We start from the raw sequence: 72,089 nt of genomic DNA, 5'->3' as shown, positions 1-72,089 counted from the left end.
GTAGCTCAGATTTTAAACTGAAGAATAAATGGAAGGAAGCAAACAAAAAAATATACAGTTCCTCTCATCCGATGATGCCTGTATAAGAATGAGGAAAGAGTTCATCCTTCTAAGGACCTATGATAGGACAACAAAAAAAGAATTTATTCTTCTATGTCTTCTTTATCTTTGCGATGTAACTTAAATGTTGTAAAACACATTATACTGCTCAGATACTTTTATGTTTTATCAGTTTTGCACATTTTTACACTATCAAGACATAAGATAACCAGTTTGATTTACAGCATGAGAAGTTATCCACCTGGCTTCCTTGGAAGCAGCATGATCAATAGATCTTACTTCTGGTTGCTCACTACCTGTAATGGTTTCTGTACTACTTATCACATTCTATTTAGTATTTTAAAAAGACTGCTGGCTAAACTCAAAGCTCATTCCTAGAAGTTTATGTTAAGTATTTCACAAGTTTTATTCCCTTAATTGTTAATATAACATTTGCTATAATGCTAATGTTATTACCATTTTAGTGTTGGGAAAAATTGTAATTAAAGGCAGTAAGTGCATGGCCTAAAGACACACACAGTGAGGAAGGAAATGAGTCAAAGTTTCCGAAAGTCTTCCAGCAATACACAAAAGGTAGATAAAATCTCTCCATTCTATGACACTCTCAATTCAATATTCATATTGTGCAAGAAATAATAGCATACTAAATATTGCCCATGGTGATGGTTTTCTGTCACATTTGTCTTCAGCACAGATTGTGTTGGTGACATTGGGTTATCATGAACAGAACTGAGCTTATACATTGAGGTCCAAAGAGAGGCAAATTTCTTCTGTCCCACAATTCCAGTATCCTTTTTAAAAAGTACTAAAACTTTTCAATATAATCACCTACTGTCTTATAAGTATCCAAAAATAAAAAATCATAAATAATAACTCCAAAATGCTTTAAAATTGGAGATGCTAAAACATGCCCCTCTGAAGTAAATTTTCTTCTACTTTTAACGTTATTCTGAAAGTCTTGCTGGTTTGTCATACCTATAATCCTAACTACTTGGGATATCTACTCAGGAGCCTGAGATCTGTGGATAAAAGTTGGAAGCAAATCAGAGCAAAATAAATTCATGAGATTATTTTTCAAAAATTTTAATGAACCTGAAAAGGGCCAAGAATGGAGATATAGCTCATTTAGTAGCTCACCAATCTAGAGAGAAAAGGCTTAGCAAGACCTTGAAGCCCTGATTTCAAACTCTGAGCACGCCAACACACATGCAAATGCTTGAGCACATGCATGCATTCACACACATATTTATTCAAAATACCTTCATATCGGAGTTTTTCATGAATTTCTTTGCTAACGATATTATATGAGTAAAATAAAGGAAATAAACTCTTCCATCTCAGAACATTTTTTACTTTCTTATTTTAAAAGTACTGTACAGAGGGGTAACACTTGCATGAGCAATGTAATGAGTACATTTCCTAACAAGTATTGTTACCTCCTCCTTTATTGTTTCCCTACCATCCCTTCCCTCCCACCTCCACAAGTCTATTAACTTCTTCCCTTTCCCCGCCTCAATTGTAAAGTTCACTTTACAGCATAGTGTCTTGTGCATCTCATTGTTACAATGGGTCAACCTGTATCCCTATTTAAGGATTTTGTTTTTTTTTTCCTTCCCCTCAGAAAATTAGAGGAAAATATATACAAGAAGTAGGCGCACAAACTTCAAATACAGTGAAAACAGGTGTTATAGCATGGGGGAGGAACATATAAAGAAACAAAAACAACACACTGCACGTTATAAGTACGTGAGAAACGATATCAAGAAAAAAACATACCACTTGTGTCCCTAACTTGGGGTTCATTTCCCTTAACATAATCTTTTTTTTTTTTTTTAGCTTTTTTTTTGTTTGTTTTGGTCGGTCGTGGGGCTTGAACTCTGGGCCTGGGCGCTGTCCCTCAGCTCTTCAGCTCAAGGCTAGCGCTCTACCACTGGAGCTACAGTGCCACTTCCGGTTTCTTGGTGGTTTATTTTAGATAGGAGTCTCATGGTCTCTTCTGCCCGGGCTGGCTTTGAACCGCGATCCTCAGATCTCAGCCTCCTGAGTAGCTAGGATTACAGGCGTGAGCCACCATCACCCGGCCCTTAACATAAACTTATCTGGTCATATACACATAACTTTTGACTTTTTCTGCTTATCCCAGACATATATTAGTTACTGAAAATTAGAGAAACCATGGGACCTATGTTTCTTTGGACTTGGCTTACTTCACTTAATAATTTTTTTTCCAAGTCTTTCCATTTCCTAACAAATTGGGCGATGGAATGCTTCAGGAATTTGCCTGTCATCCTTGGGCAGGGGCCATGCTAATCTTCTCTGTATCATTCCAATGTTAGTGTATGTGATGCTGAATTGAGCACAGAACATTTTTATATATGAATTGTAATTGATTTTTTAAACTAGACAAATCAACATAAAGTAAGTTTAAAAGAATTGTTGTGAAATTTGAGAACCATGTGTACTTACATAAGTACACATTTAAGAATAAAGTCAAGATTTACGTGTCAAAAACAAAATAAACCCAGATATTTGTTTTTCAAGAGATGTGTAGGAGGAGGAAATCAATTATTCTATACAAAGGACCTGTCATAATGAACACTGCAGCAAGTGTTAAGGTTTGTTAAAAGTTTTAATGTTTTAAATATATTTACTTTTGGATATTTGCTTATATATGCCAAAACTGGGACTGTATGACAGGTCATAATACTTTTCTATAAAGTATTTAAGATTTATGGTAGCAGATAAGTACTACTAAGTATGTACATTTCAGAGTTTATAGAAACTTTACTAATGAGAAGTTGCAAAGTCTTTGTGTAAAGGAGCAGAATAAAGAGTTGACTATGTTAACTACACAGTTTCTATTAAAACTGTAGGCCTTCCTTACTTTATATGTTAGTGAGGAACAAATGATGATATAAGCCATATACAAATTATGAGATGAACTATAAATGGTAATCTTAGTGGGTGACTTTAAACACTACTCATAGCCTATAAAATTCTTGTTGAACATCATAATCTTAGCCAGTGTTAAATGTAAAGAAATATGACAATAATAAAATCTAATTTGTAGTACACTTCAAATACTGAAAACACTGGTAATTGTTTTGTTTTTTATTTTATTATTCGTTAATATTTAATTATTGGTTTTCTTTATTTGTAGCATTGTTTTCCTTGTTGTAATATAATAGAACTTTTTGTAAGTTGTCATTAGGAGTTACTTTGAGAAGGCTACTGGGATGGCCACACCGTTTTTTATAGGTGCATGTGAATTTATAAAGAGGAAAATTAAGAACAAAATATGTATTTAAAAAATGATTAAGTAGAGTCTGATTCAGGAGTGTTGATAAATGTCCACACCTAAAATATTAGCCCTAGGCTGAAGCAGAGTTATTACAGAGTTGAGGTCACAAAAGTGAGAGACTGTGTTTTGTTTTGTGTTTTATTTTTATTTTGTTGGTCATGGGACTGGAACTCTGGGGCCTGGGTGCTGTCCCTCAGCTCAAGGCTAGTGATACCACTTGAGCCACAACACCACTTCCATCTTTTTCTGCTAATATGATGCTGAGAAATCAAACCCAAGGCCTCATGCATGCAAGGCAGGCACTCTACCATTGAGCCACCTTCACAGTACCTGAAAGACTGGGTTTTAAAAAATCATATAAAAAACATTTGCTTTCTGCTTTGGATTATATAATAAAATATATGAGTATTTTTGATGTTTTTGTGCATTGTCATACTTCTAAATTTATACTAACTTTACCCACTTTATCTTTGTCAAAGTCATGAAATATCTCTGGGAGTTTGCTTCTGTGAAGATTGTTTTTGCATTTATAATTTCTTCTGAGTTATTTTTATTTTTTATCAAAATCACTTTATATTTCATGTTGATGCGTATTTACTCAGAGAAAGGGATATAGAGGATTTAGTTTACCAAGTGAGCATTAAAATTAGAGCTCAACAATAAGACAAGATGTAAACATAAAGGGGATCCAAATAGGGAAAGAAGAAATAAAACTCTCCCTCTTTGCACATGACATGAGCTTGTATTTAAAGAATCCCATAGACTCCACTACCAAATTACTCAAGCTGATTCAAAACTTTGGCAAAGTAACATGATATAAAATTAACCCCCCCAAAATCAATGGCTTTTCTGTATGCCAACAATGAGAAAAGTGTGGCTGAATTTAGGAAAGTAACTCCATTTGCAATAGCCCCTCAAAAAATAAAATACCTAGGAATTAACTTAACTAAAGAAGTGAAGGACCTCTATGATGAAAACTTTAAAATCTTGAAAAAGGAAATCAACACAGAACTTAAAAAATGGCAAAACCTCCCATGCTCCTGAATTGGAAAGATCAACATCGTGAAAATGGCAATACTTCCCAAGGCTATCTACAAATTCAATGCAATACCTATCAAAATTCCAACCTCATTCTTCAAGGAAAAAGAAGAGCCAATCCAAAAATTCATATGGAACAATAAAAGACCCCGAATAGCAAAAACGCTCCTCAATGGAAAGAACACTGCTGGTGGAATATCAATACCAAATTTCAAACTCTACTATAAAGCCATAGTAATAAAAACAGCTTGGTACTGGCATAAGAACAGACCTTAGGACCAATGGAATAGAATTGAAAACCCAGAAATGAACCTACAGACCTATAGCCAACTAATCTTCGATAAGGGAGCTAAAATAATAGAATGGAAGAAAGACAGCCTCTTCAGTAAATGGTGCTGGCAAAATTCGTTAACTACTTGTAGAAGACTAAAACTAGATCCTTATATATCACACTGCACCAGAATCAACTCCAAATCGATCAAAGACCTCGGAGTCAAAGCAGACACTCTGAAAACCTTACAGGATGGAATAGGAGAAACCCTAGGCCTCCTTGACTCAGGCCGAAATTTTCTTAATAGAGACCCGGAAACACAACAAATCAAAGAAAGGTTGGACAAATGGGATTGCATGAAGTTGCAGAGCTTCTGCATGGCAAAGGACATAACTAGCCAGATCAATAGAAAGCCCACGGATTGGGAGAAGATCTTTACTAGCCATACAACGGACAAGGGTCTCATATCTAAAATATACTTGGAACTCAAAAAATTAAATCCCCCAACAACAAATCCTCAAAGAAACAACTGCCCAATAAATAAGTGGGCTAAAGACTTGAAGAGAAACTTCTCTGAAGAAGAAAGAAGGATGGCCAATAGACACATGAAGAAAAGCTCAACCTCCCTAGCCATAAAAGAAATGCAAATCAAAACAACATTGAAATACCACCTCAGCCCAGTTAGAATGGCTATAATCAAGAACTCTAACAACAACAGATGCTTGAGTGGATGTGGACAGAAGGGAACCTTACTTCATTGTTGGTGGGAGTGTAAACTTGTTCAACCACTTTGGAAAGTAGTATGGAGGTTCCTCAAAAGACTCCACATAGAGCTCCCCTATGACCCAGCAATCCCACTTTTGGGCATTTACCCAAATGTTTACAAACAAGACCACACTAAAGCTACCAGCACAACTAAGTTTATTGCAGCATTATTTACCATAGCTAAGATATGGAACCAACCCTGATGCCCCTCAGTAGATAAATGGATCAAGAAAATGTGGTATATATACACAATGGAATTCTATGCCTCGATCAGAAAGAATGACATTTCCCCATTTGTTAGGAAATGGAAAGGCTTGGAAAAAATTATATTAAGTGAAGCAAGCCAAGCCCAAAGAAACATAGGTCCCATGGTTTCCCTTATTTGCAATATCTAGTATATGTATGAGTCAAGCAGGAAAGATCAGATAATGTAATGTTAGGAAAATGAACCCTTAGATATGTATTTAAATATTTTTTTTCTTTCATGCATTTGTTTCTAACTCATTTATAAGATAATTTCTTTGTAACTTTGTATGTCCCTCCCCCACAGTATAACCCCTGCTTTCAGTATATTTGATGTCGGTATAATTTGTGGAGGAGATGAGGAAAAACTCGTCGTTTAAGGATACAGGTAGACCCAATTCAACTATGAGCAGTACAAGTTGTCATGTCAAAAACGAACTTTACAAATTTGGTGCGGGGGGGCGGGGCAGGATTGGGTGGGGGGGTAGGGGGAGGCTGGGAAGGGATGTGAAGGGTAAACAAAGGAGGAGGCTGCAATGCTTGATAAGAAATGTACTCATAATCTTGCCCATGTAATTGTAACCCCTCTGTACAGTATGTTCACAAAAAATAAAAATAAAAATTAAAAAAATATTTTATTAATAAAATTAGAGCTCAAAAATAAAAATCAGCTTCTGAAACTAAGGTTCAATGCCTTGCATCCTTGGATCAGCTAGAGGATCAATCCAGGCTTCAGACTTAAAGTGGGCTGCTGAGGGAGATTAGTGGGAAGGACTTTTTGAGTTCCCATTTCAGGATATAAGATTTAAAACACACACATGCAAACACATATTCATAACAAGTTTTTGTTTGGAGAAGTGCACATTATGAAGCTCCATAACGAAAATCATACATTATTTAATAGTGTTCTCAGATCTTTGTCAACATTCTCCCAATGGATTATCAGAAGCAGGTCCTTAGATCATTTTTCTTGGGTTCCTTCGGCCTAGAATTCTTATTCCCCATTTCAGCAGGTCTGTTGTGATTTTAGTTTTTGGTGCACGTAATCCTCCCTTTTGTAAGTTTCTTGTGCACCCTTCTCATATTTAACTCTCCCGTTACTGGAGATTTCTCAACAATGGATTCCTCCACCTCGCCCATTTTTATTCTTGGGCCAGAGAATAAAAACACACTCAGCCCAGAAAAATCCCCAACCAACCAGGTAATATGCTCTAGTCCAATTTTTCCTCTCATGGGTGATGCATGACATTACTTTTTATTGAGGTGCTTCCTTGGGCACTTTCCTGAAATTGCTGATACACTTTCCATCCTTTACCACAATGGATGGTTTTTAACCCAACCTTGAGCTATCTCAACAACTCAGGATGTGTCTTCTCCTGAGGGTCTCCCTACATCCCCCTTGCATAACATGGATCCTGGACTAGTCTCCACATTGTTGGGAATACTCCCCTACTGTAACCCAATATCCCAAGAAAGACCACCAATTTGAAAGGAACTTAGCATGGCAATGTTTAGTTCTGATAAAAAGCATGTTATTGACAGAAAGCAACTACTATGAGTAGGAAGTCTGCCCAGGTTATACCTCTAATGAGTTACTACTTCTGGTATTGATCACAAGTTGTGTTCACAATCTTGCTCCATTCCCTCTTTTGAAGCTCAGCTGGTTATTTTGAAAGGGGTTAACAATATCAGAGCAATCCACTAAACCAGGACACCCAGGCCAGAAATTGTTAGAAAATTCTTACTCAGCTTGTGCTTTATGAGTTAAACTATTCCTCAAGTCCCTAGAACGATTTTAGTAACAGGATATACTTTAGTTATATAGCTTTTTGGAAGATGATTATGCTTAGTCAATACTTTCCCTTAATTCCATCATTTTCAGAGAAAAAGAATATTCTAACTCCTACACAGTCCATTCCCAGACAGAATTTATTATAAGCAGCTCCCTTTTTGGAATGGAGGCTTATGAGCTTCCAGGTGAAAACACCTTATTTGCATATTGCCTTGGTTCCCTTAGGAAACTTGCCTCAGCAAGTGGTTATGAAACCAACAGCTATGTGTGGCTGCTTCATTATAAAGAACCTGTCTGTACTTGTGTTCCTACTGCTAATAGAAAGAGGAAAGACTGCTCTCTGGAAGCACGTAGCTATGGATTTAAGCACACTTACTGAACTCTGAGCACAGAGCACAGATTGAGCTGCAGGATTTTAAGAGCCATAGATGAATCAGTCAGATACCAACTGCTTGGCTGACCACAGGGCACACTTTTGATGCCACATTTCTGAGGTAAAGCAGTTCTAAGCTGCCAAGACACTATGGTGAGAAGAAGCCTGAGGGGGAATTCTTGGTGGGAAGGAGAAGGTGAAAGTTTGGATTTAGGTTTTAGAAAATGCAAGCCACTTTCTGAATTGCTTGAGGCTGTGAGCAGATCATCATATTTTCTAGCTTTCTAGATGCAGAGTATGAGAACACTTCCCACATATCACACTCAATCCCTCCTGCCTAGCAGTCTTCAATTCCCTCTTATAGCAGTTAAGCAATTTTTAAGAAAGCAAAATTCAGCGAACCTGATTAGCTTGTGAAGAAAACATATCCTCTGGCTTTAGAATAGATCAATTTCTATCTCAGAATAAGAGGAAGAAAAGAAACCACATTCTACAGAATGTAACACCTTAAACATGCTAGTTTGCTGCATGAACTTTTCATTAGATTCATACAAGAAAAAAAAGAAATCTGAGAATTTCTGGAGCCTTTGTTAGCCTAATATCAAGTTCTTGTTGTTTTGTATTTGTTGGTTTGTTTTGTTTTTTCCTAATACTTCAGAGATTCTAGTTAGAAGAATTGAAAAAATACAGATATTAGCCTGGTTCAGATTAATCTGAAACCACAGCAACTAAGTTATCAAATTCTAAATCTAGTCTCAAAGCTGAAAGTCAAGGCTTCCCTCCCCGCAACATCTTCAGAATAGCAGTATTGTCTAAGTCTCGTGTTTGTTTTCTTCAAAGAATTAGAAAGCAGAACAGTTTTTAAAGCAGTTTTTCTTCAAAGCGAAAAGAGAGCAGTGCAACAGTCTCTTCCTCAAAGCAAAAACAAAGCAGTGAAACAGACTCCCCAGCGAAAAGAAGGACATAGTGTCTCATAATTGGTTTCCTAGTCTCAGAGCATGAGTATGGAATTTTTCCTTATTGGATGCCCCATCTCAGAGCACAAGCACAGAAAACACTTTTGATTGGATGGGAAGTAGAGGGACACTCCCTAGACCATAGTCAGAAAAAGCCATGTGTTAGCACCTAAAGCTTCATGTGAAAAGGGTGTGTAATATTTGCTGCATCATTCATCCTCACCATGTTGGAGCCAGTTCCAACCATTACCTTTTATCCATAACTACACAGATGTAGTGATTTAACTCCCTCTGAGTGGCACATAAGCACTTGTTACTCACAGGGCACTGTACATTGTAATGTCCCACCAACACTATGTTGACAGAGAAATTAGATTTCTAAATTGCTGTTTTGAAGAAGCAAAGCCCTCTGACTTAAACTTGCACACTTAACTTAAAATTTATTGTCTTTTTTCAATTCTATTAGCATTACCTACTTAAATAAGTGTATTTTTCATTTTGATATATCCACATAGGCATACAATGTACCATGATTATGCTTAACCCCTTCATAATTCTCTCCAAAGTTTCATTAATCATTTTAAGAATACAACATAGTAGTAATAAGTACATTTACAATATTGTACAATCTCAATATCCACACTCTTTACATCCTCCAAGATTCAAATTCTTTATTCGTTAAAACAATTTTCCACCTCTCCTCTGCTTCAAGGTATACATCAAGTATGATTTTGCTTCCTGTCTCTATCAATTAGAGTGTTCTATGTAACTACTGATATAAGTAGAATCATGTATTACTTGATCTTTTTATGTCTGGCTTATTTCACTTAGCAGTGTTCCAAAGTTTCAACCATAATATAGCATATGTCACAACATAATTCTTTTTTTTTGGGGGGGGGGGTCCGGTTGTGGGGCCTGAACTCTGGGCCTGGGCACTCTCCCTCAGCTCTTCATCTCAAGGCTAGCACTCTACCACTTGAGCCACAGCGCCACTTCCGGCTTTTTTCTTTTTGCTTATGTGGTGCTGAGGAATTGAACCTAGCGCCTCATGCATGCAAGGCAAGCGCTCTACCACTGAGCCACCTTCCCAGCCCCATAATTCTTTTTAAAGTTGAAATAATATGCCACTGTATGTTTAAACCACATTTGCTTTAGCTATTCATTTGTTGATGGCCATTGGATTGCCTCCATGTTTTGAGTATTGTACAAAATGACTATGAGTGTACAAGATATCTTCCAGACCTTGCTTTTAGATGTTTAAAGTATATGCCCAGAAATGGAATCACTGGATCACATGAAAACTCTCTTTTCTTTCTTTTTTTTTAAATTTTTTTGTCATGGGTCTTGAACTCAGGGTCAAGTCACTGTCCCTGAACTTTCCCTCAAGGCTAGAGTACTACCACTTTAAAACACAGATCCACTTCCAGTTCTTGGATTTCAGCCTCCTGTCCTGAGTGGTTAGGATTACAGGTATGAATAATCCTGTTTTTAATTATTTGAAAAGATGCCATTCTGTTTCCCATAGAACGGTTCCAATTTTACCACACTTTTGGCAGTATTGTTACTTTATTTTTTGTAGTTATTCTACCTAATTCATATGAAGTGGTAATTTTCTTCATTATTTTGACTTAAACTTTCGTGGTGATTAGTGATGTTAAACACCTTCTTCGTGGGCTTGTTAACACTTTGTCTTCTCTGGAGAAACATCTGAGTTCTTTGCACATTGTAAAGTCAGGTTGTGTGTAGTTGCAATGATGTTTTTTATATATTCTTGATGTGAACCACTTATCAAATATATACGTGCAATAACTTTATCCCATTCTGTGTTGCTTTTTGGACACTGTTGATTGCAACCTTTGGTGCATTCTGATTTATGTTTTCCTATAATGAATGACCCTTCATTGATGTCAGTTTCCAGTATGTCTTCTGGTCCTGTAACTACGAACCATCATATTGATTTGGACTCCTGCTATGGTAACAGTGAAGTAAAGCTACATAATTATGCTCTGGTCACCTACCTACTGCCACTTATGTATCTCTCTCCATTATCTTTTCGTAAAGGCCTTGGGGGCATATCCACAACTTATTTGGTCCTTAAAAACCTGTAGAATTACAGGACTTAAATTTAGTTTTAATGGAAATATGTGACGTCCAATTTCTTTTTTTTCCTTTTTGTACATTTCTGATTGTAATAATACTGTACAAAGGGGTTACAGTTACGTGACAAGGTACATTTCCTATCAAGCATTTTTGCCTCCTCCAGGCAAATAAGATGAAAATTGAGAGCTTCGTAATATAGAAGCACACCAAAACTCTAGGTATATATTTTTCTTCATATGAGTATTTAGAATTGTGTGATGCTAGAGATATAACCTACTTGCAAGTTAATAATGAACTTGTCACACTTTAATGGATGCTAGACGATTTATGATGCTCTTGGGTCAGAGACAAAAAGGACTTAATTTTTACAGTAATAGTGAAAGCCAGTGAGATATGTGTGTATGTGTATATTTATATATTACAAGTGTAGCTCCCATCCCTCAGTGCCACTGAGTGAAGTAAAGATAGCCATGTGAAGCCTACACAAACAACGGGTTCTGAGTTTGAGCAACCTCAATCTTTCTAATGAGCAATAGGCATGCTGGAGAATGACAATAGCTTAGAAAAAGCTTGCAAATATACTATGGAATATAGAGCAGTTAGTGTTCACTTGAAGATATGCAAACACTTGAGTCTGCCGTGGAATTTTTTTATTTCTTTTGTTTCTTGAATGTTCCTAGCTACTAAGACCAATATATATTTCTCCTAATAAACGTTTAGCTCCCCTTAAAAAGGAGGCATGACAATTTGTTGAGAATACTTATTATTTTTCTAGCCCTAAGCCCTCAGTCCTATCTAGAATACAATTCAACAAAATAAATAGATGGAATTCAAATTTAACACATCTAGAAGTTTTTTTCTTAGAGGCATTTCTTAAGGTAGGTGTGGAAGAAATTAAGGAAAAAATAGGCCCACAAATATATACTATGAAAATATTCTATGTATTTTTTGATAAAAAAGAGCACCTGTTTGATTGAAATACAATCATTATTTTTCTACCTTCAGGATTCCACACACTTTGATGTCTACTAAATATAGAAAAGATTCATGCATAACCCTCATCTTCAAGGAGCAATTTTCAGTATCCCAAGTAGCTTGTGTTTATCTCCCACCCCTTTCCTCCCAGCTGTCAATCTAGGTGAGTGATGGCTGAATTCTATAAGACAGGAAAACTCAGATAATTCACAGGCATTCAGTTAGTATCTAATGGAAAATTCTTCACTTGGATTATATTTTATGATCATCTTTGTGAGAACTTCAGCTTCCTTATTTGGAAAATGAGCTGTTCAGTTAAAAGTGAGTATATGAATCTTATTATTTAAAATTTCATTTAACTGAAATTGGAAGAATTAATTTTTCAGACACTATTCACATTTAAGATTCATTAGCCACATATAGCCAGTGGCTAGTCTGTTAGACAATGCATATATAGAATATTTCCATTATCACAGATGTTTCTGTTAGAACTGTTTTAGAGCATGTTTTAGTTTGTTAAGGCATGGTCCATGTTCATAAACTATATATGCTCCGTAGGTGGTACTCAGACTGAAGATCCAACCAGAAAGGCTAGACACCCATGAAGTTAAGATATAGGTATAAATTGTTCTACATAGGCACACTTATTTGTGAGGAGGAAGAGGATCAAACAGTCAACGTCAGCAGAAACAACCCTCTCAACTCCAGGAAAGAATAGGTAAAAATTTTAGCAGTTCTTTGCAGCTTTGCTTCTGTGATTGAAATTGACTGTGGTATTCTCAATGGTGATTTTGTTGGAAAATATAAATGTGTAATTATCACATTAGCTCAGTGAAGAATTAGAGTTTGTGCTTTGTAAATGTAATCTGATATTTATATGTGACATTTCAATTTCTCCTGGTATCAATACACCACAAATATCTTTATATGGTTTCTGAGTTGTTTCTTTCGTTAATTTTGTTGTTCTTACAGCAGACATTTTAGAAATTAGTGGAAAAGTTAAGACTTTCTTGTGTTTTGCAATCCCATCATTTCTCCGTAAGCTTAATAAAAAATGAGAATCTAAGAACTATGTGAAGAAATTGTATCTCCAATCACCTGTTCATTTTCATTAATTACTAGACCAAAGGGAACTGGCTCCCCAGAATCTCACCTTCAGAATTCAAGAATGAGGTGGGAATAAGGCAAGGAAAGAGAGACATAGTAATTTGCACTGAAGTTACTGTGCTGTCACAATGAACGCTTGTTCTCATGCAATCTTTTTGAATCCCACAGTTAGCATTTTTGTGGTTTTTATTAGTATGACAAAGATGACTGACTTTCCCAGATTTACAGTTGGAAGTGTGTGGCACACATTCCTTTATCTATGGAATCTTCCTTAAAATTGTGCATCATTCACTTTGGGTCTCAATGCCTTTTCCATCCTTGTCACAAGTAGGTATTTCTACAAATGGAGACATTGGTTCATCATTTGTCTTTAAATGATTAAATTATGTGGATTTGCTATAGAAGGAAGGTATTATGGGTAGGACCCTTTGGTCCATGTTGACATTTCTTTATGGAATTCTTTTATGGTCCTTATTCATGGACTCATGTGTAAGTAATTCTTCCCATATTCCAGTATACTCCAGTATAGTGAGGCAACGCATTAGAAATTTAAAACATGCCTATAACTCTTTTAAAGTATACTTTTAAATATAATGATATAAATAAAAGCTTTTGTTTGTTTTTATTTTTTATTTTAATATTATTGTCAAGGTGATGTACAGAGGGGTTACAGTTACATAAGTAAGGTAGTGATAACATTTCTTATTTAACTTGTTACCCGCTCCCTCATTTTTCTTCCTCTTTCCTTCATTCTCTCAATCCCTCCAAAGTTGTACAGATCATTTCCAACATATTGTTACATTTGATTTCCTTTAATTAAATGTTTGTGATGTTCCCATCCTGGAACTCCACAATGTAAACACTGGAACACCACGGTTAGACCCCTCTGCCATGCATATATACATATGCATATTTTCCTAAAATTTGGGGTCATATATTTGTTTGATTATTCATTTGTTTATTGCCCAAACTGGAGCTTGAATCCAGGGCCTACACACTGTTGTCTGCTTTTTTCCCCACAGCACTAGCCACAGGCCCATTTCTGTCATTTTGGTGGTTAAATGGATATTCCTCTGGTGGCTGGCTTTGAACCATAATATTCAAATCTCACCCTTGTGAGTAGGTAAGATACAGGTGTGAGCCTACTTTATAAGTTGACTTTTCATCTCATTATATCATTCATATATTTCCTATCCTTAAAAATTTCATACTGTTCTAAGAACATCACTTACAATGATTGCATGGGAGTCCAGTGCTTATAAATTCCAATTAATTAAACTGTCCTTAACACTGAAAATTTTGTTGTCTCCAAAATATTAAATACATCATTAAAGTTCATTTGGATTTTTCATTCTAGTATTTATTTTTTATAATTAGATAAGTATCTGCTAGTTGTTAGAAAGAACCAAATACAAAATTTCTTGTTACATAATGATCTATCTTAACTTGGCTCATCTAAAACAGTACGTTACTCCTCCCCATAAAGTTTATATTTTTCCCAGCATGCAGTTCCAGTTTTGTAACTTTTACACACCTTACCCATTATAATGCTTTTGTCGAAAATCCCTCTTGCTATCATCCAGTTTTTATAAAAACATTTTCCATGTATTTCATTAATAGGAAGGCATATTTAACTAATACCAACTCAACGTCATCATTTCCACGTGTATTAGCATTTTAGCCTGGATCAGAACTTGATTCTAACAATATTTTATTTTAATGGAAGAATCAGAGTGTCAAACGGAAGGCTGAGGGTTCCCTTATGAACAAATTTTATCATTCATTGCTTATTTTTGTTTTTGAATTTAAAAGTTAAAGATTACTAGCTCACATATCCTCTGTTGTCACTGCATTTGATTCCAGTTCTCTACATCATGTATATACATTTTTCTAATTTGGGAAGGGGAAGGGAAACAACAAAATGCTCAAACAAGGATACAGGTTGACCAATTGTAACAATGAGAAGTACAATAAACTATGATGAAAACTAACTTCACAACTTCAGGGTAGGGGGAAAGAGGAGTTGGGGAAGTAAGGAGGGAAGGAAATGTAGGGGGAAAACAGAGGATGGAGTAACAATGCTCGACAGGAAATGTACTCATTACCATGCTGTAACTGAACCCTGTAACCCCTCTATACAGTTTCTTTACAATAAAAATATTTTTAAAAAGATTACCAGCTAATATTTCCATGGTTAACTTGCTATGCAACTTAAATGCTTCATATAGCTGAAAATGGGAAACCAAAAAGAAAGCAACTTTCTATATATATATATCTATATATATATCTATATATATATATATATATATATATATATATATATATATATATATATATATATATATATATATATATATATATATATTGCTGTAACACTGAGATGCCAAATCCAGTGCCAAGTGCACAAGAACCCAGAGTACAGTCATTAATCTGTAGAATTCTGAGTTGTTTTCTTTGGCTGGAAATCTCTTTAGTGTATTATGCACAATATGCAGAAATGTCCTGAAAAAATATTCATGGATAAAAACAATTCTACACGATCAGGAAAATTTGCACCATGTCAAAAAGTGGAAAATAAGACGAGAAAAATTCTATTCCTGCTTATATAAATGCTAGGATTGGACATGGATCTACCAGTAGACTGAAGAAGAGAAACAATTATTTAAGTGAGTTGTTATTATAAATGTAATAATACAATGATATACATGGTAAAATAGAACCTGATAATGAGCCATGAACTCTGCCTGGGGAGTTCAAGAAAATCTTTATTGCTCAGTATCTTGATACACAGGAAGGGAGAAAACAAATATTCTGTAAAATGAAGAAAATCTTATGAAGTGCAAAAATCTCTAAATATTATGATCAAGGCACGTAAAGTATCAGGAACAAGGTACCAGTTAATTGAAGAGTGAAATTGGAGCGATTGAAATGACCATATTGCTTGGTATTATGGAACTTCCTTAATATGCACAGGGCCCTGGGTTCATTCCCCAGCACTAAAAAGGAAGGAAGGAAAGAAACCAAGAAAGATTTGCAAGGTGGGGTCTATAGTTCTCTTTCTTTGATGAGGCCATGCCTGGTTTTGGGATGAGGGTTAGGATAGCTTCATAGAATGAGTTCGGTTGTGAACTTTCTCGTTCAATTTCATTGAAGAGTTGGAGGAGTATTTGTGTGAGCTGTGCTTTGAATGCCTTGTAGAATTCTGCTGTAAAACCATCTGGTCCTGGGCTTTTCTTAGATGGGAGGACTCTAATTGCTGTTTCTACGTCAATACTTGATATGGGCCTGTTAAAATGATTTAACTCATCTTGGTTTAGTTTCAGCATGTCAATATTTGCTAGGAAAAGGTCCATTTCTCCCATGTTCTCAAATTTATTAGTATAAAGTTTTGAGAAGTATTCCCTTATAATGTTCTGAATCTTGGTTGTTTCTCCGGTGATGTTTCTATTCTAATCTCTGAGTTTATTTATTTGGGTTGTACTCTTGTTTTTCTGATAAGGTTTGCTAAGGGTCTGTCAATTTTGTTAATTTTTTAGAAGAACCAACTCATTTTTTGTTAATACTTTCTATGGTTTTTTGTGGATTCTAATTCATTTAATTCTGATTTAATTTTAATTATTTCTTTCCTTCTACTGGATTGGGGTTTATATTGCTGCTCTTATTTAAGGAGGGTCAGATGCCTTATTAAACTGTTGGTTTCAGATCTTTCCACTTTGTTGATGTAGGAACTCAGAGCTATAAAATTGCCCCTGAGTACTGCCTTTGCTGTGTCCCAGAAGAGCTGGTAATTTGTGTGTTCATTTTTGTTGAATATCATGAACATTTGAATTTCCTTTCTAATATCTTCCATGACCCACTCGTGATTCAGCAGTGTGTTGTTCAGCCTCCATGTGTTAGAGGACTTTCTTTGGTGGCTTTTGGTGGTGAGTTCTAATTTTATTCCCTTGTAGTCTGAGAAGTATAAGTTCAATGCTTTTGAATTTGGACAAGTTTGCTTTGTGGCCTAAAATGTGGACTATTTTGGAAAATGCTCCATGTGTTGCTGAGAAAAACGTGTATTCTTATGCTGCTGGGTGAAATATTCAGTAGATGTCTATTAAAACTGGTTGTTCTATGCAGTTGATTAGATCTGCGATTTCTCGAGTTGATCTATCTAGTGGGGAAATTGGTGTGTTAAAGTCCCCAACAATTAATGTCTTTGGATCTATGTGGGATATGAGGAAAAGTAGTGTTTCTTGGATAAATTTGGGTGCTCCTTTGTTTGGTGAATAGGTATTTACAATTGTAATATTCTCATGGAGGAGAGGTCCCTTAATTATGTAGTGACCTTCTTTATCACTTCTTACTAATTTTAATTTGAAGTCTATTTTACCTGATATTAGGATTGCAACTCCCGCCTGTTTATGGGGGCCGTTTGCTTTGGTTCCAGCCTTTCATGTTGAAAATGTTGTTTTTATGGGCAAGATGTGACTCCTGAAGGGAATAGATAGAAGGATCTTGCTTTTTAATCCAACTGGGCAGTCTATGTTGCTTAATTGGAGAGTTAAGTCCGTTAATGTTGACAGATAGGACTGAGAGGTATTTGGGAGTTTCTGCCATTTTGTGCACCTTCTTGGGGGCTGCAGCAACTGGGTTCTTCCTATGGTTCTTGGATGCTCAGTTTGGGTGTGATTTCTTGGCCTTTATTGCGGTCTTGTTGGTTTTCTCTGTGTAGAAAATCATTAAGAAACTTTTGTAGGGCTGGTTTGGTGGATATATATTGTTTCAGTTGTTCTTTGGTATGGAAGGTTTTTAGTTTACCTTCGGTTATGAAGGAGAGTAAGCTGGGTACAGTATTCTTGGTTGATAGTTGTTTGTCTGTAGTGCATGGCATACATCATTCCAGGTTCTTCTTGCTTTGATTGTCTTTGATGAGAAATTTGAGGTGATTCTAATTGGTTTCCCGTTATAGGTGATTCATCTTTTCTCCTTGACAGCTTTAAGGATCTTTTCATTGGTCTGAATTGATCCATTGTGGATTATAATGTGACAGTGGGATGTCCTATTCTGGTCTGGTCTATTTGGAGCCCTAAAACTTATTGTATCTGAATAAGTCTATCTTTTTTCATGTTTGGGAAGTTCTCTGCTAGGATCCTGTTAAACAAATTTCCTAGACCATTAACTTGTTTTTAAGTGCTCCTCTACACCCATTATCCTCAGATTAGGCCTTCTGATGGTGTCTTCCAAATGTTGAATAGATCTATCATATTTCTTGGATTTGTCTTGGATGGTTATATGTTTTTTCTCTATAATATCCATGCTGTCTTCAATCCCGGAGATTCAATCTTCTGCAAGTTCTAACCTACTATCAAGACTTTCTACTTCGTTTTTTTTTCTTTTATTTCTAGTTGGTCAGCTTTGATGGCTTCAAATTCTTTGTTGGAGCTTTGTTTTAGATCTTGTATGGACTTCTTTACTTCCTTAATTCGGTGTTCAGTGTTTATTCTCAAATCACTTAGTTGATTGGTTATGGTTTCCTTGGACTCCAATTCCTTCTTCTGGGTTAGATTCAGTATTCCATTTGTGGACTCCTTGAGTTCTTTTAGTTCACCACTTATGGATTCCATGAATGCCTTAATTATCTTTGTGTATTCTCATCCTGGTCTCTCAATTCCTGTATTACTCTTTGATTAGCTTCCTCCCGTTCATGCGATTCCTGTAGCTCTCTTTGACTGATCTCAGCCTGCTCACACCATTCCTTTATTTCTGTTTGAGTGCTCTCAAGCTGCTCATGCAATTCTGTATCAATCTTTGAGTAACTTCCTCATGCTCATGATATTCCTGTATTGGCCTTTTTTTTGCCTCCTCTCTCTCCCTATCATGCTCATACTGAGTCCTTTGCAGGTTTTCAATCTTTTCATTTACCATGTTTACCAGTAGTGTTTGTAGAGCTAATTGGGAACTTTCCTCTGGATTATTATCTGTTCTGTCTACGGATTATCATGAGTGGGAGTTGAGATAACCAGACTTGCCATTTTTCTTGAGTTTTTCCTGATTGCTCTGCCCATTTGGGATGAAAGTAACACCAGTTTTGTGCTAGATCACTATCTTAAGGTAAGCATCAACCAACGTCTGTAGTTGCTCAGTCGAAATCTGCATATACACTCTAGTTCAACGGATATATCTATTCAACATCAAACAACTATATATTAATGGGTTATGAATCACAAAGAAGATTTTGGCAAACTAGAAATTATTAGGTTTGGAGAGATGTGGGTAAAAGTAGGGATAGAAGGATATGTAAAGGCAGAGGGTGAGTTAACTTAACTAATTCTTAATCTCAAAGTGGGAACTAGGTTGGATAGAATGATAGTAGAGAGAGAGAAAAGAAAAGAAGATAGAGATATAAAAAGAAACAAAAATAGAAGAACAAATATTAAAAATTAAAAAGTGAAACACTTAAAAACTTAAAAATTATTCAAATTTAAAAACGTAATATTCAGAGAAGAATGTGGATAGGATAAGATAAGGGTAGGGATGAAAAGGAGATGTGGGAAACTTTTAAAATGCTTAAAATATTATATAGATATAAAGAGGTAGTACTATTATTAGGTAATTTAAGTCTAAAAGGTTTTGAATTGAGTAATACATTTCTGGATTAAATGTGTACACAATGGGGGATAAGATCTAATAATCAACTACGGTTATATCTGAGGATGAGCAAAGAATAAAAGAGAAGAAAAGGTTCAAAGAATGAGAAGGAAAGAATAAAAGATCAAAAGGTCAGTAGGGCTAAACAAAAAAGAAAAAAAAAGCACACACTTATACCCTTAAAATAAAAATTATAAGAGGAAGAAAAAAGTCAATAGAAAAAAAAATTTTTAATAAAAGGTACAAAAAAGTTCTTTTTTTGGGGGGGGGATGGGAAGATCCTATATCTTCCTTGTGTCCTTAACCTGTCTCTAGTTGGAGTCTCTGGTCTGCTTGTGGTGTTTGAATTTGCTGTGGCTTGGTTAGTTTTTTTAAGTCGGTTAGTATGAGCAGGCAGAAAAATGCTCTGCTTACCCAGGATTTTTTGATCCTCCTCCCAGAGGGAGATCTGCTTTGAGTATCACAAAAGAGGGAGATGGCTGTTTCCTCTACTTTAGAGATGCTGTGTTGAGGCTAGGTTCTGGGTAGAGTTGAGGCTTTTCAGCACATAGTAGCTTTTCCCTGAGGGGTTAGCTTCTGAGTCACTCACAGAGCCCAGCCGGGAGCCTTTTTCAGGATTTATGTTTACTGTATTTCAATTGATTTTCAAGGCTGCTGTAGGGAGGGACAGCCTCTGTCTCTGTGTAATCAGCGAAGAAATCCACTCCTGGGGCTTGCGCCCTGTTCTGGATGACTTTTCCCTGGGTGGAGCTGAGCCTAGCAGGTCAGATTAGGTTCCTGTGACCTACTAAATTACTCTTGTTTTCTTCCAATGCCTGAGTTAGAGCTAGCTGCTCAGCCAGGCCTTTGTCAGTATCAAAGATGGAGATCTCTGGTAGTGGCAAGGGGAGGGGTGGCCTTCCTTCCTCTGAACCCTGAGAAGGAGTGAGGATGTCAAGCTTCTACTCACGCCGGAATCTTGGCGAGCAAACTGCAGGATGAAGATGTCTGTTCCTTGTCAGTTCTTGCTGGTGTTGAGTAGAATCCGCTCACCTGCCGCCTCTAGGGCCTTCATCCGGGACTCTCTATGTTGCCGGTATGGTGGCTACAGCTGCCGCCGCTGCCGCCTCAGCAGCTGCCACCTCAGCTACAGCAGCTGGCAAGTGCTCAGATCTGTCTCCTTGCCTAGATTTTCCCTCTCTGGCCTAACTCTCTGTCCTGTGATGGCACACTTGGTGTGATTATCTGGCTTAGGACTATTCACTGGAACAAAAACTGCTTTCTATGTGAGAGCTTGTTTAGCCTCCCACTTCTCCTCCACCATCATCCCGGAACTCCCTCTGAAACATTTATTCAACTAATTTTTTTATTTCAAAGATAGGCTGTCTATTTTTCAAAAAGTTTCCTAGTATAAAATAACTAATATTTCAATAGAAAGTACAGTTTATTAATTTCAAGGGAATTTTAGATATACAGATGATATTGTGGTAAAGTTTATAGTATATTACTTGAAAAAATTCTGTTCAAACTCTTAAATATTCGTGTGTAATGACAGGAAGAGAGGAAGATAATTCATACTGGTTAGGAATTTGCAAAGCCTCAAAAATCTATTGAATAATTTGTTATAAGCACATAGTCAAGCTACCTGATATGGCTTAGTTTTTTTTTTTTTGTTTCTTTATTCAAAATTTTAACATGTATGCATGCACAGTGGTAACATTAAAATTACTAATCACAATACAAATATTGCAAAATCATAGACAGGTATCATACGTTCAATACTTAGCACTTATGATTCTAATAATAATTTTTATGAAGATGATGATGAAAACAGTGTAGCCTGATAATGACAAGGTTGTGATTAAAAAGGAAAAATTTTTAGACATCTTATAAGCCAGATTTCCCACATTGAATACATAGTACTAAAAAACATTGGATTAATATGTCGCATCCACCTCGACCAGCAAGGAAGACACGACCCGGGATTCTTCTCAAAGCAGTTTATTCAGGAACCTTGATTATTAGCTTCTTCTCAGCCCCGCACCCGCACTCCAGTTATAAGCCTCCTGGATGGCCAATCCCGAGGTGCCACGTGGCATATACCAATAGGGTCGCAAACACGGAAGCAAACTAGGAGCCAAGTCATAGCCATATAAGGAGTTGTTTTTCACAGAGAGCACTCGCCATCGGGAAGGCGGAAGGCGGAAGCCAGCGCCATCTTTGGCTTGGCCGTGCCATGTGGCCGCGCCATCTTTGGCCAGCTCCCGCAGCTCTCCACAGCTCCCCCTTTTTGTTTTATTAAGCGACAGGCAAGAGTAGAGGTTGGGCCTCTGTCTAAAACATTAATGAGAGGACCTTGCACTGGTCTTCGCCTGAGGGGCGCGCTTCCCCCAGTGACGACCAGGCCCGTCCGATGCCTTTTTTGCAGAGGTGGGATCTTGGGCATCAACCCACTTGCAACCCACTTGCTCTTCTTGGGCTCACGCCAGGAAGTGATTCCCATGTGCAGTGCGTTTGCCCAAGTGCAGTGCGTTTGCCTTACACCCTGTGCTATTCCGTTAACATGGCAAGCCATGCGTGGGGGGACTGTCCGGCCTCAATGGCAGTGAAGGCCTGGACCACCATAGCCATACTCCTGCGCTGCGAGCTCCTAATCCGGCATATGCATCACAGGCACAGCAAGATCACCAATGCCAGGATACCGATAAGGGAGCCTAATCCCGCCCACTCCTTCAAATGATCCAGAGCTGTCAAAATCCAGGAGGAAACATCTTGTAATAGGGCATCATCCATCCGGGTGGAGTTTACCGCGACAATGGCCGATCGTAGCTGCAACATCAATTGGTCGAATTCTCCCGTCCAGTTGCCTAAAAGATAACTTGACAGTTGTTTAGACAAATTTGCTGCCTGAGTATAGTTATAGTACTGAATAGCAGTAATACAAAGCCCTTCATATTTTTGAATACATCCCAGCTGAGCCAACTGCCACATGATATCAACCTGTTCCTGCACAAGATCAATCCTTTGGTTTAACAGCATCAGTCCTCCTTTTAATTGTGCAAAGGCCACTTGTTGTAAATCCAGAGCTCTGGCTGTAGTAGCCGACAAGTTATTTACAGTTTGAGCCGTCTGCACAGTATGTGACATGGCGACAGCGGCAGCCGTCGCACCCGCAGCAGCCACAGCTATGGCAGTTACAATGGCCACAGTGATGCCAAAATCTCTCTTATGTCTAAACAAGGTTACAGCTTGAGAAGCATCTACTGGCACAGGCACCCAACGCGGAATGCGTGTAACTATAGCTAACGGATACTGAGAACTCCAGCAGGTAGCATAATAGCAGGTTTCATTAGTGCAAGCACACACATCATCTGAGCATATAGAGATGTTGTTAATTACCAAAAACACAAAAGGGGAAACCACACACACGGGGGTAGGCTGATAGCTAATTACCGTATAATTTTTACTAAAATGACAATTGGCACCTATAGTACGGGCAGTACTAATCAAATTACAAGTCATGTTTGCTATAAAAAAGTGACCCCCTTGCAGCATAACTATAGGTTCAGCCTGCAAGCAACTTCCATTAAGACCACATAACAGCCAATTATTAAAGGGATTAATTCCAGCCCTAAATTGTACACTAGCATCAGACAAGACACTAGGGGAAAATGAGAAACGCTCAGACTCATCAGCCCAAATAACCTGTCGTGATTGGCAACCTGTCCAGGGCCAAGCCTCCCCCATACGGTCAGGCAGGCAAAAGGGGGCCCGTTTAGGTTGTTTTACAGGCCATGGGTCTCTGCTTAACTTTAAACTTTCATAGTATCTGCCTAAAACAGTACCAACGAATCCAGTAGCATTTGTCCAAGCCTCAGTTGATCTCGGATTTCCATACCAATATCTAACATAAGCAGCTGGGGAACGAGTCAAGGCTATGCAACTACCATTAAGGGTCACATCACTTAAGCGAAAGCATAACGTGCCCATCAAGTTAATTTTTCTAGCTTCACCAACCCCTGCCATTTCTTTATCCTCTGGGTAAAAGGGAAGGTTAAGAGTCTTATTTGTGGTGAAAAACTTAGGGAAAAGAGAGGCGTCATGTCTCACGGGCATGGGCCTCGGGAATGCAGACAGTATCCCCCACCTCGGTACCGCCTGTCCCTGTTGGATCATCAGGAGCTGTATGATCAGCAACGCAATCTTTTGTTTCTTCCGGGTTTCGTTCATCTTGGACTCGCCGCACAAGTCGTTCAGGCACCCACACTGGATCCGAGCGATTCTGAGGAAAAACACAAACAGATCCTTGTGCCCATACCAGCACGGGGTCAGGCCCGTTCCAGAGCCCGGTGAGCACATCCTTCCACAAAGCCGATCCTAAGGCCGAAGGAGTGGAACTGTTATGCCTATCCGCCGCTGAGCGACCAGCGTTATCCAGATTCAGAAAATTTAGGGTGAATAGTGTCATGGCTATTCTTTGTCTTGCCGTAGCCATCAGGGGTCCAGCTCCCCCTTTTTGTTCTTGTAACATTTCCTTGATAGTGCGATGAGCTCTTTCCACAATTCCTTGCCCTTGAGGGTTATAGGGCAGTCCATGCAGCAGGGAAACACCCATTTGAGTGCAAAAGGAAGCAAAGCGCTGCCCAGTATAGGCTGGACCATTATCAGTTTTTAGCTGTTTTGGCATTCCCCAGGCCGCCCACGCTTCCAAGCAGTGAGATATTACATCAGTAGCCTTTTCTCCTGACAGGGGGGTGGCAAATACAACACCCGAAAAGGTGTCAACAGAAACATGTAGATATTTTAAATGGCCAAATTCAGATACATGAGTTACATCCATCTGCCATACTTGTAAGGGTCTTAAACCACGTGGATTAACTCCAAACGTAGGGGGCTGATGGTAAATAATACATTGGGGGCACTCCTTTATCACTTGACGTGCATCCGCTCTAGAAAGGGAAAAGCGACTTTGTAAAGTCCTGGCATTTACATGAAATTTGGCATGAAAATCTTTTGCTAAGTCAACAGAAGAAGCATGGAGCACCCACTCAGCACGAGTGTACGCATCAGCCAAGGCATTACCTTTTGTCAGTGGCCCTGGGAGGCCTGTATGTGCTCGAATATGCATTGGAAAAAAGTGTTCCTTGCGTTTCCATATAAGGGATTGTAACAAGGTAAAGGGAGCTAGAACAGAACTGGTAGCCTTTATTGTACCAACCGCTTCCAATATTTTTAAAGCATTTATTACATAGGCTGAATCTGATATTAAATTAAAAGGACAGGGGAAAGCTTTAAATACTTCAATTACAATCATCAACTCAACAATCTGTGGGTTACCGGGGACAAATTGATGCTGCACGGGGTCTTGGTTATCTGCAACGTATGCCCCGCATCCTGTTTTGGAGCCATCCGTAAATATGTTAATAGCCCCTCTAATAGGCTTTTGGGAAGTTACCTTTGGAAAAATCACTGGATGTTCCTTTACAAATCTTAGTAGGGGGTCTTTGGGCAAATGATTATCAATAACTCCTGGAAACATGCATCTCAAAATGGACCAATTATCAATAGTGGCACATAAAGTCTGAACTTGGTAGGCATTGTAAGGAACAATGATGGAGTGTGGATAAACTCCAAAAAATTGTAGACTCTGTTGAATTCCTTGTAGAGCTAAGCCTGCTACTGCCTCAGGGTAATATTCCAGCGCCTTTCCGGGGGAAACATGAGAATGTAACCACATCAACGGCCCCTTTTGCCAAAGTACCCCAGTTGGTTGGGCTTCAGTAGGAAGAATGCATAAATCAAAAAGTTGGCCATCTTGTAGCCTGTTTAAACAGGCAGCACTTAAAGCTTCCTCCACCCTTTTGAGAGCAAATCGGGCACTCTCAGTCAGGTCTCGTGGGGAGTTTAAATCTATATCTCCTTTTAGCATGTCAAATAAGGGTTTTAACTCATAATTTGGCAATTTTAAATATCCCCTTATCCAGTTAATATCCCCCAACAATTTTTGAAAATCATTTAAGGTCTTTAAGTTATCTTTTCTGAGGGTCAATTTTTGAGGCACAATAGACCTGGGATGTATCTTAGCTCCCAGATACTCCACCACTCTGTCTGTTTGTGTTTTTTCTGGTGCCGGATAAAGACCCTGTTTTCTTAAGGCAAAAACCAATTCTGCATAGGCCTTTTGTAGCCCAGCCTCTTCCTTATGAGCTATCAAAATGTCATCCATATAATGGACCACCCTGAGTTTTGGATGCCTTTTTTTAACAGGAGCTATAGCCCTGCTGACAAACAACTGACACATAGTGGGGCTGTTGGCCATACCCTGAGGCAGCAGGACCCACTCATATCTTTGGTCGGGTTCCTCATGGTTACAAGAGGGCACAGTAAAAGCAAAGCGCTCACAATCAGCCGAATGCAAGGGTATAGAAAAGAAACAATCTTTTATGTCTATAACCATAATAGGCCAATGGGCATGAAGTGCAGAAAGCAAAGGTAACCCTCTTTGTACAGGGCCCATAATTTGCATCTGCGCGTTTATGGCACGCAAATCATGAAGTAATCGCCATTTACCTGACTTTTTCTTTATCACAAATATTGGAGTATTCCATGGTGAAACTGAGGGTCTCACATGACCCAGGGCTACTTGTTCTTCTATCAGTTTATGAGCGGCTAAAAGCTTTTCGGAGGATAGAGGCCACTGAGCTACCCATACCGGTTCCTCCGTCTTCCAGGTAATGGGAATTTGATCCTCAGCGGCCCCTATGAAAAACCCAGCCCATGTCTATCAAGTTTTTGGTGGACATCAATAGGCTCTTTACAGCCTTGCAAGTTTTTTCCCAGTCCTTGTCCTGGGCAGTAGCCCATTCGTAACATCATTTCCTTTGAGGTGGGAGAATATTCATTACTAAGGCAAAACCCCATCTCTTTTAGTAAATCTCTACCCCACAGGGAGACAGGCAATTCTAAAACATAAGGCTGGATGTTTCCAGAGTGTCCTTCTCCATCCTTCCAGTTGAGGGGTCTTGCACTTAAGTCAGGAGCTTTGGCATAGACTAGTCCTCTCAGGGTTTGTTCTGAGGCCTGTAATGGCCACCCTTTCGGCCAATCCTTTTTTGCAATAATGCTACGATCGGCCCCTGTGTCTAACAGTCCTATAATCTTTTTTCCTTCAATCTCCAGCTCAAGCATGGGTCTCTGGTCTAAATCCAGAGCTAGGTACACTGACTCAATTCCGGAGGAGCCAAAACCCTTTTCACCTCTCTCAGACTGTATGGCAGGAAATTTTTCATGTAGGCTAGGTAAGAGTAACAATTGGGCAATTCTATCTCCAGGGGAAATTGCTACAATGCCTTTTGGGGCTTCTACCATAATTTTAACTACACCTGTATAATCTGGGTCAATAACTCCTGGGTGAATTTTAAGCCCTCTAAGGGCAACAGAAGACCGGCCAATTAGTAACCCCACCGTGCCCCGTTCTAAAGGACCTTGAAAATCTGACTCTATTAACTGAACACCCATTTGTGGGGTCAGTACGAGTCTGGTGGTGGCACGGAGGTCCAGTCCCGCTGAACCTGTAGTGGCTCTCCGCGGTTCTTGGGATGCCTCAGGGTGGGCCATCCTTCTTGGGGAATTTCCTCGTTTGAGTTCTCCATTGCCCCATACATTTGTGGGCCCTGGGGACGGGGGCCCCTCTGCCCGTTTTTTGGCTGCGTGATGAGGCCCAAGGGCTGGCCATTAGCATCTCTGACTGATCTACATTCATTGGCCCAATGCTTTCCTTTTTTACATCTGGGGCACAGCCCTGGCTGTTTACCTGTTGTAACTCCTCCAACTCTTTCGGGTCCTTTTCTCTCTAAGCAATCTCTCTTGAGATGACCAGCCTTGCCACACCTGAAGCATACTCCAGATGGCGCTCCAGAGTTTCTCCCCCGCCTATTTGAATACTGTAGTACTGCAGCGGCAAGGCCTGCATTAGTTAGAGGTCCTCCGAGCTCTCTGCACACTTTCATCCAGGCCTCCAATCCTCTATGTTTATGTGGGGTAATGGCGGCTTTACATTCTTTGGTGCATTGCTCATAGACTAATTGTTTTATAAGAGGCATGGCCATGTCAGGGTCCCCAAAAATTTTGCCTGCTGCTTCCACCATTCTGGCCACAAAATCTGAAAAAGGCTCAGTAGCCCCCTGCAGGATCTTGGTGAGATTGCCACTAACTTCCCCTTTATTTGGTAGTGATTTCCACGCCCTAATGCAAACATCATTTATCTGTTGATACACTTCAGGGGGATATCCTATCTGAGCATTAGCAAAGCGACCTTGTCCCAAGAGCATATCTCTGTCCCAAGCCGGGTTTCCATTTACTTGATTGATGGCTGCCTGTTCACTACAAAATTCCAGCATAAATGCCCTCCAATCCAAGTACTGACCTGGACTCAAACATGCCCGTGCTAGGCTTGCCCAATCAGAGGGAGTCATGCAGTATCTCTTTATAGCCTCCACTTGAGCTATGGTAAAAGAGGCTGTAATCCCATACGTCCGAACAGATTCAGCCAGGGACTTAATTACTTTAAATTCTAGAGGCTCATGAAATCTTTGTTGATTACCGTCTTGAAAAACTGGGAAGGCGAGTTCTGCTCGGGCAGTCCGCCAAGTATCCGGGCAAAACGTATGCCCATTGGCTCCATGTTGATATGGAGGAGGACCTAAGGAGACTTGACCGGAAGTTCCTTTTACGTCATCTAAAGGGGCCTGACCAAAAGTTCTTTCCACATCCTCATCAAGCACAGGTTGGCTTAGCTTATGTTTTCCCTTTTTTATACGACTCCTTTTCATCTGTTGAATAAGTGCTCTCACTTCTTCCTCCTCTAACTCGCTGGAACTTTCTCTTTCCGATTTCAGCTCAGACAGATCTGGGTATAGTTGCCCCCTTTTGCCCTGTCTACTGTCTCCCTTTTCACTGATCGCCTTCTCTGACCTCTCCTCCTGTAACTGCTCCAGTGCTGACTGTCCGTTTTCTATAACCTCACAGCAGCGCTGGTCCTCCAGGCAGCCCCTTATCAGTTTCCAAATGGTGCGGACTCCTGCCTTTAATGTGCCCTGTTCATAGGCAAAGTCCAAACCCCTCCCTAATTTTTCCCACGAGGCTACTGTAAGGCTCCCGGACACTATGAACCAAGGAGCTACACTGTTGCGTTCTTCAAGGAAACTCTGTAAAACACCCTTCTTAAACTTTAGTCCTTTTGAGCGTAGGAGCTCATTCAGGGCCAGAAAAATTGGATGAGACGTCGCGGCGCCCATCTTAGTTATAAAAATTTTATCTTTTTTTACTCCCTTTTTTTATTTTTTATATTTATATTCTTACTTTCACTTTACGCCTTTATTTTTTCCCGGGTTTCCGCTCTCTCTTTATCTACAGAGAAGAGCCCCGTATTATGCCCGCTTTAATCGCGGATTCCCACTTACCTGGGAACTTACCGGTGCACCACCCTGACTGCTAAGAGTTCTGGATCCCTTGTGGAGTTAGTTTCCCCGTACGGGCCACCACTTGTCACATCCACCTCGACCAGCAAGGAAGACACGACCCGGGATTCTTCTCAAAGCAGTTTATTCAGGAACCTTGATTATTAGCTTCTTCTCAGCCCCGCACCGGCACTCCAGTTATAAGCCTCCTGGATGGCCAATCCCGAGGTGCCACGTGGCATATACCAATAGGGTCGCAAACACGGAAGCAAACTAGGAGCCAAGTCATAGCCATATAAGGAGTTGTTTTTCACAGAGAGCACTCGCCATCGGGAAGGCGGAAGGCGGAAGCCAGCGCCATCTTTGGCTTGGCCGTGCCATGTGGCCGTGCCATCTTTGGCCAGCTCCCGCAGCTCTCCACATTAATACAATAAGAATAATAAGAAGGGAGTCTCAATATCAAGAAATACAATCACATAAACAGGTGAGACAGTAAATACCCTAATGTTATTCTTCCAGTCTCTCTAAATATACTCACATTTCTTGGTACTATTGTTTTCTTATAAATAAAATCGTTTATTTGCACATGTTAATTATCCCACATAGATAAAATATAATAAGCTGAGTGCTTTCTGTTACAAATGATCTTGTTTGTTCTAGCCTTAGGAATTTAGGAGAAAGCCTTTAACTACCCACATAGCCATTGGCTTAGTTATATATCCCTAGAAGTTAACAACACATGCCTCAAGAAGCATACTTCACTCATTAGGCAGAAATCCATGATCAGTTTTAGTTTCCATCCAGTTAAGTGGAGAAAATCTATGTATAAATTTATTAAGAACTCTTGGCAACAAATAAAGCAATAAGAAAAATTTTGATGGAATAAGATGTAGTTTTCAACTTAGTGTGATTAGTTCAAATACCATTCTCATAAAGACACTATTCAATAACCAATGTTTTCCAATGACATATTCTTCAATATAGCTGTAAACACATGACACAATTACATAATACCACTTAAATATCTGGAGTTACATTAAAAGGACACGGTCCTTAGAGCCAGGAGGAAAATTTATTTTTATATCTGCATGAAAAAATTTGTGACTTTATACCAACAAACTGAATTTGACACTTTCCTTATCTGTAAGCTAAGGGGGAAAATGTAAGGACTCTTCACTTTTCTTTTTTTTTTTTTTTTTTGCTCTATAAGCCAACAAATATATTTTTCAATATTTCTGGTAGATTACATCTATTTACAGATGAGAAATGTAAGGCCAGTAGTCAATATAATGAGTAAATAATGATACTAGAATTTGTGTCTGAGCCCTTCACTGTGTGTGCTTACAAGCAGAAGTAATTTGGTGATGGAAAGGGCCAATAAGAAAAGACTATGGGGAAAAACATACGTTGTAAAAGGTTGCTTAAATCTAGGTGACCAGTGATGATTACATGAAACAGGCTGGTGTCAGGGGCATAAAAATGAGTACATAGAAATCATATTAGTGACAGAAACTCAGAAAATCTTGATCATTCATCTTAACTAATGGGTGAGAGCAGAAGGGTAAGAAGAAATCTAAAGTGTTCTACATCTCTGGTCAGGCAACTGTGTTAGTGATATTCTTGGTGATAGGGATTGCAGGTGGAAATGATGGATTTAGGGAGAAAAAAAACTCTGATAGTTGTAAAGTTTATATGAAAAAGAATAATAAAATTGGGGGCATTATTAAAGGGAAGAGTTAAGGGAAAGTTCTGACACAATTCTGAACAATGTGAGTACCAGTGTGGACAAGATTGGAACAATGAGATAAATAAGGAAACAAGAAATAATAAACGCAGATTTACAGAAGTAAAGAAAGGAAAGAATTTGCAGGAAGAAAAGTTCAAAACTGTTACAGAGATATTGAAGGAAATATGCTATTTGGATTTGAAAACTAAAAAGGTATAGACAAGTTCAATAAGAACAGTGTTTTGGTGATATCTCCATGATGAAATAACCTTGTCATTCAAAGTGCCACAAATTCTTATATGTAGGAAGTGCTCTGATAAACTTCAAGCTTTTATTGAATGGAAGAGTTCAGACATTACCCTCATCACTAGGATTAAATTCCTAAAAAGATAAGGCATTTTGCTTTAATGCCTTTCTTTCATTTTCTCTTACACATTGGCAAGTAGGGAAGGATTCTTATGTAACAATAATACAATGTTGTCTTGTAATAACACAACATCTAGGATCTAGTGTTAATTCAGATATTTACTAATTAGGTCCAAAATTTATGGATATTTATATTTCTCCTGGGTAAACTAATGAGCTCCAAGAAAATTGTACACCCTCTAATGCGGGCATAGGGTTATACTGTGGAACTTTCCCGTTCAGATAGGGGTACTACCCTATTGTTTAACATGGAGAACGTACCCTCATACATAGACTGTGTGTGTGCAAACCAGAAGTGGTATTTGAACAAGGGAAAACATGGGACCTATGTTTCTTTGGGGCTGGATTACTTCACTTAATATAATTTTTTCTAAGTCTTTCCATTTCCTAACAAATGGAGCATTGTTATTCTTTCTGATGGAGGCAAAGAATTCCTTTGTGTATATATACCACATTTTCTTGACCCATTCATCTACTCAATGGCATCTGGATTGGTTCTATATCTTAGCTCTGGTAAATAATGCTGTAATAAACATAGTTGTGCTGGAAGATTTAGTATGGTCTTGTTTGTGATCATTTGGGTAAATGCCCCAAAGTGGGATTGCTGGGTCATAGGAGAGCTCTAGGAGTTTTTTGAGGAACCTCCATACAACTTTCCGAAGTGGTTGAACAAGTTTACACTCCCAATAACAATGAAGTAAGGTTCCCTTCTGGCCACATCCACTCTTGCATCTGTTATTATTGTTCTTGCCTATGGCCATTCTAACTGGGGTGAGGTGGTATCTCCATGTCGTTTTGATTTGCATTTCTCTTATGGCTGGTGAGGTCGGGCATTTCTTCATGTGTCTATTGGCAATTCCTCTTCACAGAATTTTCTCCGTAAGTCTTTAGCCCTCTTATTTTTATTTATTTATTTATTTTTATTTTGAAAATACTGTACAGAGGAGTTAAAATTACATGGTAAGATAATGAGTACATTTCTTATCAAGCATTTTAGCCTCCTCCTTTGTTTCCCCTTCCCATCCCTTCCCATCCTCCCCCCACTCCCCAATCCTCCTCGCCCCCCCCCCATGAAAGTTGTAAAGTTCATTTTCGACATAACGACTTGTACATCTCATTGTTGCAATGTAGCCCACTTATTTATTGGGCAGTTGTTTCTTTGAGGATTTGTTGTTGGTGGATTTAATGTTTTGAGTTCCAGGTATAGTTTACATATGATAACCTTGTCCATTGTATGGCTAGTGAATATCTTCTCCCAATAAGTAGGCTTTCTATTGATCTTGATAGCTATATCCTTTGCCATGCAAAAGCTCTGCAACTTAATGCAATCCCATTTTTCCAAATTTTCTTTGTTGTGTTTCTGTGTCTCTTTTAAGAAACTTTAGGCTTATGCCAAGGAGACCTAGTAATGATTTCAGACCTGTAATGTTTTCAGAGTGTCTGCTTTGACTCCGAGGTCCTTGATCCATTTGGATTTGATTCTGGTGCAGGATGACATTATGGATCTATTTTTGATTTTCTACAAGTGATTAACCAATTTTGCCAGCACCATTTACTGAAGAGGCTGTCTTTCTTCCATTCTGTTTTTTTAGTTCCCTTATCAAATATTAGATGACTATAGGTCTGTGGGTTTATTTCTGGGTTTTCAATTCTATTCCATTGGTCCTGAGGTCTGTTCTTGTGCCAGTGCCAAGCTGTTTTGATTACAATGGTTTTGTAGTAGTGTTGAAATTTGGTATTGATATTCCTCCAGCACTGTTCTTTCTGTTAAGGATCGTTTTTGCTATTTGGGGTCTTTTATTGTTCCATATGAATTTTTGGATTGCCTTTTCTATTTCCTTGAAGAATGATGTTGGAATATTGATAGGTATCACATTGAATTTTAGATAGCCTTGGGAAGTTTTGCCATTTTCACGATGTTGATCCTTCCAATACAGGAGCATGGGAGTTTTTTTTTGCCACTTTCTAAGTTCTGTTTTGATTTCCTTTTTCAAGTTTGTAAAGTTTTCATCATAGAGATCCTCCACTTCTTTGGGTATGTTAATTTCTAGGTATTTCATTTTTTCTGGGGCTATGACAAATAGAGTTGTTTTCTGGTTTTCAGCATGCTTTTCTCATTGTTGGCATACAGAAAAGCCATTAGTTTTTCACCATTAAGTATAATGCTGGCTGTAAGTTTGTCATATAGAGCCTTTGTTGTACTGAGGAATGTTCCCTGGATTCCTAATCTTTGCAGAATCTGCAATATAAAGGGGTGTTGGATCTTGTCAAATCCTTTTTCTGAATCTATTGAGATAACCATGTGGTTCTTGTCCTTGCTCTTGTTGATGTGATGAATTATATTAATTGATTTGTGTATATTGAACCAACTTTGCATGAAATGAATCCTGAAATGAATCCTGTTTGATCGAGGTGTATGATTTTTTGGATGAATTGTTGAAGTCGATTGGCCAAAAATCTGTTGAGAATTCCTGCATTAATGATCATCCAAGAAATGGGTCTATAGTTCTCTTTCTTTGAAGACTGCCTGCCTGGTTTTGGGATGAGGGTTATGATGGCTTCATATAATGAGTTCGGTAGTGAACTTTCTCTTTCAATTTCATTGAAGATTTGGAGGAGTGTTGGTGTGAGCTCTTCTTTGAAGGCCTTGTAGAATTCCACTGTAAATCCATCGGGATCTGGGCTTTTGTTAGATGAGAAGACTCTTACTGCTGTTTCTATTTCAATGTTGGATATGTGCCTGTTAAGATGGTTTAACTCATCTTGGTTTAGTTTCTGCATGTCAATATTTGCTAGGAAAAGGTGCATTTCTGCCAAGTTCTCAAACTTATTAGCATAAAGTTTTGAGACGTATTCCCTTATAATGTTCTGAATCTTGGTTGTTTCTGTGGTGATGTGTCCATTCTCATCTCTGAGTTTATTTATTTGGGTGTGTTCTCTTCTTTTTCTGGTAAGATTTGCTAAAGTTCTGTCAATTTTGTTAATTTTATCGATGAATCAACTCTTTCTTTTGTTGATTCTTTCTGTGGTATTTTTGGATTCTAATTCTTTAATTCTGATTTAATATAAATCATTTCTTTCCATCTACTGGATTAGGGATTATCTTCCTGCTCTTATTCAAGGAGGCTCTCAGATGTCCCATTAAATTGTTGGTTTCAGATATCTACAAGTTGTTTCTGTTGGAACTCAGGGCTATAAACTTGTCTCTAAGTACTGCCTTTGCTGTGTCCCAGAGTAGGTGGTAATTTGTTTGTTCATTTTGATGAATATCATGAATATTTGAATTTCCTTTGTAATGTCTTTCATGACCCACTGGTCATTCCACAGTGTGTTTATCAGCCTCCATGTGTTACAGGACTTTCTTCGGTGGCTTTTGGTGGTCAGTTCTAATTTTATTCCCTTGTTGTGTGAGAGAATGCAAGGTATAACTTCTATGTTTCTGAATTTGGAAAAGTTTGTTTTGTGACCTAAAGTGTGGTCTATTGTGGGAAATGTGCCATGAGCTGCTGAGAAAAACGTGTATTCTGATGCTGCTGGGTGAAATATACGGTAGATGTCTGTTAAATATAGTTGATCTATGCAGGTGTTTAGATATGCAGTTTCTGTGTTGAGTTTTTCCCGAGTTGATCTATCTAGTGGGGAAAGTGGTGTGTTAAAGTCCCAACAATTAATGTCTTTGGATCAATGTCAGATTTGAAGGAAAGTAGTGTTTCTTGAAGAAATTTGGGTTCTTGGTTGTTTGGTGAATAGATATTTCAAATTGTAATATTCTACTGAAGGAGAGATCCCTTAATTAGTATCTAGCAACCTTCCTTATCTCTTCTCACTAATTTTAATTAGAAGTCTATTTTATCTGTTATTAGGATTGCAACTTCCGCCTGTTTATGTGGGCCGTTTGCTTGGTAGATTTTGTCCCAGCCTTTCACATTGAAAATGTGTTTGTTTTTATGGGCAATATGAGACTCCTGAAGGCAGCAGATAGAAGGATCTTGCTTCTTAATCCAAATTGACAGTCTATGTCGCTTAATTGGAGAGTCAATCAGTTAATGTTGAGAGTTAGAATTGAGAGCTGTTTGGGAGTTCCTGCCATTTTATGCCCCTTCTTGGGGGCTGCAGCAACTGGGTTCTTCCTATGGTTCTTGGATTCTCAGTTTGAGTGCGATTTCTTTGCCTTTATTGTGGTCTTGTTGATTTTCTATGTGTAATACATCGTTAAGTGTCATTTATAGGGCTGGTTTGGTGTATATATATTGTTTCAGTTGTTCTTTGGTATGGAAGGTTTTAATTTGGCCTTCGGTTATGAAGAAGAGTATAGCTGGGTACAGTATAATTGGATGATAATTGTTTGTCTTTAGGGCATGGCAGCTCTTCTTGCTGTAATTTTCTCCACTGAGATATCTGAGGTTATTCTAATTGGCTTCCTTTTGTAAGTGGTTGATCTTTTCTCCTTGACTGCTTTAAGGATTTTTTCCTTGGAATTGATGCTGTGGGGATTATAATGTCACGGTGTGATATCCTGTCATGGTCTGTTCTATTTGGGGTTCTAAAAGCTTCTTGAATCTGAATAGGTCTATCTTTTTGCATGTTTGAGAAGTTCTCTGCGTGGAAAATGTTAACCAAACTTCCTAGACCATTAACTTCTGATTCTAGGTGCTCCTCTACACCCATTATCCTCAGATTAGACCTTCTGAGGGTGTCTTCCAAATGTTGAATAGATCTAGCATATTTCTTGGATTTGTCATGGATAGTTGTATGTTCTTTCTGTATAATAACCTCTCTGTCTTCAATCCCTCATATTCGATCTTCTACATGGTCTTCCATACTCTCAAGACTTTCCACTTTGTTTTTAATTTCTTTTCCTTCTATTTGGTCAGCTTTGATGACTTCAAATTCTTTGTTGGAGCTTTGTTTTAGATCTTATATGAACTTCATTCCTTCCTTAATTTGGTATTGTGTTTATTCTCAAATCACTTAGTTGATCGGTTATGGTTTCCTTGGACTCCCATTCCTTCTGTTGGGCTCCATTCAACATTCCCTTTCCGGTCTTCCTGACTTCTTTCAGCTGTCTTTTATTGGATTCCATGAATCCATTTTTGTGCTTGAACACTATTTTAAGGCAAGCATCAACCAAAGTCCTGTAGTTGCACAGTCAAAAGTCTGGGCATTTTGTCAGTATCAATTTCTGGGCCTTTGTCAGTATCAAAGATGGAGCTCTCTGGTGGTGGGAGAGGGGCCACCTTCCTTCCTCTGCTTTCTGAGAAGGAATGAGGATGTCAAGGTTCTATTCGTGCCAGAATCTTGGTGACTGGGCCCTCTATGGTCTGTGATATGCAGCATGAATATATCTGTTCCTTGTGAGTTCTTCCTGGTGTTGAGTAGAATATGCACACTGTGTCTGGCATCTTTTTGACTGGACTCTCTCTGTAGGCATGTTGCTCAGGCCGCTGATTCTCAGATCTGTTTCCTTGCCTGGATATTCCATCTCTGGCCAAACTCTCTGTACTGTGATGGCACACTGGGTGTGATTCTCTAGCCTAGGACTGTTGACTGGAACACTAAAACTGCTGTCTACATGATAGCTCGTTTAGCCTAGACCTTCTGCCATCTTCATCCGAACTCTAGATTATGACTTTTTATACTCTAACTTGGGACAATGATCTGCTGTCAGTTACTTTCCTCTCTTCTCCTTCTTTTGCCCTTCCACTTACATAATTTTTATTTAAAGAAACATATTTGAGCTTGTATTTTTAAATTCTTTAAAATTATCTGAATTTCTTCATACTTCTGGCAGACTCCTATATCTTTCTCAAGGGAATATTTTGTCACTACCATTTTTATCCTATATAATATTAGATATCTTCCTGCCTAATTCAGTGCAAGATATAAATTACATTCATCCAGATATTTCAACACTTGTACCTCCATAAAATCCTTTCTTACGAAGAAATCATGATTTTAGTATTTCTGGGGAGGTGTCATCTGTCATTTTTGAATGACCCTAAGTAATACTTACATGCAAACATTTTCAAACCAATATGCCATTCAGTAGATGAATGAATCAGCAAAATGTGATATATATATGTATATATATATCACATTTTGTTGATATATATATATATATATATATATATATATATATATATATATATATGGTTGAATTCTATGCTTCCAATTCAAAAGGAAATGGAAAGATTTTTAAAAATCCTGCTAAATAAAATAAGCCAGACCCAAAGAAACAGATTCCATAGTTTCCCTCATTTGTAATAATAGGATATGTATAGAATAACACTAACAGATGAGCAGAATGGCTCAAAAGCTTTTCATATAGGACTATACAAGATCATGTTGAGCAAAATAAACACCTAGATATGGAAATAGAGGATTTTCTTTGTGGTTGTTTTTTTTAAAATGTACTATGTGATTTCTTTTTTCTTTTGTGTTTTCCCCTATAGTTTATCCCCTGCTGTATTTGATTTCAGTACTGTGTGTATTGCACATGCATTTATCTTAATTTGAGAAGGCAAGATGAACAGCAAATTGGGGAGACAAAGGACAAAGGGCAAACCAGTGCAATAGCAGTACTCACAAGACAACATGTTGGAAATTTACATTACAACTTGTGAGGGGTTTGGGGGGAAAGGAAAAGTGTGAGAAAAATGAGGTAGTGGGTAAAATTTCGACATATTATGTATTCACTACCTTACAATTAATGCAACCCCTTTATATATCACCTTAAAAATAAAATTAAACAAAAATAAGTTACATAAAGTATAATTTCACTGTATTGCTATAGTAAATATTATCCTATGTGCATTACCTTTTAAAAAATGAACACTATTTGGCCTCTAATTTGAATTAATTACACCTTTCTTTATCAGAGGTTCATCAACTTGAATGTTATCCAAATATACAATATTTTCACAATATATCTGTCATAATTTTCAAAAAAATTATAAGTTAATATTGTCCCATAGTAAAACAGAAAACAGTTTAATTCTATGGAAACTCCTAACTTTTAAAACTGAATAATTGTTAAAAGGACAGAATATATGTGTTCTTCAAAGTTCTTACAAATACTAACTACTCATTTTCAAATTCTGAACATTCCATATCAGAGATATTCAAAACAGTACCTGTTTGTATGCTATTTAATTCTGCAATAACTGCAGTTTCTAATGGGGTGCTACATATTGAGAAATCAACAAAAAATAGCCACATTATGGTGGAGGATATAACTACGAAGTATGTGTAATAATTAATTCCTCAAGAGTAAACATTTGTTCATCAGAGTAAGCTATTATTTCTGTGATCATCAATCCCAAGCTTTTATGCCATAAAGTCTTCCTAGCCCAACAGTTTCCAATTTGTATGATGCACCTTAAAATTCCCTTAATTCACATCATGAATAGCTTATCACTATTGTGAAAAAATACTACACTTGTGCTAATATGATGCCTTTCCTATTGTGGAAAGTACACTACACTAAACTTTGCTGCAACATTTTTCTGATTTCTAGAAATCAGAGCACTTGCAAATATTATTTATATTTTTATCTATCATAGATATTCAGGAGGCTAAGATCAGAAGATTATGGTTCAAAGCCCACCCAGTCAGGAAGATTCCTTCGATTCTTATCTCCAATAAACTTCTCAGGAAAAGCCGGACTTAAGTGGCACTGAGGCTGAAGTTGTAGGGCATGAGCCTTGAGCAAAAACCGGCTCAAAGAGAGTGGCCAGGCCCAGAGTTCAAACTTGAGGACAAACCAAAAAATAAAACCAACTCCAACCTCGCATTTTTCTCATTGTATATAGAGGCATGTAATTAAGGAAATTTCTTCCTGTATTACAAATAGATAGAAGAACCAAGACCTCACACAATTACTGTCTTCATACCATGTTACACCAAAGCCTCAAAAAATTGCTTGTTCTAAATTAATAAATTAATATCATCCATTTGTTGGCAACTCTGTGCAGATTATTCACACTATCTCATTTTATACATGAACTGTTGGAATTATCAATTAACTAAGTTCTAATTATACCTCGCTTGAAAGAATATTTTAAGTAAATAAAATGCCTGATTCATGTGTGAATTTGTGAATTAAAACCTCTACTTAAAAAGAATTTTGTAGTATCCTATAGAATATGAAATTAGAAACAAAACCAAAATATTTATTTTAAATATAAATTCTAATTTAGCAAGATCTACAAAGTCCTACATTAGATGAACTTTGTATTTTTCCAGGCTTAAAATTTTGTAATCCTTCATTATTTCTTTGAAATCCAACAGAATGATGCTTATTTTTTCAAATTTTTGATTGGGAATCATGAGCCATTTTGCATCTAGGAATGTTGTGTAATGCAGAGAGCATTTAAAACACAACTGAGGATTATATATGAGTTGCATTTCAATAGGAAACTTGCCTTCTCAAAACATAATGACAAAATTAGCCCAAACTTCCAACTCTGTATTCCTTTCTTGTTGTTTGGTTTGTTTCATTGAGACAAAATTATACTACCTGGTCCAGGGAAGGTATCACTATGTAATCCCACTCTCTAATCTCCTGTCTTAGCTTGAGTGCTAGAATTCCAGGTTTGTATCAAATTGCCCTTCCATAGTTTGGTGGTTTATTTAATCTAGATACAGACTAGCAATTCTGAACTTCTCCTATGATCTTATTCATTAGACTGACTGCTCAAGTTGTTTATGTACTATTTTCAAAGGTGTTCTATCATTTCACACAGGATATGAACATTTTCAGATGCACCTGAAGGGGTCTCTGATTCATTCTTCCATGGATCCAATCCCTCTAATAATGATTACTTGACTTTCTTTTTATCTCTGGTCCCTAGGTATGTAATATTATCAAACTTTGAATAAATTTCACTTGAGGACTTTCTAATATTAAAAATTATCACTTGATCTAGTCTTACTCAGGATATATTTTCTATTGTTTTCTAACATTTCTCCATATTCTGAGAGTTGTTTTATTTGTGCAGGTGTGTTTGCACATATATGTGCCTCTGTGTGTATGTGTATGTTTGTATATGTGTATGCAAAAGCCTCAGCAACCTCATTCAGCAATCTTGTTCATCACTAGTATTCCATCACTTGAGTTCACGCTTATAATTCTAGATACTCAGGAGGCTGAGATCTGAGGATTGCAGTTCAAATCCTGTATGAGTAGGAAAGAAATGTTCTGAGGCACTTATCTCCAATTAACCACCAGCAAACTGGAAGTGGCGCTGTGGCTCAACAGGTAGAGCACTAGTCTTGAGCTGAAGAGTGGAGAGATATTTCCCAGGCTGAGTTCAAACCCTGCCTCAACCATCAAAAAAAAAAAAGAAAGAAAGAAAGAAAAAAGATGAAAGAAAGAAAATGAAATGAGATCTTGGCCACCAGTTCATTGCTAGTATAATTCCTGCTTTCTCACCATGGACTTTTTTTCCAGTTAAGTCCATGCTCTTATATCTAACTTGCTTTGGAACCAGAATTATTCTTCAATTGTACATTTTACAAATTTGCGTGATTAGCAACCATGATTTAGAGATAGAAGTTGAAAGAGAGTGGCCTCATCGTTCATATTCCTCTTAGTATTAATTATTTCTCTATGTCACTCCCATAGATCTACATAATGGCCTTGGCTTTATTGGTTTAATGTTGTCTTATTTGCAGAGTGTTCTATAGTATATTGAACCATTAGACTTAAACACAGAACTTTTCTTTCTCTTATTATTCCTATTGTTTCTTCTACTGTTAACTTGTGTACACTTGGGAAATAATTCACAACACACACACAAATAAACTTTTCTGAGAATCTTCTCCAAGTTAAATTTAATTTAAGAGCACTTATGGAATTTGAAGTTAATGTACTCATGGATAATGGTTTCTTTTATGTTTTTATAGTAAAAAATAATGTACAGAGGGCTTAGAGTTACATAAGTAAGGTAATGAGTACATTTCTTATTGTTACATCCTCTTTTGTTTTTTCTGTGTTATTCATTCCCTCCCCATCTGCCCAATTCCCCCTCCCCTCCACAAGTTGTAAAATTCGTTTTCTACATAGTGTCTTGTTCATATCATTGTTACAATAGGTCATCCTGAATCTTTGTTTCAGCATTTTGTTGTTTCCCTTCTCCTCCTCACACTAGAAAAATGTATATGCAAGATGCAGGGCACCAACATCATATCCAGTGAAAACAGGAGTTATATCATGCGGGAAGAACATGGAGGAGAAACGAAAAAAATCACATAGTACATTTTAGATACATTAAAAACAATTTCAATAAAGAATAAACAAGTTGTGTCCCTATCTTGGGTTTCATTTTTCTTAACATTATCTTATATGTCCATATGTACATGAATAATGTTTTTATAAGTCATTTAAATTTTATAGTTTGTATTTACTAAGTTGTCTCTGAAAGGCGTGTTACCTCATGTCCAAAGATGTCTTTGTGCTAGTTCTATGAAGCCTGAAAACATTCATTTTACCTGAAGAGGGTGTCTTTCTTCAATTTTTTTAGCTCCCTTATCGAAGATTAGATGGCTATAGATTTGTAGGTTCATTTCTGGGTTTTCAATTCTATTCCAGTGGTCCTGAGGTCGGTTCTTGGAGATTCCTCAAAAGACTCCACACAGAGCTCCCCTAAGACCCAGCAATCCCACTTTTGGGCATTTACCCAAATGTTCACAAACAAGGCCACATTAGAGGTACAAGCACGACTATGTTTATTGCAGCCTTATTTACCATAGCTAAGGTATGGAACCAACCCAGATGCCCCTCAGTAGATGAATGGATCAAGAAAATGTGGTATATATACACAATGGAATCCTATGCCTCCATCCGAAAGAATGACTTTGTCCCATTTGTTAGGAACTGGAAAGACTTGGAAAAATTACATTAATTGAAGTAAGCCACGCCCAAAGAAACATAGGTCCCATGGTTTTCCTTATTTACAATAACTAGTATATGTCTGAGTCAAACAGAAAAGATCAGATAAGTTGATGTTAGGGAAATGAACCCTAAGGTATGTATTCGAATGTTTTTTGTTCTTTCATGTGACTTTTTCTAACACATTTATAAGATGATTTCCTTGTTGCTTTTTATGTCCCTTCCCCACGGGATAACAATAACCCCTGATTTCACTGTATTTGATGTCGGTATAATTTCTGGAGGGGAATGGAAAAAAAACAAATCATTTAAATAGGGATACAGGTGGACCCATTGCAACAATGAGATGTACAAGTCGTTATTTCAAAAACGAACTTTACAACTTTGTTGCTGGGGGGAGGAGGATTGGATGGAGGGGAGAGGGGAGGATGGGAAGGGGAAACCAAGGAGTAGGCTACATTGCTTGATAAAAAATGTACTCATTCCAAATCTTAGCTGTAAATAATGCTGCAATAAACTTAGTTGTGCTCGTAGCTTTACTGTGGTCTTGTTTGTAAACATTTGGGTAAATGCGCAAAAGTGGGACTGCACATCCCCTCCAGCATCTGTTGTTATTAGAGTTCTTGATTATACCCATTCTAACTGGGGTGAGGTGATATCTCAATGTTGTTTTGATTTGCATTTCTTTTATGTCTAGGGATGGGAAGGGGAAACCAAGGAGTAGGCTACAATGCTTGATAAAAACTGTACTCATTATCTTGCACATGTAATTGTAACCACTCTGTTCAGTATTTTCACTCTAAAAAATATTAGAAAAAAAAGAATCCACGCTTGAAGAAACTGTCCCTGACTTTTTTAGAGTGTGTTCTTTATTCATACAAAAATTGTCTGAAAACTTCTTCTTGAAAGTATTTCAAAAGGAAACAATGTGCCAATTGAAGGCCAGCATAGAACAAAAGGAAATAAACATTGTTTTAAAAGTTTTCTTTTGCAAGGAAACAAAGACTTGGAGGTTTTAATTTGTCTTATGCATGGATATTTCACATTGAGATGATTCTGTTGTTGCAGGAGTCACTTATTAATTCATTTAGTCTTGTCCTGAATTCTCCAGTGCAATTAGTATTCCAAAAAAGCAGGATTCAGTGAGTATGATCAGCAAAAGGAGTCTGTTCTCAAACCAGTGCTTTATGGATGGTCCCAAAGAAATATGTGCGTTTTTTTCGTTTGTTTGTTTAGTTTGTCCTGGTTCTGGAGCTTGAACTCAGAGGCTGGACCATGTCCCTGAAGAAATGTCTTCCCTGGCCAACTTCCCCCAAAGCTAGGACTCTACTACTTGAGCCAAACTCCACTTCTGGCGTTTTTGGTGTTTGGTTACAGATAAGAATGTGACAGACTTTCCTGCCTAGGTTGGCTTTGAACTGAGATAGTAAGAAAGCCAAGTGACATCAACTGTATCAAGATTTCTGTTTTGACCCAAGAAATACTAGACAAAGTTTATTATAAACTAATATTTGACAATTTTTAAAAGAAAAGAATATGTCTAACAAAGAATCCATAACTTAAATAACTCCACAAATGTAGGGGCACTGAATCATTTTGGACGCATTTTTTCATCTGCTTGGGAAGATAACTATTGACTTCATAGATTCCTTTTGGGGAAACTTAGTCATATTTGTCTGTTGTCACTGGCTTTGTACACATGCATGCTGTACATACTTCTAAGGGCCCTACATAAAGGAAGTCTTGAAATTCTCAACAATATTTAAATAAGATGCTCCAGCCTAGGGTTAAGATTTTAGGTGTGGACATTTATCAACACTCCTTATTCAGATTCTACTTGATATAATTTTTAATCAATATTTTGTTTTTAGTTTTGCTCTTTGTAAATTCACATGCACCTATGAAAAATTGTGTGGCCATCCCAATAATATTCTCAAAGTACCTCTTAATCATGATTCACAAAAAGTTGTATTATATTACAACAAGGAAAAATGCTATAAATAAAGAAAACAATAATTAAATATTAATGATTACTAAAATAAAAAACAAAACAATTACCAGGGTTTTCAGTGTTTGAAGTGTACATAGTAGAGTTTACTATTTTCTCATATTCCTGTACATTTAAAACTGGATAAAGCTATAAGTAGCCTTTAAATTTACTCACTAAGATTACTATTTATAGTTCATCTCATCATTTGTATGTGGATTATATCATTATTTGTTCATCACTAACATATAACATAAAGGAGCCCTAAAGATTTAACAGAAACTGTGTACTTAAAATCTTAACTCTTCACTCTGCTTCTTTACACAGTCTTTGCAACTTCTCATTAGTAAAGTTTCTATAAAATCTGAAATGTACATACATACTAGTACATGCTACCAGAAATATTATATACTTTATCAAAAATTTTTATTACTTAATTTTGCCATATATAAGCAAATCCCAAAATTAAACATATTTAAAACATTAAAACTTTTAACAAACCTTAACATTTGCTGCAATGATCATTATGACAAGTGCCTTTTGTAGAATAATTGAATTCCTCCTCCTACCAATCTCATGAACAACAAATATCTGGAATTATTTTGTTTTTGATATGTCAATCTGGACTTTATTCTTAAATGTGTGCTTATGTAAGAAACACATGGTTCTAAAATTTCACAACTCTTTTGAACTTATTTTTGTTGAATTGTCTAGTTTAAGAAAATCAATTACTCTTTATATATAAAAAATGTTTTGTGCTCAATTTGGCTGCACATACACTAAAATTGGAACATACAGAGAAGATTAGCATGGTCCCTGCACAAGGATGATACACAAATTAGTGAATCGTTCCATATTTTTACAACAACAGATGCTGGAAGGGATATGGCCAGAAGGGAAGCCTACTGCATTCTTGGTGGGAGTGTAAACTTGTTCATCCACTTTGGAAAGCAGTTTGGAGGTTCCTCAAAAACCTCCACATAGAGCTCCCTATTATACAGCAATCTCAATTTTGCCCATTCTCCCAAATGATCACAAACCAGTCCATACTAAAACTACCACCACAACAATGTTTATTGTAGCATTATTTTCCATAGCTAAGATATGGAACCAACCCTGATGCTGCTCAGTAGAAGAATGGATCAAGAAAATGTTCTCTCTCTCTCTCTCTCTCTCTCTCTCTCTCACTGTGTGTGTGTGTGTGTGTGTGTGTGTGTGTGAATGTACACTTACACAACCACTTTGGAAAGCAGTCTGGTGAGTCCTCAGAAAGATAAATATTGACCTTCCTTATGGCCCACTCATACCACTTCTAGGCATCTATCCTGAACAACAGGTACCAATATTCAAGGACAAATGCACTTCCATGTTTATTGCAGCACTGTTCACAATAGCCAGGATATGAAAACAACCCATATGTCCCACCAGAGATGAATGGATCAAAAAACTGTGGTAAATATCACAACGGAATATTCTCCAGCCATTAGAAAGGACAAAATAATGGCCTTAGTAGGGAAATCAATCAAGCTACAGGAAATCATGTTGAGCGAGTTAAGCCAAAAGCAAAGAGACAAATGGCACATGGTCTCCGTGATAAGTGGATGTTAAATCCAAAATGTAAGGTGATATGACAAAATTAATAACACTTAAGAAACCAAGAACTTCCACTCATCTGGTCGAATCACTACTAAATAACCCCATTCTGCCCGTCATATGTGCACACTGAAGGGAAAACAGGAGGACGACACAGAACTAGAGGGAATCAGGGAAAAACATACAACAGTGGGATCCATCAGCTGCACTGGACATTGACCAAAATGAACTAAGCAACTCAATGTCACTGGAGGGAGGGAGGGAACAAGTGGGAAAGAGGGAACAGCTGATGCTATGCAATACAAAAGAAATATACATATTTCAAAACAAAAAAGTTTACATATGGAAGAAATAACTCTATTGCAAAGCTCATAGAATTCATAAATGTTGTAGACCATAATAGACAATTTGCTCCATCGAAGTTAGAATGTGTTTGTGACTTAAACTAAGCATCACTATCCCACAATATTGTGAAATTTGGGAAATTTGTAACCACTTAATCACAATAAAAACATTTGAAAAAATGATGAAGATGGAAAACTAAGTTGCTCTAAAAAACAAAAAAGGAAAATGTTCTGTGTGTATTTGTGTGTACACACACACGCACCCAAATATATTATATATATATATATATATATATATATATAATATATGTGTGTGTGTATATTAATTCTATGCCTCCATCAGAAAGAATGACATCGCTCAATTTGTTAGGAAATGGAAAGACTTGGAAAAAAATTATATTAACTGATGTAAGCCAAGTCCAAAGAAACATAGGTCCCATGGTATCCCTTATTTGCAAAAACTAGTATATGTCTGGGATAAGCAGAAAAGTTGAAAGCCTTTGTGTATATGACTAGATAAGTTGATGTTAAGCTAAATAACCTCCAAGATATAGACACAAGTGTTTTTTTTTTCTTTCTTGCTGTTGTTTCTCACATATTTATAATGTACGAAGTGATTGTTTTTCTTTTTTTATACGCTCCTCCCCAACAGTATAACCCTGTTTTCACTTTATTTGATGTTGGTGCACCTGCATCTTGAATGTACACTTCTCTAATTTGGGGAGGGAAAGGAAGAAAACAACATGCTTAAATAGGAATACAGTTTGACCCATTGTATAACAATAGATGCACAAGACATTATTTTGAAAAACGATCTTTACAATTTAGGCTAGGGACATTTGGTGGGGCTTTGGGGTATGAGGAGTGTACTTGTGGAGGTGTAAGGGAAGGAATGGTGGGGGAAAAACAAAGGAGGAGGTAACAATGCTTGATAGGAAATGTACTTATTACTTTGCTCATATAACTATAGCCCCTCTGTACAGTATTTTTACAACAAAAATGTATAAAAATGTTTTGAGATGGAAGAGTTTATGAAGCCCATTTTACCCATATAATATCGTTAACAAAGAAATTAATGCAAAACACTGATATGAAGATATTTTGAAAAAGTGAGTGTGTGTGCATTCCTGCGTGTTGGCATGCTCAGAGTTTGAAGTCAGGGCTTCAACATCTCGCTACGTCTTTCTCTCTAGATTGGTGAGTTATTATATGAGCTACATCTCCATTCCTGGCCCTTTGCTATTTCGTTAAAATTTTGAAAAATAATCTCATGAATTTATTTTGTCCTCTTGGCTTCCCAATATTATCCACAGATCTCAGGCTCCTTAGTAGGTATCCCGAGTAGTTAGGATTACAGGTGTGACAAACCAGTACCAGGCTTTCAGAATAATTTTAAAAGTAGAAGAAAATTTACTTCACAGAGGCCTGTTTTATCATCTCCTAGTCTTAAAGCATTTTGGAGTGATTATATGTGAAATTTTTCATTCTTGAATTATTAAAATACAGTAAGTGATGATATTTAAAAGATTTAGTACTTTTTAAAAATGACACTGGAACTATGGGACAGAAGAAATTTGTCTCTATTTGGACCATAATTTATAAGCTCAGCTCTGTGAATGATAACCCAATGTCACCAACACAGTCTGTGTTGAAGACAAAATGTAACAGAAAACAATTACCATGGGCAATAATTGCTATGCTATTATTTCTTGGACAGTATGAATATTGAATTGAGAGTATCAGTGAATGGAGAGAATTTATCTACCTTTTGTGTATTGCTGGAAGACTTTTGGAAAATTTGACTCATTTCCTTCCTCACTTTGTGTCTTGGGCCATGCACTTCCTGCCTTTAATTACAATTTTTCCCAACACTAAAATGGTAATAACATTAGCATTATACCAAATGTTATCTTAAGAATTAAGGGTCCTTAGAATGATGAAATCTTTTCTCATTCTTGTAGAGGCATTATCAGATGAGAGGAACTGTATTTTTTTGTTTGCTTACATCCATTTATTCTTGAGTTTGAAATCTGAACTTCTTAAGACTGAAAGAAACCAAAATTAGACACGCAGGCTTTGGAAAGAGCAATCAATGTAAAATAAATAAAATATATATAGATATGTAAAAGGTCTAAATAAATTGTTATATAGTCTCAAGCATAAACAGAAAATGATTTAAGCAATATCATGTTATTGAAAATTGAAAAATGTTAGGAGTTGCTTAATTTTTTCCTTTTTACTACCTTGAATTAATTATTTTTGTATAGAGAGATTAAAGATGAGATTAACAAGAGACTTGATTAAAAATGGACAAAAGTTCGAATAGACATGTTTTCCATAAACCCCTCTATATCACCAGTGGGTTTACACAGTTGTGTTTAATACAACTTCTGTGCTGGCTTAATGCTGTGAGAAGAAGTCATTAGAGAAATGTAATTCAAAATTACTATGATACTACTTTATAACTATTATAACTCTTATAAAAAAAAATCAAAGGAACCAGGTGTGGTGGTAAAAGTTTGTAATGCTAAGCATTTAGGAGGTTGGATTTCGGTCTTAAGCCAGTCTAGGGTACTGAAGATAGTAAAAATTTGCCCTTTATTCCCTTTTGAATAAAAGGTAATTATGTTGGTGAGAGTGTGAAGAAAAGGAAATTTTCTACTCTAGGACAAAATCCTGGTTAATATTCTCCTTGTAGAAAGTAGTATGCAGTTTTCTAAAGAAATCATACTTGAAATATCATCTGACCCACCAATCATGTGACTATTTCTCTCTGGGTAACTCGTAAATATATCTGTAGTTCATTGTTATTCACATTATTCACAACAACAGCCAAGGTGTAAATCGAATTTCAGTGTTCAACGACACTAATAAAGCAACTGTGTTACATGCACAAATATATTTTTCTGTTTCATCCTTAAAATAACAAAAGACTGCTCCCATTAGCCACAACTTACAATGACCTGTAAGATATATTCGAAATGAAGAAAAATGTTATGTTCTGATCTTTGTAAACATACACACACACACATACACACACACACACACACACACACACACACACACACACACACACACACACACACACAAACCATCCTCAAACATTGACAGAATTTTTTTTTTTAAGTAAAGCATTTAGTTCGGGCATTTAGTTCACAATGCATAAGATACTAGATATACATTATGACCAGGTATAGAGTTGTAATGTACAACATGAGGGTACAGGGGACAACATTGGCCTTACATAGGAATGAAGCTAAGTAAGTAGGAGTTGTTCTTCCTAGTAGTGGTTACTCTTTTAGTTGTTCTTCCTTCAATAATGGATAAGATGAATGTAATTCTTTAAGTATACCTGCCTATTTGCAGAAATAATAACAAAAAATATAGCAATAATGTTGTGCGCTCAACATAGAACAAAATGTCAAATTAAAATACATGAGATTATCATTCATGTAAACTAATTATTACAAATAAAGGAAACCGTGGGACCTATGTGTCTTTAAGTCTGGCTTACTTCACTAATATGATTTTTTCCAAGATCTTCCATTTCCTTACAAATGAGGTGGTCACATTCTTTGTGATTGAAGCATAATTTTCCATGTGTGTTTATCTGTGCGTGTGTGTGTGTGTGTGTGTGTGAGAGAGAGTGTGTGTGTCATTTTTGGTAAATATTACTGTGATACACAGTAGTAGCTTTACTGTGGCCTTGTTTGTGATCACCTGGTTATATGCCCAGAAGTGGGATTACTGGGTAATAGGGGAGCATTATTGGGTACATCAAGCATAATCTTAGTAGATGAGCAGAATAGTTCAATAGCTATGTACATATGATTGTATAAGGTGATTCTAAGTGAAATGAACTCCAAGACATGTTCTTTGTTGTTGTTGTTCTTAATGTACTGTGATTTCTTTTTATGCTTTTGTGTTTTCCCCAACTAAGGTTTATCCCCTGTAGTCACTGTATTTGATTTTGATACCCTGGGTATTTTAAATATGTTGATCTGAACTAGGGAAGGGAAAGAAAAAAAATGGTGAGACAAAGGACAAAGGGGGAACCTATGCAACAGTGGTAATCACAAGTCAATATGTTGTAAATAATCTTGGAGGGGGGCGTTGGGAGTGAAGAGAGGGAAAAATAGGGGAATGGTTAACAAGTTATAAAAGAAATAAATTAATTACCTTACTTATGTAACTATATCCCATCTGTACATTACCTTGACAATAAAATTTAAATAAAAAATAAAATAAAATATATGAGGGCAGCAATACAGGAGATGGGAGTGGGGGAAATACTGTAGTATCGTAGAGTAGAACAGCTGTGGAGAGCAGCAATTTGACTTTAATGTAGGAAGTAATAAACCAGCATACAGATTTTCAACCTCATGTCGGTCATTAAAAAGGGAAAACAAAACGCACAATCAGCAAACCAATTGAGATAAAATAGAAAACTAAACAATTATGATGAAGAGATGACTTGGACCAAGAATAACAAATGACACAATTAGGAAACAAATAACAAGCTGCTGGGCTGGGAAGGTGGCTCAGTGCTAGAATGCTTACCTTGTATGCCTGAGGCCCTGGGTTCGATTCCTCAGCACCACATAAGCAAAAAGAAAAAAGCTAGAAGTGGTGCTGGGTCTCAAGTTGTATAGCGCTAGCCTTGAGCTGAAATGCTGAGGTATAGCGCCCAGGCCCAGAGTTCAGGCCCCACGATTGGACCCAAAAAATAAAATAAAAAAAAAAAAACAAGCTGCTAAGTTTTAAAATGATCACCCTTAATTCTATTGACTTGTTTACATCACAATTTGTTAGAAGTATAATTCAAATCACAGTTTAATAGTATATCATTTTAATAATAGTTTACTTATTATTGATTTCTTAACATTGAATGTTTAATATATAATTTTAATTTCATCAGCTATAGAAAAGAAGAAAGTGAAAATAATTTTAATAATATATTTAATGAATTGTAAAATTGAGAAGCATTAGAATTTAAACAAATAACAAATCATTGCTTCATTTCTGTGAGTTAATGTAATAATTCAAAGCGTATTCTACACGTAGCAATTATCTTAACCTCAAATAATAAATTATTACACATGACCCTTGGTATTATTTAGAAGGGTTCAGCAGTGTGGCAAAATTCACACCACATAGTACACGAGGGTACGATCCCTCTCATATAGCTTAAATTGTGGAAATTTGATTTCTACATGCATGTTAAATTCTTGTCTCGGTGACATTTATAAAATTATTTACAATTATATACACGAGGACTATTTCAGATGATAATTAAAAGTGATATTCATTAATTAAATTTTTATTATTTCATACCAAATAAATATTTACAGAGAGACTGAAATTTTCTGTAGATGATGGTTTATGTGTGCCAGATTATACGTATTAAAGCTTATTTTATATTCCTGACATTGTTTCTAGAGTTGAATTTATTTGTCCATTACGGGTTAAGTGTATTATATTGGATATATGAAAGTAAACTGAATGTTTATTCCATTAATCCTTTGTCTAATCCCAATATAAATTATCCATGTGTTTGAAGTAATGAAAATAACAACAGATAAAAGCAAGATAAATCAGTCTGTAGTAGACAAGTATTTACCCCGTATTTACAGAATATTCTTGGGAATATGTGCTCCAGGTTGGCCACAACTGAAGAATATTATGGTTTGAACTATCATAAGAGACGGAAGGAAGGGGAAACTTCCTTCCAAAAGTCTGATCCCAGGAATGTGATCTGCTTTATGGTGCCTACTTAGAAATGAATATTTTTCACAGTCAACTTTGAAAAGCCATCTTGATAGACGACTTCTGTAAGTGGTTACAAAGCATTATTGATGGCTTTGCAAGGATGCCTGATTGCCTCATTTTGAGACAATTAACAGGAATTTAGTCAGTTGTTCTTTGTATCCTAAGGAGTATAACTCATTGACTCTAGGCTGAGGGATCACAGGGGCCCAGAGAAACTACTACCTTGAATAGTAATCCTAGATATCTAAAACAAAACACACACACACACACACACACACACACACACACACACACACACACACACACACACTCCAGTAAGCACAGCCAGGCAGGGTTGCTATCACAGCCTACAAGAAGTCAGGCAAAAAACAGAAGCTGAGAATCATTTAGCTGATAACTAATATCTTTTTTATGAGGCATACTCAAATGAGACTCCAGAGAGAGGATCAGAAAGACTGATCAGACTAAAATTGGTCACACAAAGATGGAAAGTAGAATTCCTTGTAGTACAAATAAATCATAGAAAGCTTGTGCATGTAAGAACATGACAGAAGACCAAATTCCAGAAATGCACATTTTCTTAGAAGTCAGCTTAATCAATTTTCAGTGCAAATCTTTGAATTCTTAAATATTTGACCACATGTGGGAGAAGGTTGAAAATAAAGAAAATTTCATCACTCTATTAGGAAGTCCCATATCACATTAGGGAATAATCAAGCACAGATTTGTAATAAAAAGAGAAAACAATTATTCCAAGTGAGGGTTTCATTTCTTCTGATGTAAAAGTTCTTAAATTAGGTGCTAACAATTACCATACAATTGATCCAGTCCCCCAGCTGAGTTGATATTGACTGCAGTATTCCCACATGAAGGAAAAGAGAAAATTTACAAATGTCTGATGAAATGAGGTGAAGGTGAAGTGTTCTAATAATAATATCTGAGGTTTAGACACAGGTGAAGAGGTGGATTTTCATTTCTAAAAATCTCCCATTTTTACCTGGTGCCAGTAGCTCACAGCTGTAATCCTAGCTACTCAGGAAGCTGAGATCTGAGAACTACAGTTCAAAATCAGCCTGGGCAGGATAGACCCTGAGACTCTTATTTCCATTTAACCATCAGAAAACCAGAAGTGGCACTGTCACTCAAGTGGTAGAACACTCACCTTGAGTTGAAGAGTTCAGGGACAGTGTCCAAGTCCAGACTTCAAGCCCCTCGAACAACAACAACAACAAAATCTCCCTTTCATGGACTACCTACATCTCTTCCTAACATTCAACAAAGGAGCCATTTTATCACCCACTAACATTTAAGTCCTAATCTAGCTACTGCAAATAGATTGATTTGGTATCTTTACGGAAACAAATACCAGCAGTGGTAACATTTTTCCAGTCCTTGAACTCTGGGCCTGAGCCCTGCATACGGTTATGCTGGTAGCTTTCATGTGAGCTTGTTTGTTATTTATTGGCTTACTGCCCATGAGGGGAATTACTGAGTCTTAAGGGAGATCTATATTTACTCTTTCAGGAAACTCCGTACTGCCTTCCACAGTGGTTGAACATGTTTAATTTCCCACCAACAGTGTAATAGAGTTCCCAATTGGCTACAACCATGCCAGAATTTGCTATAGTTAAATTTCTTAGTAATGGCCATTCTAATGGACGAGGTAGAATCTGTCTTGTTTACTTATAGATTTGTAAGCATCTTCTAGCTATCATAAATGAATGAATCCATGAAACCTATATTGCTCTGAGTCTGCATTCCTTTGTCTTTTCTCTTAATATAATTTTCCCAAACCTTTCATTTTCCTTACTACTGGTGAAAAGTCATCTTTCTGATGGGTGAATATAATTCCATTGTGTGTGTGTGTGTGTGTGTGTGTGTGTGTGTGTGTGTGTGTGTGTGTGTGTGTCTGTGTCTGTGTCTGTGTGTGTGTGTGTGTGTGTGAGCGTTTGTGTTGGTAAGATGACTATAGGCCCATGTATTCATTTCTAAGCATTCTGTTTCATCTGTAATTTTGTAATTCCATATTATAGTTGCATTGCTTCTCTTCTACTTTGAAGAATATTGTTGGGATTTTGATGAGTATTGCATTGCCAATTGTTTAGAGGAAGTATTGCAGTTTTCAAAATGTTAATTCTTCCAACCAGGAACATTGAAATACTTTCTATTTCTTTGAATCTCCTTCAATTTCCCTGTTTATAGTTTTAAAGTTTTCACATATAGGGCCTTCACAATTTTAGGTAAATTAATTAATTCCTAGTTTTGTTGTTGTTGTATTGTTTTGTTTAGATTTGATTTGATTTTGAGGCTAGTACATATGAGGTTGTTTTTTGGATTTCAGCGTGGATCTTCCCATCGTTGGTAACAGAAAAACTACTGATTCTTGTGGTTTTTATACCCTGCTACATTGCTGAAGGTTAGCATCACCTTTACTAACTAAAGGGAGGAATCCACAGGGTCCTTTAAATACAGGATCATTTCAATTGTAAAATGGGATAGTTTTACTCCTTCCCTATTTGGATCTGCTTTATGTTTTTCTCTTGTCTATTGCTCTTGCAAGAAAGTCCACTACCATATTGAAGAGTAGTAGAGAGTGGACATCCTTTTCTCATTCCTCATATTAATGTCTTCATGCTTCCACCCTTAGGTAAATGCTAATTATCTGTGTCATATACATACTCAGTTTAATACTGAGGAATGTTCCATGCATTCCTAGGTTCCCAGACCTTTTAATCATAAAGGGGTATTGGAGCTTGTTAAAAGCTATTTCTACATCCCTAATGACGATCATGTGTTTCTTGTCCCTGCTTTTGCAGATGGTTTGTATTATGTTTATTGACAAGAATATTGACTCAAATCGTATCCAAGATGATTCCTATTTGATCATAACATATGATTTTTTTGTTAGTTGCTGAAATTGGTTAGTGAGAATTTTATTAAGAAGTTCTGCATTAATGCTTATCAAAGAGTTTGGTTCATAGTTCTCTTTCTTTGGTAAGTCCCTATGTGATTTGGGGAGGAGTCTAATTCAATCTTCATAGAATGCGTTTGATAATGTGTCTCTCATAGATACTAAATGGATGCATCTTGGTTTTTGATACAACTATCTAATCTATGTCTTCTATTTGGAAATTTATGTTCATTGATATTGAGTTAAGATAGAAATATCTGATAAGTCCTGCTATGTTATACACCTGTTGTTAGGAGCTGTCCCTCATCTACTCTTAATATATTTACCTTATTCTCTGGTAGGGAACATTTTATATGACCAGTTCCTCTTCTTGATCTTCTCTATGTAGGATATATTTGATCATATTCTATTCTGATAATTTGGTGGACATATTTTGTTTCAAGTTTTCTTTGTCATGAAATATGTTTATATATCCTTTAAATGTAAAGGAGAGTTTGGCTTGGGAACGTATTCATGGTTGGTAGTTGTTTACCTTTAATGTTTATCATATATAATGCCAGGCTCTCCTTTTTACCATATCAGTTAAGAAATCTTTATTTATTCTGACTGTATATCCTCTATAAATAATCAATCTTTTCTCTATGGCATCTTTAAGAATCCTTTCCTTGATCTTTAATAATCCTCTAATGGATTATGATGTGGTGGTGGATTGTTCAGTTCTAGAATTCTGATTGGTTTCTAAAGGCTTCTCTTCTTTGAATGAGCCTATCTTGTTGGATTTTTGGCCTGTTCTCTGCTAGAATTCTGTAATATGCTTCCCATCCATTTAGTATCTTGCTCTTCTCCTTCTTGATACCTATTTCCCCGAAATTTGATCTTCTAACTGAGTCTTGAAGTTCTGGCAAGATCATTTCTTATTTCTTGGATTTGTTCTAAATGATTATTTCCTCTTTCCTATTAGATCTATTCTGTCTTTGACCCTGAGATTATCTTCAATATCATCTATTTGCTGTAGAGACTTCTACTTTGATTTTTTATTTCCCTGTCTTCTAATTGGTCATTTTTTAGGGGTTTTGTCTCTTTATTAAAGCTTTATTTTAGGTCTTGTATGGACTTTCTGGACATTTTTTTCTTTGGTTGGGGGAGATGTAAGGATTGTTTTCTTAACTGTGTCTTATGTCATATGTTTTAACTAGGCATCCATTTTTTCTTGGACTCTCTTGCCTTCTCAGAATTTATTTATGTTTCTGTTTGAAGTCTCCATGAATTATTTTGCTAATGACTGGTTGGTCTCATCTTGTTCTCAATTTTCCTTGTAGAAGTTTTCTATCTTTCCATTAATCACATTTTCCAGCAGTATCTGTAATACATTTTGATAACTATCTTCTACGTCCTTGATTGTCTATTCTAATGCCTGGTTATTTACTGTATGAATAATACTACTTTGACATTACTTTTTTTGTATTTTTCTGATTTTTTTCTGTCCATTTGGAGGTTTTCTTTTAGGGGATCTATGATATTAATAGGTGACTCTATGTTCTTAGTTGATTTGCAGGGTCTTGGTTTGGCTTCCAGTTGTAATGTGTTTTTCTGGAATTGCATTTTTGTCAAGTCCATTAAGTGTAGGAATAGAAATCAGTTGTGGTGAGATGTTGTGATGTTAATATTTGTGGTTCCAGTGACCATTTGGACTGTCCAGTGGTATGGCAAATTGTCTATGTATATGGATGTGGATTTCTCTGATGTACACTTCTGTTCCTGTTTTTTTTTTTTCCATGTTGCCTTTTATTTCCACACTGCACATGTGCTTTCGAATGTGTTGCCCAATGTGTTCCTGGGTGGCACCTTTTCATAGATTTCTCTTTTCTTGTGAAGACAGTATAAAACCTTCTTATGAATTGTATGTCTATAATTATATCTATATTTATAGCTGCATATCTATAATTATGGCTGATTTCATGTGACCCTCTAGCTGTGGAGTACCTGCTACGAATCTAAATCTCTGCTTTATTAGAGATAGCTAGGATAATTTTCTGTTGTTATTCTGTCATTGTTTTTCCTCTTCCTCAGATTTATTTTTTATATTGTGGATTTTTTCACATAATTTAGGATTTGTGATTGTTGTATCAGGTTATTTTGTTTTCCTGCTTATGCTACTTTGAAATAGTGATTTCAGGCTTTTAAGAAGAAATAGAAATGTATGTTATTAAATTGAGAGAAAGAGAAGACTTTTAAACCTATTTACTACAAGTAAATTAATATTAAGCAAAGCTAATGAAAATAATTACTTATTTACTCTTCAGAGGATGACTATAGTACTCTTGGATATCTTGGAGGAAAAGACTTTAGACTCATTACAATTGATGACTTACATTGAAATTACTGGCTAAACGTTCTTCAGAAAGGGAAAAGCTCCATTACTTCCATATTAGTATTATAAAATCATAATAGCTGCATGTTGAGTTGTTTTCCCTTTGCTATTTTCAATTCCATTATTCATCCATTATGTATCTAGGGCTTTGAATGACCACTTCCTTAAAATACCTATATTGCTTATATTGTGATGTAAATCTCAGTAATATAAATATGAATTTATATTCATCTCATCTTTAGTTACATTCATATGAAATTTATGCAGTCTAAAGCAAGAAACCTGACCTTTTTACTCTATTCTATGCTTTAATCAATAAATCCAGTCTCTTTAGAAATGCGTTCTCAGCTTTTAAATTGCTTCAGTAAACATCATGTGTTTCTACTATTTTTACTGAAGTAAATATAAAGTTTGGAACATGAGGACAACTCCCCTATTATCACTTTAAAGTAAACCCTTGGGAATTATTTTATATATAAAAATAAATAAGTGCAATGCAATGTTTATACATGAATAATATAATGGTTAAGTCAATTAGACACAAGAACTACCATGCAATTCTCAATTAACTTAAAAGCATCAAAATATTGTGTTCATGAATATCACTCATTTTTAAAAAATGACTAGTCAATACAAAGTTTACATTCTATTTGAAATTTACAAAATAAAAATTACACTCAGATTTGCTGTCAATATCCTGTTTCCAGGAATACATTTATTTAGCAAACAGGGAAACAAAAAATAAGGGTTTGTCACATAGAATGAAAAATGTAGAAGCAGACTGTCTTTCCTTAAGATGTTAAGTACCTGCAAATCGTGTAATTTATTCAAAGATACTATACACACTCATAAAAGAATTTGTGATCAGAAGTGATAGGTAAGCAAAGTAACTGGAAAACTGTATGCTTAAATTGAGCTTTCAATAGAGGATGACAAGTTTTCAATAAATGAGCCTATTATTCTGTATCTCTAACACACATACAGCATTCTACATTTTCCCACATACTCCCATTCTCTTAGCTCAGTTCCTGATCGGTATTCTTCTATTTCATGATCTCAATTCCTTCTAAAACAACAAAGTGGGCATTTTTTTGTCTCGAGATCCAATACATTCTAGTATCTTGAAACAGTAGTATGAATTCACGGAGTTTGACTTGAATGTCAAGTATGAAGATATTGTATTCAAGGTACTCTTAATTGGCCTGAAGCATACAAAGATACACAGTATACTTAGAACAAGGGACTTGATCTCAGGGAAACATACAAATCCAGGCAAGATCCTGAAGCAAAGAAAAGCAAGGGAGCACAAACATCAGTCAACTATAATTTCAAAGGAATGGAACTGATCTCTGATGTGTCTGGGTGGCAACTCTATGTGTTTGTGTGTGGGTGTTTGTGTGTGTGTGTGTGTGTGTGTGTGTGTGTGTGTGTGAGTAGAGAGAGAGAAAGAGAGACAGACAGAGAGAGAATTTAGTGTGGCTTCCATATTTACAGTCCATAGAGCATTACTTGTTAGGGAAGAGGTGCTCATATCAGAGCTGTGATACTACTGTCATCACTTTGCTGCAAAAAAACACTTGCTTAATCTCTAATTAAATAGGGAAAATAAACTAACATCTTACACGATTGTTTTGACAATTAATTAGTATATTAAAGGCCAAAGGGAGGAATTGGAGATCAATATAATCTTTTTTTCCTCTCTTCTAAATATTACACTGCAATAGATGTGATTTCAGGAGTCTCCTGCCATGTACTTCCAGTTGAATTACTAATATGCTTAATAATATGAAACATGTGATAGAGAAATAGATCAGCCAACAAGCACAAAGAATTTGTGATAAGATTGAGCTTCCAGCAGGGTTGCCACAACTTTTAGGAATGTAATTCCTTCATATGAACTTCAAATTTTGTGGCATTCCCTGTGTGATTAAATGGCAAGAAAGTACTGTAGAAACAAGAATTCTTGTTCAGCCAAGTAGAAAGTGCTCATGTTCCCATCCTCACGTTGCAAATTTCCGTTCCATATAGACTTTCTGTTAGAGTGCTTTCATTTAATATACTTCAGCAATTCATCCTTCCCTGTGGGAGACAAGAAAAAAGATAATTTTGTTTGTATATTAAATTATGTAAATTAGTATGTACAGGCATGATTTGTATAATTACAGAAGTTTGTAATAAATATAAGGAGGGATCATTTCACAATAAAAATATAATTAAAATCACATAATAAGACTAGAAGTCACAGAATTTTGTGCCTGAAAACATGCATTAGATTAGTTGCAGAATTTCTATTTTGAGATAAACTTTATATTGAAGTATAATGCACTTTACCTAAGGATTGAAACATTTTATTGAAAAATATATTTCCTGGAGATATTTTTGCTTCATAATTTTAGGAATACCGTTGGACCCATTGTATTAATGAGATGTACAAGACGTTATGTCGAAAGACGAACTTTACAACTTTGGCTGGTGAGGGTGTGGAGATGGGTAAGGATGGGAAGGAGAAACAAAGGAAGAGGAAACTGCTTGATAAGAAATGTACTCATTACTTTGCCCATATAATTGTAACCCCTCTGTACGATATTTTCACAATAAAAAAATTAAGAAGAAAATGATCCCAAAGTAATCATTTTTGTATTATTTTCTTATTTCCATGTTATTTACCTCCAATTTAGAAATTTAGATATATAATTTAATTGAATTTTACCAAAAATATTATTGAGTATAAGATTCTTATACTCTCTACATTCTTCACACTGAGATCATCAAATATGGTGAGTTTGAAATGATTAGTCTCTGTTTGACCCATGTGAATATTATTTACAATGTGAGTGAAATGTTTAAAAAGTAGTATTTATTTTAGTTGCTCTGAAGAGACAATAACTGATAAAATCAAAGGCTAAAAATGATTAGATTTAAAATTTAGAATTCAGGAAATATTTTTGACCACACTGGTTACTGGACCCTTCACAAAAACCTCATGAGATAATTTATATTGATGAAGCAAACATCCCACACTGGTTACTGGAGCTTTCACAAAAACCTCATGAGACAATTTATATTGATGAAGGAAAAATCCCAGAGTTTAGACATTTATGAATAGAAAAATCATGTTATTCTGAATATGTAGAGCTACATAACAAACATAGAAAATTTAGCTTTTAAATATCTGAATATACTAATACATTTAATTGCAGGGTAAGTACTTGTTCTGAAAGGAGTTAAAATTGCATTTATTTTGAAAAGTAAACCTAAGTATTCATTTGAATAAAAGGCAATGTTTAAAATATCACTCATCCAAGACACAAGATGTACAGTTCATTGTATTTTATGCCTATTATGTTCTCTAAACTTACTACAAATATTAGATTAGTACACCTAAATCATTGCTTTGTAGGGAAATAGAAAGATTCTTAAAACTCATGACTATAACTTTTTCTCAAACAATTACTAGGTAACTGTTTTATATTTTTTTGTCAGGGAATCTTATTTTTATTCATTAAGTTAAATAATTGGCCAATAACAATATAAATTATGCATGAACAAAGTTTAGAACAAGTATTTCTTTCACAAAACATATCATAGTTCTCTTCACGAACACTGGAAGGCAGTGTTTTATTTATTTATTTATTTATAGTTATTTTATTAATGGTTATTAATTTTCAGAAGTGGCAGTTTCGTTATTCTCTTTCCATAATATATTTAAAACATTTGATTATACTCACTCTATTTCCTTTTTGTTACTCCTTCCTCCAAAGATCTTGTTTTTTACATAAAATTATATCTTTATATATGCACATATAAACTCTTTTGGAAGATTTAAGCTAAACTGCAACTTAATTTTGAACTAGGCCCTGAGAGGAAACTCGAGCTAGTACAGCTTCTTTACAGACTTTGTTTTTGTTTTAGGGATTTTAGGAAAAAAACCAAAAACCTCTAAACAAGGTTAACTGGACCTTGGCTCCAACCAGCCCAGTTCTTAGAATGAGAAGAATGCCCCTAGGTTCCCCTCCCCTTAACAACTTAACCCACCTTCATTGTTCTGTTAAGGACTGACCTTTTAAACAGAGAGCCAGTAATCAGGCTCATGCTGGCAACATCCTGAGTTTACCATAAACTCCACCTTTTTCACATGCTTATGTTAAACTCCACTAAACTCCTTGTATATGCTTACCTTAAGCTCCACTTTACCATTGAATTCGTGAGTCATTTAAACCAAAAGTGATAGGCTGGTTTAAACAGCCATTATGTGACAAAGTGTAACCTCATTGGCCACCTGTGTGTGGTCTGGTATGACTGTGCAATCTTTTGGGTGTGTGACAATCTCATTGGTTGCCTACATGACCAGGCTGTGATTTTTGCCTTTAAAAACCTAAGTACGTGGGCCGCTGGGGGTCGCAGTATCAGCTCCTGAGCCTTTGCTGCAGCCCTGGCCGGTCAGTGTAGGAACCTTCTCAATAAAGTTGCTTCTTTAATAACAACTTTGTTGTGGTGGGCTCTGTCACTCCGGATGACTAGGTGGGCTTGCCTGCCTGATAAGGGGTCTTCCTACTACAAATTTAAGATGTACAGAGGATTAACAGGATGAACAAAAACGAGTATTTTTTGTTAACTTCTAATTGAACTATCATTATTATTATGGTTAGGGTTAGGATAACTGACAGAATTAGAATTAGGGTTAGAGAAATAGCCAATTTAGGTTCAACTCAGGATGACCTATTGCAACAATAATACTCACAGCACACTGTACTGAAAATGAACTTTACACCATGGAGAGAAAAGAGTGATGGAGATGGGAGAGGGAAGGGATAGTTGGACAACAAAAAAGAAGGGAGTAACAATGGTCAACAAGAAATGTACTCATTACCTTACGCATTTAACTGTAATCCCCCTGTCAGCCTCATTACCTACTCAGGAAGCTGATTTCTGAGGACCGCAGTTCAAAGCCAGCCCAGGCAGGAAAGTCTGTGAGAATTTTATCTCCAATTAACTACCAGTAAACCAGAAAGTGGTGCTGTGGCTCAAGTGGTACAAGCGCACACCTTGAGCTAAAGAACTCAGGGATTGTGCTCAGGCCCAGAGTTCAAGCCCCATGACCGACAAAAAGAAAAAAAAGAAAAAGAAATGTGTTAAATGTTAAGTAAAACTGAACTTTTTTAGATTTTAGGAATTCAGAAAAATCTGTGATAATGGAAGTACAATGTATTTCATAATATCAGGATTTGAGATCAATGGGTATAATGATTCCTCTTGTGGAAAAAGATAGGTTCAGAGATAAGAGTGAGAAAATCTGTAGGGCTTAGGAAAACCTGCAATTTATTTTGAGGATTACAGTGGAATTTCAGGATTGCAAAAAATGAGCATTTTTCATAAATTTTAGAATTGGGATACCTTTAGAGTTAAGGTTATGGTTAGGATTCCAGCCATGGTTAGGGTTAGGTTGAAAGAGAAAAATAATGAGGGTCAAATTGAAGGTAAATTTTAATATAAGCCTGGCAAGAATTAGAATGAATGTGAACTAGAGTATTGCTATTAATATTAGAATCAACTTGCAATTAGGCTTATATTTATTCTCAATATTCCAGTTAAGATTAAGTTTAGGGTTAGAAAATGACTAAGATATTGGAAAAAAATTGAAACTTATGTTTGGAAGGCTTATTTGAATCAAGTTAGGATGAATGAAAACTAGTGTAATACTAACTAATTAGTGTTAGTATTGATATATAATTTGGATTAAAATCAGGGTCAGTATTTTGTTCTGATTATGATTAGCGTTATGAATAGGAAGGTTTTACTATAAAATTGAGATTTCACTAACAAGTAGAAGCAAAAATGTGAGCCTTAATAGTAACTAGAGCATTATCATTATATTTATTTCTCAATGATCATTCTTGTAATGATTAATGAGAGTTTTACAGCCAGTTTTAGGTTGAGAGTTAGCGTTAAGTAAAGGACTAGGTGATATGTAAATCTGAAATTGTTTTAGGATACAGTGGTGCAGGAAAAGGTAGGATTAATGGAAACTACAGTATTTTTCCTGGTAAGAGAATTTGAGGACAAGTAATATAATGGTTCATGTTAGGAAACAAGATAACTTCACAGGTAGAGTCAGGAAATTTGTTGGAATTAGGGCAAATTGAAACTCATTTCCAGAGTGCAAACTGGAATATTCATTAAAATGAATAAATCTAGAGTATTTATTATTATTAATTTTGTCCTATTATTAGTTTGAAAATTAGGTTTCAGTTCCAGCTAGACAGTGTTAGCATTAGGGAAATGGAAAATTTAGGGTCAAACTGAAAATATATCTTTGAATAACAAGTCAAGATCAAATTAGGATGAATAGGAAATAGGAAACTGCTAATAATATTAGGATTAGGGTATGATTAGTGTGAGGGAGCCTGAATGTTGTGTTAGAAAAATGGCAAGATATTAAGTAGAAACTATTTTAAGAAAGATGAGATGAATCAAAGACTGGATGTATAAATTTAATGTACTTTTGTGGCTTTTAGAATCCAAAGGCAATTGGTTCTAGGGTTAGGGATACTTTTTCTAATTTATGAACTAATGAATTAAAGACACAATTCTTTCATTCTTACAAACCAAGACAGTCACGATTTGGGGAAAAAACAATTTCCTACATGAAAATGTGTCTTAAAATATTTTCCAACCAGAATTAAATAATAGTGAACAGGTTGTCATTTATTAAAATTGGGTAAGTTGATGATAAAACTTTCAAAAAATATCCAAACACATAAAATTGGAACTCAGATATGTTACTGGGAAAACAGATACTTGCTCTAGCTGGGAAATTGTGTGTGTGTGTGTATGTGTGTGTGTGTGTGTGTATGTGTGTGTGTGTGTTTGTGTGTGTATGCACCCACCACATGTCTTCAAATCAGGCCTGGGCCCTGTCGTCAGCTTCTTCTGTGGAAGTATGGTACTAAACCACGTAGCCACAGGCTTTCTTCTGGCTTTTTAGTAGTTATTTTGAGATAAATATCTCATGGATTTTCCTGTCTAGACTTAATCTTCTGATCCCCAGAAATCCTTAGGTTAGTGTTACTGTGGGTGCTACCACAAAATGACAGTTCATTAAACTGGGAGCAATATGGAAGTACTCTTGCAAGATATGAAGTAACCAGTTCATTAATGTGGGAGTAACAGGATCACATTAGATTGCCTTCAAACACATTATTTCTGATGAGTTTAACTGAAGCCCAAAGCATAATCCAAACCTATTTGCCACACTGTATGAAGTAGCACATATTCATGGTGTAGAATATGAACAATGAATTAAATCATAAAGACTTTATTGGGTTTGCAACAAAGAAATAGAGTGTCATTGAAATGAAGTCCAGACTGGAGGCCTGTAGCAAGCAGGAGAGCATCTGCTTAGTGTGTGTCCAACCTCCAGGACCATAAAGAATTAGAAGAGAAAGTGTAAGAGAAAGAGGAAAGGAAAGGAGGAAGAAGGGGTAAGAGAGGAGGAAGGGCATAGCAGGAGGGAGAAGAGGAGGGGACAGGGAGAAAGTAGAGGTAGGAGAGAAGGAAGAGGGAAACATGACTCTGGAGAAAAGGAGCAGGTGAGGAGGCAGGAAGAGGAAGATAAATGCAATATATCAACAAGAATTGTTGGGAAACATTTTGCATAAGCGATATGCACGTTCATGGCAGGATTATTTTCTAATCAGAGAGACAGCTAGCACAGTGACAATATGGGTGATGCCTGTTACTCAATCATTTTATTCTCTTTCTTCAGTGAGGAGTTCAGAAGAAATGCTTAGTTCGGTGTTTTACAGATATACTTCAGGATTTCTTTTTCATGAATCAAACAATGGAAAGAACTAAATGCAACTTCCCTTAATAAAAAAAGAATAGAAGCTATATTTATTTGTATTACTATGCATGAAGAGAACCTGGAGATTTCTGGTTAATTCAGAGGGCCCCATGCAAAAATACAGGACAGGAGGAAAGTAAAACTGTTTTAAAAGTATAATAGGTTATCATTGCTGAAAAGTTTTACTGGACGTCTTTCGTTTTTTTTTTTTTTTTTTTTGCCAGTTGTTCATTGCTTCAAAGCTGTGCCCTGGAGCCCTTTCCAAGTCACCACATGAAACTCCATTTCTGTAGTCCCTGTGGGTGTGGGTGCCTCCTCAGGTCACCCGTTGAGATGTGTGGCCAACTCCTTTATGGTGGATGTGCAGTGAGTGGATGTGTGTGCATGCTCCCCAGCATTTCCAGATGAGCCCAGCCCACTCTTCCCACCTAACTTCCCAGTCTCAGTTGCTCCATTTCACCCAGGAGCTGGCAGCTATGGGTATGGAGTTGAGGCCACTGTTGCCCTCTCCTCCTCCAGCTGTGTTGGTACTGGTCTTCTGTGCTCCTGAGTGCGTGGCCCATCCTAGGGAGACTCTGTTCTGGGGTCACTGCGTGCCCCCATGAGTGCGGGGTGGGGGACACCCTGTTTGTACACTGTACAGTCCATTGGTAAAGGAAGGCTGGGCATGCAGTCTGCCCCCTTGGGGCCAGGCAGCCCAGCCTTGGTTCACCTCATCTGTTTTTAAGGGGGTCTGGGTACTGGAGCCATGTGTTGGCCTTTCTGCCAGCTGGCTTGTGACAGATGCAGCAGCTCAGCAACCTGGAGCCTCTTCAGCAACTCTGTGGACCTCCATTTTCTGGTCCTTGTGGACTCGGGTACAGGGCCAACCCTACATATTCCAATCAGCACACCAGCTGAAGCACCGAGGGAATGAAGTTCCTCTTGCTTTGCTGTGTAGCCTCCTCCATCGCCTTTCTGGCCCACATGGGCCCAGCTCTGGGTGCCATTCCAGGGATACTCCATTTGGAGGCAATGGGCTCACGCCCTACCCTCGTTGATCTCCAAAGCAGGGGAAAGGGCCTGGCCTTGGCAATTTAGGCTGCGCAGATGGAAGGCAGGACTTGCCTTGCCTTCCCCCCGGCTTTGGCACCTGAGTCTGGGTTGCTTGGTTTGGTCACTAATGGAACCTTGTTGGCTACAGCCCACCGCAAAGGTCCTGCACCTGCTGCAGCAACAATGCAGTGTCTTGGACCCCCTTAGGGTCACCACATGGACCCCTGATGGGCCTACTTGGGCTGGGTGTGGGTTTCATCTCAGGACTCCCATTAGGAAGTGCCACTCTCCTTCGTGGTACTGCAAGCAAGAGGTGCCACATATAATATCTACTTTCTAACATTTTCCTTCACTGAGATAAACAGAACTTGGAGATATAAATAAGTTTTATAAAAACAAAATATATAAACTATATCACTTCAACCTTTTAAACCACTGTAATATTTTTATCCAGTAGGAATTCTGTCTGTAATTACCTATTTTACATTTGAATGTAACTAATGTAATGTATTTTGTGTGTATTTTACTATTCTAGTATAATTTCATTTGCACTACTTACAATTTTTTTTCAAATTCTGTGATTTAATCACGTGTTTATGGATAGGAGTTTTGTTGTACTTTTATTTCAGTTTTCCATTATGGCCTTATGAATACAAACAATAAAATCCATTCTTGTTTGTATAAAGTTCAATGGTTTTGGACTAGAGACTCAAGGATATAGCATAGCATTACATATCATACAGTAATGTGTATCACTTTGTTTAATACTGGTCCAAAAAATAATTGATAATTCAGGTGGCAGCCACTTCATCTGGCATGCTGGTCTGTCTGGTGAAGTAGGATCCTAGTGGCAGCTTGCCCATATCAGGCCATTGCAGGCACCTTGCCTGGGACTGTGGGAGAGGATCAGGGTGCACCTGCTGTTCAGCTAGGGCAGCAACCCGGCAGCTGCTGTGTGAATGACACAGTGTCACTGCCTCACATCTAACACATGCCTTCCCCAAGGGCTTGGGCCCTGAGGATCAGCCCCTGGGAGCACACACACACACACCGTGTGGCAGGGGGCGCCTACCTAGGAAGGTGTTTAGACCAAACAGAAGCCACTCTGCAGATTAGCTGTTACAGTATTTATTCTCGTTAGGGCAGGAGACAATTCTGCTCTGCTGTGGGGAGAAAACAAGAAGACAGACCCAGGCAGGTGAAGCCAACTTTTCGTACTCAGGCTGGCAAGGAAACTTTCCTCCATGCACTCTCCAGCAGGCTCAGGAAGCCCTTCCATGTTCCTTGTCCATGGAGTAGCAGCCAGGGACACTCATGTCTGGTACTCCTTGCTGGCCTTTAGGGTTTTTTTGTTAATTTATACAGACAGCCCCTCCCTCAGACAGCAGAGTTATTCTGGGTTTTGTAAAACGTTCTGCATCTGAGCATTCCCAAGTTTGGTTTTTGTATTGTTTCTTGTAAATGCTTTGTGAAATTTGTGTTTTAGGTGTTGAGGTGCGAGAGAAGGAGCCAGATTATGAACACAGTTTCCTACCAGTCTTTCATTTAAAAATGAAAACAGATTCTCTATAAAAACGCCTATCAGGAAATAAATTTGAGAGGGGAAAAAAAGGCTGTTTCTCATAAGATCAAAATGTGCTAGTTTTATATGCATGTTTTACACCCTCAAAATACAATTAAGTAACTCACTATCTAGGAACAATTGTCCAGAGCTAAGAGTTAAGTGTCTGGGACCTAGAGGCATAGTGTTTGTGAGGTTTATCCAAAGGGAGGGAAGAAAGTTAAAATTCATAAATGACTTTGTATAATCAAGGTGGCAATACAAAATGAGAATCACAATAAACTTCTTTGCTATTCGGGGTCTTTTATCATTCCATATGAATTTTTGGATTGCTTCTTCTATTTCATTGAAGAGTGACATTGGGATATTGGTAGGTATCGCATTGAATTTGGATATAGCCTTTGTCAGTATTGCCATTTTCATGATGTTAATCCTCCCAATCCAGGAGAATGGGAAGTTTCCCTCTTCCATAGCTCTGCTTTAATTTTCTTTTTCAGGTTTTTAAAGTTCCCATCATAGAGGTCCTTCACCTCTTAAATTAACTCCTAGGTATTTTATTTTTTGTGCGGCTAGTAAAAAGGGGTTGCTTTCCTAATTTCAGCTACACTCTTATCGTTATTGGAATACAGGAAAGCCTTTATTTTCTGAGAGTTAATTTTATAATCTGCTAGTTTACCAAAGTTTCTGATCAGCTCAAGTAACTTGGGAATGGAGTCCATGGGTTTCATTAAATACAAGACCATCTCATCTGCAAAGAGGGAGAGTTTTACTTCATCTTTTACTATTTGGATCCCTTTAAGATTGCATCTTATCTTATTGCCCAAGATAGCATTCTAATATTAAGTTGAAAAGGAATGGAAAGAGCAGACATCCTTATCTTATTCCTGAATTTATAAGTAATGTGTTTAACTTCTCACCATTAAGTATAACGCTGGCTGTAGGTTTGTCAGTTCTTAGCAGAAAGAACAGCACTAGAGCAATATCAGTTCCAAATTTCAAACGCTACTAAAAAGCCATAGTAATAAGAACAGCTTGTTTCTGGCACAAGAACAGACCTGAGGACCAATGTAGTAGGAACTGAAGACTCAGAAATGAACCCCCTGACCGATAGCCACCTAATCTTTGACAAGTGAGCTAAAAAAAGAGAATGGAAGAAAGACAGACTTTTGAGTAAATGGTGTGGGAAAAATTGGTTAAACACCTGTTAAACTAAAGCTGGATCGGTATATATAATCCTGCACAAGAATCAACTCCAAATGGATCAAAGACCTCAAAATAAAAGAGGACACCATGAAAACATTACATGAAGGAATAGGATAAACTCTAGGGCTTTTTAGCACATACCGAAATTTTCTTAATAGAGAGCCAGAAACAAAGAGTAAAGAAAAATAAGTTAAGAAATTCATTCCTTAATTCATCTCTTTATGAAACAAGTAATTTACTATTACAAGATGAGATGAAATTATAAATTCCAAACGCTGATGCAGTCTGTATGTAATAAACATATTACAATAGTCAGAAAAAGAAATCAAAGAAATGTTGGACAAATGGGATTGCATGAAACATGAGAGCTTCTGCAAGGCAAAGGTCATAGCTAGCAATATCAATAGAAAACACACGTTCTGGGAGAAGATCTTCATGAGGTATAAAACAGACAAGGTCTTATATCTAAAATGTACTTAGGACTCAAAAAATTAAATACCCCAACAGCAGATCCTCAAAGAAACAACTGCTCGATAATTAAGTGGGCTAAAACTTAAAGAGAGACTTCCCTGAAGAGGAAATAAAAATGGCCATTAGACATATGAAGAAATGTTCAATTATTCTAGCCACAAAAGAACTGAAAATCCAGACAACATTGCGATTGCACCTTACTCTAGTTAGAATGGCTATAATCAGGAAATTTAATAACAACATGTTGGAGGGGATGTGGCTAAAACGGAACCCTATTTCATTGATGGATGGGAGTGTAAACTTGTTTAACCACTTTGGAAAGCAGTATGGAAGTTCTTCAAAAGACTTCATGTAAAGTTCCCCTATGTCCCAGCAAGCCCACTTTTGGGCATTTAGGCATTTACCCAAAAGATCACAAACATGGTCATACGAAAGTTGCCTGTACAACCATATTTACTGCAGCATTATTCACCATAGCTAAGATATGGAACCAAACTCGATGCTCCTCAGTTCATGAATGGATCAAGAAAATGTGATACACACACACACACACACACACACACACACACACACACACACACACACACACATCACACACACACACACACATACACACACACACCATGGAATTCTATGCCTCCATTAGAAAGAATGAAATTGTCACATTTGTTAGGAAATGGATTTGGTACATATTATATTAAGTGAAGTAAGCTGGGCCCAAAGAAACATATTTCCCATGGTTTTCCTTGTTTGCAAGGACTAGTATATGTCTAGGACAAGCAGAGAAGATCAAAGGCTATGGACGTATAACCATATAAGATGACATTAAGTGAAAGGTACCCCAAGTCAGACACACAAGTGATTTTTTCTTTCTTGTTTTGTTTTTAATATACTTATAATGCACTATGTGATTCTTTTGTAGCTTCATCCCCCCATGGTATAATCCCTGTTTTCATTGTATTTGATTCCAGTGTTTTGCATTTTTGTATACATTTTTGTAATTTGGGGTGAGGAAAGGTTATAGCAGAATGCTGAAATGGGGATGTAGGTTGACCCATTGTGATGATGAGATGTACAGGACACTGTGTCAAAAATGAATTTACAATGTTGGGTAGGGGTCAAGGAGGGAGGAGTTGGAGAGTTGGGGAGGGAAAGGGTAGTAGGGGAAAAACAAAGTAGGTGGTAACAATGCTCAATAGGAAATGTACTCATTACCCTACTCATGTAACTGTAAACCCTCTGTATAGTATTTTTACAATAAAAAATATAAAACTCTCTTCCTGGTATAGATTTCCAGTGCTGCCCTCGGCATTGCATTTTTTGCCTTTTCTGGCTGTGGTTAGGTCCATCTGCCTAGTGGATCAGTAGTCTTCAAGGCTTCTTGGTCTTGAAGTGGGACTTGGATTATCCAGTGATGGTTGGAACTAGGCCAAGGACAAGACAAAACCACTTCCAGGGCATGGCTTCTGCATTCCCCCCTCCCCCATGCAACTAGGATTGCAAGCAGAATTTCTATGAATTTGACTCCAGAAAACAACCACTGAACCAAAAGGAAAGGTCACCAAACACCTCCCTTCCTCCCCCATTCCTTCCTTTCTTCCTCTTTGGGAAAGTACAAAATAATTTTGCAGGTTTAAGCAAACACACAAATTGCCCACCACCTCCCCTTTTAAACTAGGTTTAAAGTCACTAAGTCATGTAAATGGATAATGCCGCACTCATTATTCTGGACAACTTCAGGTTGTTTGATGCTTTAATTTGTTGTTGTTGTTGGTGGTGGTAGGAGGGCCTGAACTCTGGGTCTGGTTGCTGTACCTGATGAGCTTTACAGCTCAAGGCTAGTGTTCCTCCATTTGAGCCACAGAGCCATTCCCACATTTTTCTGCTTATGAGGTGCTGAGGAGTTGAACCCAGGACCTCATGCATTCAGGACAAGCACTCTACCACTGAGTCTCCTTCCCAGCCTTAATGCTTCAATTCTTTAAATTTTATTTTTGTCAGTCCTGGAGTTTAATCTCAGGGTGTAAACATATCCCTGAGATCTTCAGCTCAAGTGGAGCCCTCTACCACTTGAGCCACAGTGCCAATTCCTGTTTTCAGATAAGCATCTTTCAGACATTCCTGTCAGTGAATTTTTAATTATATTTCTTCTATGTATTTATTGGAATATTGCAGTTTATCTGAAATTTAAAGTTTTCTGTAAAACTTTGTCTTCAAGTATTAAATATTACATTTACAATCTATTCTGTAGCAATACATTTTGAAATTATTATGTTAAGATGAAAATCTTGTTGTTTGTAGAAAAGTCCCATTAAAGTCCAAATTGGAAATATGGTCATTTCAGCAGCCTTGAGTCTCCTTCATATTTATTTATTTATATTTGTGAAAATACCATACAGAGGGGTAACAATTACATGGGCAAGATAATGAGTACATTACTCATCAAGCATTGTTGCCTCCTCCTTTGTTTCCCCTTCCCATCTGTTCTCATCTGCCGCCCCCCGTGCTCTCCAGACACCCCTTTGCCCGCCCCCCACCCTCGCCGGCCAAGGTGTAAACATCGTTTTTCTTTCATTTTTTATTTATTTTTTTATAGTGAGAATACCAAACAGACGAGTTACAATTACATGGGCAAGATAATGAGTACATTTCTTATCAAGCATTGTTGCCACCTCTTTGCTTCCCCTTCCCATTCCTTTCCATACTACCCTCCTCTCCCAACCCGACCCTACCCCCACCCCCATCAAAGTTGTAAAGTTCGTTTTTTGACCTAAAGACTTGTATATCTCATTGTTGCAATGGGTCCACCTGTATCCCTAGCTAAAAGATTAGTTTTTTCCCTTCCCCTACACAAATTATAACAACATCAAATACAGTGAAAGCAGGGGCTATACTGTGGGTGATGGACAT

The 72,089-nt window shown here is 37.0% G+C and overlaps 1 non-coding gene and 1 pseudogene across 1 annotated transcript; one reads left to right on the top strand and one right to left on the bottom strand.

The window, feature by feature from the left end:
• Window positions 1-2,307: 2,307 nt before the first annotated feature.
• On the bottom strand, window positions 2,308-2,420 carry LOC122108371 (annotated as a pseudogene).
• Window positions 2,421-44,833: 42,413 nt separating this feature from the next.
• On the top strand, window positions 44,834-44,939 carry LOC122108384. The gene has a single exon (XR_006147558.1). It is a non-coding gene; the product is annotated as a U6 spliceosomal RNA (small nuclear RNA).
• Window positions 44,940-72,089: the final 27,150 nt, after the last annotated feature.

The sequence above is a fragment of the Dipodomys spectabilis genome, unplaced genomic scaffold, assembly GCF_019054845.1.
Source record: "Dipodomys spectabilis isolate Male_0828 unplaced genomic scaffold, ASM1905484v1 ptg000058l, whole genome shotgun sequence".
In the NCBI taxonomy this organism is placed as follows: domain Eukaryota; kingdom Metazoa; phylum Chordata; class Mammalia; order Rodentia; family Heteromyidae; genus Dipodomys; species Dipodomys spectabilis.
This window is presented reverse-complemented; position numbering and strand designations above follow the sequence as displayed.